The 72,089-nt window shown below is 38.3% G+C and overlaps 1 protein-coding gene across 1 annotated transcript; it reads right to left on the reverse strand.

The window, feature by feature from the left end:
* Window positions 1-24,990: 24,990 nt before the first annotated feature.
* RAB11FIP2 (RAB11 family interacting protein 2) lies at window positions 24,991-57,271 on the reverse strand. The gene is made up of 5 exons (XM_010122090.2): window positions 56,802-57,271; window positions 45,108-45,550; window positions 43,944-44,406; window positions 32,955-33,000; window positions 24,991-29,641 (listed from the first exon to the last, which is right to left on the reverse strand). Exons 1-5 carry the CDS (start codon window positions 57,152-57,154, stop codon window positions 29,414-29,416), a joined length of 1,533 nt encoding a protein of 510 aa, XP_010120392.2. The 5' UTR covers window positions 57,155-57,271; the 3' UTR covers window positions 24,991-29,413.
* Window positions 57,272-72,089: the final 14,818 nt, after the last annotated feature.

Here is a 72,089-nt window from a genome sequence, read left to right on the forward strand (position 1 = left end):
AGCAAGGAAATGGTGTTCCCCTCCAGGCCAGTTTTAGACAAGGGTGCTGGGTCAACTCACACCATAATCCGAAGTCTAGGAGCATTTAAGCACTAAGTAGGAGATGTCTTATGACAGCACCTAATAGCACATAATTTTTTACACCTTAGGCTGCAAGCATGCTTGTGATTTTGGATCCATTGTTGATCCAAGAGTTGAATGTCCAGGCCTCCAAACTAAAGAGAAAGCCTTGTGGTTATGTTATAGTATCATCTGCAGCTTGAAAGTTATAAAAAAAATGAAGTATTTTTCACTTCATAGATTAAACACCTGCTTCATGAGTTGAAAGTGACCTTGACCAATGCTGTTGTCTGCAGCCCTGTGCGTTATCTGCTCTTGGCTCGTTTTCAATGGTTTGGACAACAACTTAGTGCCAGAAAGCTCACCTCACATTTTCCAGTCAGGCAACAATTAGGTCCACAATAAAGTACATTTTCTTTCCCTTTTGGCTATTTTGAGAAACAAACATCATCATTTATCCATCTTTGGCCTCTGGCAAAAATGCACAGAGGCCAGGTAATTTACTCTTCAGTATTGTTTACTACTCAATTTTTAAAAAAGCCCTTCTGAAATTTGCAGAAACCTCAAAAATATTATGAATTGACTTTAAACTAAACTGTTTTCTTTTAGCTTGCCTAAACATTTAGCTTTATTTCCTGTGAAAGGGTTAATACCTGCATTTTACCCTTTTTTGGATCAAGCTGTTGAAAGCAGGAGAGCTTCATGCACCATAGGAACCTGCAGTAGTACCCTAATGACAGTATAATTAGAAGTATCACTGTGGTAATGATTCTTTTCATCTGGCAAAAGGCTTTAACAGAAAAGATCTCTTATTCAGTTAGTTTCACCTGCCCGTTCTCTTACCTCTGCCACGCTCCTTTTCTAGGTCAGCATCAGAAGTTAATACTGGGTGTTTGACAAGGCTTCAAACTTTGTGCTCATCAAACTAATTAAAGAGAAACACATCCAAAGCCTAGTGAATTATTTTACTTTTTTAAAATGCTGCCCATTCATCTTGTTTAAAGATTTACCTGGCTCAGTGAGTTTGATTAATGAAAAGGACAATGGGGCTCTTGTCAGTGCAACCTGCAGTCACTTGGTTCAGGGTCAGCAGGCTGAGCGAGAGGCCTCCATGTCTATATTTAGTCTCTCTCTACCTTAAAAATCCAAAGGATTGAAACGTTCCTGATGTTATCAGCGTGTTGCGGTTTGGAGGAAAAGACAAGAACTGTCTTGATCTCAAAATTCATTCAAGTCTTTTTGGTTTGTTTAAGTTAACTAGCACACAGCAGATCCCCCATGGTTGTCCTGGATATACACAGGTAGGATGGCTTTACGGTAACACCAACACTGAGTCTGAATGTTTTGGAAGTAGAGTACAGACACTAAGTAAGCTTAAAATGTAGATTCTTATGAATTGCTGCTGGGGAAAATTTACGGTAGTACACATGTTTGCATAAATTCTGAAAAGACCAAAAAAAGGGGGGGAGGATACGATGCATATTAAATTATAATGAGTGTGTAAAATAATCATAAATGCCTTGATTCTGCAAACATTTTTGCATACAATTAGCTGTACTATCACAAAGGCTTTTATTCTTGGATTGGAGCTTTGACTCTGCCATAAATTTGATACAAGGTAAAAAAATCACATTCATACAATTCCTGAAACAGCAATAACCCAGATTTCTTTTAGAAGTCAGTGTGGTGCACAGCTCCCCTTTGTTTCAACAAAAGGATGCAATGTCCACCAGACTGGTTGAACTTGGACTCCTTCTCTGTGTCCTCTCTCTCAGCTCTGCTGCTGGTGGCATGGGGAAGGGCCGAGCGTTGGCTCCCTCCGCTCCCCGCCTGCCTGGATGCCAGTGAGCAAACGGCTGAGAGCCATTGCCTCCTCGTGATACGGGCAGCGAGCAGGAAAGTACCCAGCACAGATTATAATCTGCCCTCTAGTGATTAATACAGTTAACATTTGGCAGCGTCATTAATATTATTTATACATTACATAATTACATATTCATTACATAAGTATTTCATTATGCAACAGTGATAATACTCATGCTTTACACCTTTCTAAGAGGTTCTTTAATACAACCAGTGGACTAAGCATCTAGCAGTTTGCTGGTAATTATGGGTTATGATCATTAATAACTCCTTCTACTGCTATGTTTATAGCCACATGAGACACAAATCATGCCTATCATCCCAGGGCAGCTACTGTTGCACAAAGCTATCTGCAAGCACATACTGAGATTGTGCAAAACAGCCATCCAGTTGCTTCACTTCAGTGCTTAGGGCCAATGTTTTCAGTTGTGTGAGTTATTAAGCAATAATGCACAGGTCCTCTCCCGAGAGGCTGAACCAGATTTTCTTACTGATTTCAACGACATAGAAAAGGGGCTGAAACACATATCTTTAGCCAAAGGAGCAGTACGACAAAAAAGATGTTTGTGGTTTGGAGAGAAGGGCATGGACCCTAGCCTTTAGTCCTGTAAGCAGTTCTTTGACAAGTAAAAGGCTTTGTTACATGTTACTGTACTTTGATTTTAAGACAACCCTTGAGGTCGTTTACCAAGAATTAATTGCATCATGCCAGAATAACTCAACAGTCTGTCACGGCAGTGCTCCACTGCCCTGTGACAAGCTCTGGGTCGGGAATCTGGAAGAGCTTCCACCCCAAATGCCCAGCCTTCTTTAAGGCAGGCACCACAACCCTGCTGTGACCCTGCTAATTCAGCTGGGGAAAAACATGAGAGAAGGAGTCTTGGTGCTGAGTTTGGTCTGTGATGTACACTAGTCCCATTGTAGAAATGGGAGAACAAGTCCTGCAATGGTTGACCATGCCTGTGGGGCACAACCGAAAGAAACGTGTCCCCCTTTTATCCACACCCAGCTCCTGCGTGCGTGCATACTCTGGCCTTGTGTTTCATCCCCCCTAGTCAGCACTGACTGCTAGTACAGCTGTGGAAACCCACCCTCATTCACCAGTCACTTTATTCTTGCAAATAAAACACTTGTGGGCTTGATCATTTTATCTACCCTGTCATCTAGGAAATGCGTTGGGATAAAGGGACATTTATTGAACAGTCTTTTATCACACAAGTATTTCTGCTAAAGAAAGACTTCCAGGATTCAACTCTGTGTATTTAAAATGCAAAATTCAAAGAAGTTTTATTGCCAGACTTCCGCTTCTCAATAATTATGTCTTAATTTTTATAGAAGTGCGAGTTGCAATTTGTCATACATTCGAGGGATTAGCACAGAGAAACACAAAATCCACTTTCCCCCTGCTTAATAAATCAAGAAGTTGTATTTTTAATGCTGCTTTTTAAATGCAGCCATGCACTAGTGTTCTCCCCAGATTTTTAAATAGGTAAATACCACACTGGGATGTTTGCAATAAAAACAAAGAAAATAATAAAGAGAGATGAGATCGCCGGGGGGAAGAGAAGTGTCATCTTTTCCACATAGCAAGTTAGATAGCAAATATAGTCAGCTAAGAAAAAGGAGTTCAGACACTGAACTCTATTTTTATTGTATTAAATTTGAAATATCACATCTCTTCATTCCCGTGACAGAATTTTATGTAATCTTTCACATAGTACTTCTGCAAGAGCCATTTGCAACCATGCTACCAATGGTTTTTCAAGGCCTAAATTTCCACGTAGGGAGATAAATTTTTTTAGTATGCCATCAGTCATAGTGCACCCACCCACTGAAGGTCTGAACATTTCCTGCAGCGGCTCTGAGATAAAGATTTCCTGATATTTGCAAGCCCTGTAAGAAAAATATTATTTACAAATGAGAAATTCTGATGCCTGATATTCCAGGCAGCACTAGGTGTTAGATCTTCCCTCTCGACATCATTACACGTTGCCAGGTGTTAGGTATTTCATTATTTAAGAGCAGGTAGAAAAAACAGACAATAAGCATTCATAAAATGTCAGACATTCTCCAAAGGGCTGTTTGAGTTAATACAGACCATAAAGCTCTCACTTTTATTGGGCTTGAAAATGATAGTTATTTGAAGGAAATTATGTCACTAGTTAAAATATTTTACCAGAAGAAACTGCTTAGCACCATATCTTTAAAACCCCAAAAAAGAAACTCCAGAGACTTTCTACTACATTACAGCTTTCTGACAGCTCTCGCTAGTTTTGCAAAGCTATACAGGTAAAACACGAAATTAACTGCCTGTCCTGGGTCAGGAATACCAAGGCCATCAACACTATTTTTGCTCAGGACCTGTTCCAAATTGTGTGTCCTGCCTGGTGGTTAGCCATGCTATTTGCCCCCTAAGTGAAGTCCTTTGCAACCCTTCCTCTGCATCTTGAGTTCTTTGGGGCACACAAGTTGACGTAGAGTCAGCTGAAGGCCAGCTCACTTACAAAACACGTATGTAGTTGAGTGTAAACAAAAACCCAGCTTAATAGCAGAATTAAGAGCTAAAAGACAATACAGAACGCCTCCTGACACTACCCTGCGGCTGAAACAATACTTGAGATCTTAGTTGTTGCCTTGCAGCTACAGCACGTGCTTGTCTGTGTGCTAATCGAGGCAGAGGAGCAGTAAGCTTTGCTATAACAAGAGTACAACAAGGACATACCTGCAGAGTGGTTGTCTTCTTCAGGTTCTTGTCCAACCCTGTGTGGGACCAGAGCAGCCAATTTCTTCAGCTGGGACAGGTCCACGGAGTCAGCCACGGGCACCTCACCCCTGTCCCATTGCAGCAAAGGGCTTTGTGCGGCTCTGAGAGGGGAAGAGCCAAGAAGACGATGAATAGAATCATAGAATGGTTTGGGTTGGAAGGGACCTTTAAAGGCCATCCAGTCCAACCCCCCTGCAAAGAGCAGGGACATCTCCAACCAGATCAGGTTGCTCAGAGCCCCATCCAACCTGGCCTTGAATGTTTCCAGGGATGGGGCATCTGAAAGGCAACTTAGGATCAAACAAAGGGCAAGGATCAGCGAAGCAGAAACCATGTTAAATAGGTTCCTGCTATTGGTAAGGTGAGAGAGAGAACCAAAATATCTGGGTTTGGATAGAACGGGCTCCAGCTTCTGCTAGACTCCTGGGTCCGTGACAAACAGAGTGCATTTGTTTGAAGTCTGCAGATCAAAGTCAGTGCATAAACCATGCTGCTGCTCATACCTTTACAAAACTCCCAAGATACTGAAAAAACCTGAATGACTAATGCAAGAAGAGCGGTAATTCTCTGAGACAGCTGAAAACTATGGCTATATTTATGGATTTTACACTGACATAAATAGATAGAATTTACCTTTATAGCCTTACCACACTGGCAAGAGATGTTCACCTCTTGGTGAAGGATTCTTGTTATTTGTACACATACATTTTAAAACTGGATGAACAAATAAAAAGCACCAAAGCATCCCATTGCTATCCATGTTTCTGACCTCCCAGGATAGAGTCAGAAATCAGCTACATTGCCTAGCACGTTAGCTAATTAAGAGGGGGGAGAAGGGACATTCACATTGCATAGTATATATTTTCTGAACAGGGGCAAACTAACGGAACCTCTTTATCTGTTATTATGAAATACTCTGAATTAGCAAATAATTTCTGCAGCAGTGAATCTTTTTGGCATGTCTGTTCAAGTATGCCATCAAACTCATTGGTGACACACTGGTTGTGATACAGCTGCCGGTTTGCCTTTGTGACTTTTGCTGGATCCTTCAATACAGTCGTTCTGAAGGTCCCAGATGCTCAGTCTCACAACTCACAAGCCTTATTTGTGTTACAAGCCCCTCAATATTCAGGCTGTGCTTACTCCTCTAATGACAAAGTAGGTATTTCTTTCAATAACATTCACGTGTCATTAGAAAAATATCCTAATTATGAATTCAAAAGTGACAGATTGTGAGATTCAGTTTGCAAAGATGATGTCACTGGTGGGGAATTGGTGGGTAACCTGCAATTACCTCTTTGAATAAAGACATCAGTGTTGTATCTCGAGAAATAATGGCTAATGATATGTCTTCCAAAAGGAAATAGCGTTATTAATTACCTTACTGTGAACACACCACTTATTGACAGCTTTGAAGGCCATTCATCCAATTAAGTATAATGACTAAAAGCTTCATTTGGCCTTCATGGTTATACAGATGGGCTAAGAACACAGAGCAAGATCCTGATTCCATTTATAACCTTCATAAATATTCAGCGAAAGTCACAAACACCCATGGAGCCACCCTGGTTTCTATTGCTGTGATTAGAGTCAGGCTGTGGCAGGTAATGATGGTGTAGAAAGTGCTGTAAATTGATACCTCTAATACCTTGAAGACTTATTGTTGTGCAATAATACAATCTGTCATCTCTTCTGATTGTTACTAAGCACTTTGCTTCCAAGCACTTTCCTATTGACATTTAGGGGGGTTTTCTTTCCCCAGCTACCATCCAGGCCTGCATAGATTTCAGTGACACACGATTTAGTTGCAACCACAGCCCTGTGTAAGGTACTTCTGACAAACAAAACTCATTTTTGCAATATTTCACAGTTGGCACAGTTTTTTCTCCCTCAGATGAATCTAACAATCATTCTAAAAATTATTCGTTCATATTATACTTCGCCTCAGTTTTATGAATCTGCTTCTGATTTTATTCACATGCTGCCATAAGAAGAATAATGCAACCAAAGCCAATAGAATGTCTTTGGATTTTCCTTTTTGTGAGAATGGAATCTGGCATCAGGCATAAAGGATCATTTTTATGGACCTATCTAGGCATCTCTACAGTCCTCATTAACATGCCATTTTGCTGATCAATTATTTTAATGGATGGCAAGGCAAGTCCTAGTGAACGGCACAGCTCAGCTAACATGTCTGGAAGATAACGGTGCAGCTATTAACGCTGCTTCTGCCATTGCTGGCTTTTATCTTTGAACAGCAACAGGTTGCTAATGATACGTGGTTATCGTTTTCACATTTTGGAACATCAAAAATGCTGACAGACTAAGGTGGCAACAGTTTGTAAGCACTCAGGTAGAACATCAAAGCCCTTACTAAAGGTTTAGTACACACCAGCAGGAGCAACAGTTTTAAATCTACCTATACCATCGGTCTAATCGCTCAGAAATCTGATACTGATGCTCATATGACATCCAAGAAATGCTTTTTTTTTGTTAAATGGAAAGCAACATTACAGCCAAATGGCAAAGCAGCTACAAGTGCTTTGTTTCTATGCGACGCTGAAGAGCCAAGAGACTCACAACCTTGTAACAGCTGACATTGTAGAATAACTTAATGCTGCCAACAGGTCTTGGGAGAATGCAGAATTATATGTAAATATATCAAGTAAATGTTTTTAAGTGATAGATCTTCACCCTGTGCAAACAAGTTGCAACAGCAGTATTTATCAAAAGGGTGCCTGATGCAAAGAAGTCAGATTAATTGTTTATGCAGAGGCGTTCAGTCTGCATTGCAATGAGTGCAAGCACAGAGAATAAACGTTTCTAGAAACCACCTCCTTCATGGGAATGACTGTGAATGAACTAAGCGCAGTGGCAGCAATTTTAAGCATGATTTTAACACCTTCTGCCACTTTGCATCGACTGTGTTCATAACGCTTGAGCGTGTTTAGAGTTGACACGATGAAGGGAGAGTAACTGTTACTAAGCAGCCCAGAAATATGACAGCTCTGTAGATGAGCCTCACGTGTGAGGGTACCAAAGTGTGGAAAAACACACTCCTGCCTGAGGATCCCTGGAAACCCATCATCCCAGGGACACAGGGATTTTTTTTTAACTTGACGCTAGTAGATATTGATCTCCTTTTGCTACATTATCGTATTTCTATTACTATAACTAAGGTCTCATACTGTGGCAGACGATGCTTCCCGCAAGATGGGCGGGGATCGCAAGGATTGGTCTACTTTGCTTTTCCTGGCTATTCTTCAGAAGTTACACCTGGCCCCATAGTTTGCAAAGTAGGACAACCACTTCTGATACCAGGAAAGCGGGATATGGGGATAGTCAAGATACAGATAAAACACAAAAGGAGCAGATGGATGCAAGTGAGAGTCTGGACTTTGTGCAGAGTCACCTGGCACATGATTTGGAGCCGTGCAGTGTCTCAGGGTCAGTTCCACAGTAGGGCTTTCAACCTGGCCAGCCTGGATGGAGATTCAGACTCAGCTGCGGTGCTGGAATTCAGATGTTTTCTTGTTCGAGACATATTCATTTTGTTTATGAAGACAGGAGTGATGGTCTACCCTGAAACATTCTCTGCATCTTTGAAACTAATTAAGCAACAGGACTGTCAAGTGACTTCACTATTATCATATAGGAGAACATAAGGAAAAAATTTTACACGCTGAGGGTGGTGGAACACTGGCCCTGGTTGCCCAGAGAGGTGGTGGAAGCCCCATCTCTGGAAATGTTCAAGGCCAGGTTGGATGAGGCTCTGAGCAACCTGACCTAGTCGACGATGTCCCTGCTCCTTGCAGGGGGGTTGGACTGGATGGGCTTCAAAGCTCCCTTCCAACCTTAACTATTCTATGATTCTATATCACGTGCCAAACAGCAATGAAGTACAGTGATCACAAAAAGGTGGTGATACATCCTCCAGCCCTATGTGGATCTCTCAAATGGATCTTACACACTAAAACCAGACAAGGACAAATAAGACATTGCATTTTCTTAGGGTTACAGCTGGTTGAAATGGAAAGCTGAAAAACAGGTCTAATCAGCATGACTGGCCCCCAAGGCAAACAGAAACATCATGACCTCCCATGTATTATCCTGCTGCCCCTAACTCTTCGCATTCAAGGACATCAGAGGAAACTGAGGCAGGCAGCAATGACAAAGTTTCTTTGAGTCCCTTCACTAATACTCTGCCACCTTCAGGGGCACACTTCTCTGGTTGCCTGTTTAGCCCATAGCAAAACAAAACCAGTCCCCCTCAGTCTCCTCCATTCCTCTTATTACATATCACTGGATGGCAAAGTTCACATCAGAACTGGCATAAGCTGGGAGATGCAAATTCTAAGCATCTTGGCAAAAAAATCAAAGAGGACAAGGTCACTCTGCTTCATAACACGTTCCATAAGCAAAACTATCTTTTGATCTTGCAATTGGTTACAAGTCAGTAACTACACATAATGAGGAAAAAGGTTCAAAAGCCTCATAAAAGCATTAGGGGAGCTGTTTGAAATTGATCATGTCATCTTGTAATGAAGCTCATGCAGAAGTAATACAAAAAATGTACAAACTTCTTCTCAAGAAGTAAAACCCAATATTTTCTAATTAAAGCATTTGATTATGACAACTACCATGATGAGTAAAATAAAAGAACATTTCCAATGAAAATCTATTTTCTCTATAGCATCCTAATTCAGGAGCTCATATTCCAAACATGTTTAAATTTAATAGCAAAAATAACAGCACTGATTTCATGTGTTCTTTTTTTGTTACTAAAGGTAATCATGAATACGAGCATTTTCAAGAGTGGAATTTGAAGTATGATATATGATAAAATTTAGGACTATCTCCACATTATAAAAAGAAAAGAGTGTAATAACTTTTTACCTTCTACAGTCCAAAATATTAAGGCAAAGTCTATGTAGGCTTTCAGTTTCTTAAACCAAGTCACTACTAAAGTACCTTTGTAGCAAAAAGGATGAATCTTAGCAGATGAAGTTAGCAGAAAATATTGTAAGCACCAATGTGAATGACGAAAAAATAATTGATAACAACAATCCTGCCATCCAAAAATTACTCAGCTCAGGGACTGCACAAAGACTGCCATAATAGATGAAGTTAGAAACATAAATAAAGCAGTAAAGCATAGGAGGAAGAATCACATTTCATGATCTACCAGTGCATGGCATATTACACACCTGTGATGCAAACATCTGCCCTACATTCCTTACTGGCCACAATAATATTGTTAATGTCTATAACTTTGGGTACCACTAAGTAATTTGTGGCCGACGATGTTTTAGAAAGACTACTGCAATACTTGCCCTTCCATAATTTACACCAGCAGTCAGGCTATCTGTTCATCATCCAGGGCAGGTGTTAAAGCCGGGCTGAAACAATAGCGTAGAAACTTTATCCCAGTAAATTATCTCTACTGCATCACTGAGACAGGAATGAAAATTAAAAAAAAAAAAGGAGATCCAAAATTAAAAAATTTGTCAGCAGCACATTAAAAATAAAATCAAATCAGTGTTCTGTTTAATATTCTTGCCATGAGAAAATCTCCCGGTGGAGCCAATGAGAGATTATCTTGGGCAGGGAGTACTGAGCTGGCCTTAACACATTAAAAGATAAATCATATATAGCTGATGCAAGTCGGGGCTGGGGGGGCGGGAAATGTTACAGGAAATGTTTATCTTTCCCAAATCTTTCTTGAGGGCAGTGTTAAAAAAAGGTTGATGTGATTGAAGCATAATGTCATTACTTGCCAGGAGAAATAGGGGATGTTAAGAGGCTGATTAACCTGCCTTCACAGCGCAAGCATGGCGGCCTTAAATTTGTATCATATTAACTTTTTATCTTCTGAAGTTCTCCAACTGCAAATGCACAGGTAAACTCAAAAGGTACGTTTACCGCAGTTAGCGTGCAAGATGGGAGCTGTGCGCCACATTTAAAGCCGGAGCTCCTCTGAACTTTTTGCAAATCTGAGGAGGGTCAGCTCCAAGGATTCAGTTCAGATCCATGCCTGGCTAAAGGTAACTGAGGGCAAATTATGACCCCATCAGTCAGAGGAACTACACTGCTTTTGTCAGTGTTGCTTGGCCTTGCACAGAATTTCTTGATGTTAAGAACAGAATTTGATCTAAAACATGCAAATTTATAATCCACACTCTGTGTGTATATTTTTTTTTTATGCTCCAGGATAGACCTACTGCTAAATAACTATTTTTTTTTTCCCCGTGGCCTCCCCCAGCTTAGTAACTAACACTTTCCTTTGATTTACAAAACAAAAGTTCTCACCTTTGGTTGTCAGGAGTTTCTATTTTGGGCTGGGGAAGTACTCCTGGAATGCAGCAGAGCACGACTGGTGCTGCATCTTCGCCCCACGCAGGGAAGAGTCTCCCAGGAGCAGCACCCGGAGGTTTGAGGAGAGCCCGACAAAGCGCACCGCTCCAGCAGAAAGGCCCGGAGGCAAATACACGCCTGCCAGCTCATGCTTCTTAAAACTGTAAGAACAGGCTATTCCAGACCATACATCATGAGATTCCCAACCTGGCTGACACCTTGATGCCTATTGGAACACCAATGAACAGCATCATTATTCTTAAATTTGTTAATAATGTTGCTCTCCAGTGACACTCGAAAGGTGTAAGTCTATTCACCTGCATCAGAGCGAGTCGATAACTTCTCCCAGTGCCAGTAGAAAATTGCTTTATGTTTAAATTATATAGAATTATAGATTAAGAAATGTTAGGAACATACGTTTATAAAGTCAAATGCTCCAAAGTTGAGAAATAACAGAATTATGCTTGTCTTATTATTCACATCCAATTTTTTCCACAGGATGTTCTCACGTTAAGAGCAGAAACAATACCTCTTGCTCTCTCCCTGCTCCCTCTCAATTAATGAAAGGAGATGAGCTTTAAAGACTCATTTCTCAAGAGACACTTATAGGCCCTCAACTGTCTTGTATCTGAAATGTTTCATACTTGTTAACTAATTATTTTACAACATCCGAGTGAGATGAACTGGCCTGAATGCCTCAGCAGCTGATGTGGAAGCACAGAGCCCACAGTCGGTTCCGATGGACAGAGGAATGAAGCAGAGATTTTGCAGGAAAAGGAGAAGCGTGTGGCACATAATTGAAGGCTCCATCATAGTGCAAGCGTACGACGCTTGAGGCGGGTGACTAAGATCACGAAGCACATCTCCATTCTGATTTTTTTTCAACTTTTGGCAGTCTGCATGGATGTAACTGCTCCAAGACAGTCGTCAGTGTCCCTGCAGGCTTCTCTGCTGTGTTGGACTTGTGGGTTTTTACCACAGCTATTTGTAAATAGCTGCTTGGTCACAACAGTGCATCCTAATCAAGCCTCTCGGACTTCTCCATTGTGGAGCCCCTAGGATCTGCCATGGAGAGGACAACTTACAAACAAACCTGATCCTCTTCCTAGGGATCATCCAGAACAGAACAGCAGGGCCAGAGGATGATTTGCTGATTATATATATCATTATATATTATTAATATATCATTAGCCTGGAAGATGGGTGGCTTTGGTTCAGGTTCCTTCTCCATTACAGCTTTCTGCATGATTTGTGGCAAATTGCCAGAGCCATCACCTCCCAAAGGACACAAGCACAAAAATGCTTTTTTTTTTTTGTGACAAAAATAAAATGTAGTCACTCACGTACAGAACTACAGCTCCTCAGGTCACATACGCACCTACATTTTCAACAGTAAAACTGCCTCAGTGTTTACAGCCCAGCACCACCATCATCCTCTGAGGGTCAGTGCCTAGCTTTCACACAGTTTCTTGACATGAGTGGCATCGCCTTTAACACTGAACATTCATCAACAGCTCTTGTAGCTTTAACGCACCGAATACTATCATTACTGAATGAGAGAGCTGGGAGTCTGCCTCCTTCCTTTCCCAGCCCCATAATTTGTGGGCCTTCTGCAATGCTGGCAAAGCTTTAGCTACAGAAGTGGAGTGTCCTTGTGCCCAGGTCTATGACAGCCAGTGGCAAAAGCATCTTCCTGGAAAGCAAGGGGTTTGGACTCTAATAACAATGTACTATTTATCCTGCTCACATCTCTCCCTTCATTAAAATAAAATTCTAAAAAGGCCAGTATCACTTCCATTTTTAAAAGGAACTACCCAAGCATCTTAATTACAGAGGAGAGCCTCGCTCAGTGGAGTCTACACATTATTTTGGCCCAGTCAATCAAAATGCCAGCTTAAACACCTCAATACTGCCCTTAGATTCACCTGCATCAATTAATAACCTGCAGTGTATTGCAAAAAACTTTTCCACACATGCCAGTAAGAAAACTCTATAACTGTACACAAAGTGTGTGGTGCCCAATCAAATATTTTTGAAGTGAATCTAGAGAAATAGAAGTGGTGTAATTTACATGCTACAGTGAGCATATACGTTACTTGATTATCAAAACCTTTATTCTATTTGCTGTAACTAAGGTTCCAAAATTGGACTGCACCCACGGGACCACTGTTTACAAGATTCATTCGGAGACGTATCAACAGTTTGAGCCCACTAGGTACAGGAGAACATTGTAGAACATTCACAGTTCATAAACCCTAATATAACAACTGCCAAACCCTATAATATCACTTTCAGATGAACAATTCACCGCTTTACACATTAAACAGCAATTTTCTTAACTGCAGTAATTTTGTATGGGTGGAAATTCGCCCAATAGTTTCTCAGGAAAAGTAATGCAGACAAACTCCCTAAACTTATTGGTGCATCTTTTTAAAAATTCATGTATGATTTAATACTTATACGTACTTGCATTTCTTTGGAAAAATTGCATACCTGTGCTCTTGATCCTTGCACAGGTCTTTCTCTCCCAGGATTAGTCTCAGTGTAGTTTGCAGGATTTACCATGACTACTTAGAGTCACTGGTTGAAAAATTGACAGGCAAGGCAGTTTTCCCAAGAAAAGTACTTTGTAGGGCTTAAGAAATAGATATCTTGGTAATCGAATTCAGAAAGGGAATGCACATACATGTAAAGAAAGGTCATTGTTAGCTGAAGTGTGACAGAGCCAGTCCGTATTAATCTGTACTGACTTGATGAAAATCCATGACTTCACTGAATTTTGGACTGACTCCTAACAGCTGCACATCCCAGCCAAATACAACAAGCTCTTACTACGGTGATTTTCAGATTGACCCATTTGGGATAATATGCTCCATAAAAACCTAGACTGTAAAACCTGAGGTCTTTCTAGCTTAAACAGCTCCAAGGAACCAGAACAATTGCAATTTGAACTCTGGTTTGCATAAGACTTTATGATATCTTGAAGAATCATAATAAATCCTCAATGTTTAAATTATTGGACATTAAGTATCCCAAGTCTCCCTTTGAATAAAACATAAGTCCAACAAACACAAATAATAAAGTCTGCTTCAAAAGGAGATGCGTTCTTGTCTTGTTTTGCTTTCTTTGTGTGAAAATATTGTGCCTTTCTGAACCATGAGCTCTGCTGCAGTCCAGTGACTTGGGATTTCAAACACACGTCACAGGCTACAGCCTACGCCTCTAGCAGCTCACTTTAGGGGAGTCTGGGGGGGTTACATAATGATAAATGCATGATAAAATGTGAGGATTAAACATATTTTCTGTTTTATGAGCATCACTACTGTGGTCGAATTCCACTCTAACCAAGATAAAATGCTTTTTACTTATAGTCAGTATATAGTCTCATTATTAAGAAAACCGTGATTTTGCTTATCTGGAAATTAGAGCAGAGTCAATGTCCTACTCACGCTTGTTTACATCTTTTCCTGTTTAGCTTTTCTTGTGCCCCATCTGATTTCAGTTTGAGCAGACTTTGCACTGCATTCTAGTATTTAAAGAAGTCTCCAACAGCTGGATTAAGTATCTTAAGTTTCATGTTTGCTTTGTTTTCCACTTCTCCACTGTAAATTGGGGTGACTAACAGAAACAATTAAAAAACCAGATTTTAAAAAATCTTTGAAAGATAATAGCATTTCAATAAATTCTTATTAATTTTTGTTAGTTCTAATTTTAATATAATCTACTCAACTATGTCAAATTAAGAACTATTCCTACAAGTTTTCTCTAAATTTTGAAGAGAGTCAAGCTACTGATGTAGCTTGGCTAAACAAACTGTATCAGTTTGATGAAGTCTTAAGCCACAATATTATCCTATCCTTTTCTGTGTAAGAATACTTTTTCCAGCTCAGTTTATTCCACTAGTTCTGATTAGCAATTAGTTCATCCACAGCTGAAAAAAAAATCAAACAGGAATTGAAAAATGGAAGAGAGATTATTCTCTTCTTTCTGTCCGCGTATAACAATAGAGTGTAAGAGGAAGAGATCTATCATCTCTAAAATTATGAAGGATGAGGATGAATGTAAGTAAATTGATTCAATTAAATACAATATTCCTTTTGTTTAATAATTGAATTTAGATTAATTTATGTTGTTTTCTTATATATCTAGCCTATTTAGGGTAATTTATTTCAGCAGCATCTACAACATTAATTCCTAGATTTTTTTTTATCCATTGGAATCATGATTTCTACACAAACAAGCATACAACTCCCTTTACCTCCTCTGGCTTTTGGGTAAATACACATTTAATGGTAATATCACAAAGTTTTAAATTCTTTCCAAGTATTTTATGGTATTCTAGATTATTATAATTTTAATCTTTCTAATATCAGTAAATAAATCAATAGACTGAATATTCCATGCTTTGTTCTACATCTAAATCTGTTTATAGGTCCTAAGTGATTTCTAATTTTTTCTCCCTCACTGTCAATGGGAACTTTATTTGACATTATACTTAGACAGTTTTATCCTTTTTACAAGCTGGCACTTTCTAACATGACCCTTGGAGAATATGTAATGTAATAATTTTTACAAAGGTTTGTGGTTGTTCTTATTGCTTCAGTAATAATTTGCTGCTCATATAGCTTGAATATTATTGGTTTTATCAGAATAAAACCATAAATTTTAATATTACCTGTTATTGTCCATATTAGCTTGAATAGAAGAATCATAGAATCATTACAGTTGGAAAAGACCTCTAAGATCATCAGGTCCAACCGTCAACCCAACACCACCATGCCTACTAATTCACGTCCCAGAATGCCATGTCTACATGTTTTTTGAACACCTCCAGGGATGGTGACTGAAGAAGTTAGACGTTTAAATTAAACTTTTTCACCTCTTTAAGCCTGCGTCACTATCTTCTCAGCGGCACCTTTACCTAATGCCTCACCAGATGGTCTCCTGACTCCACACGGATAGTAGAGGTAGCAGAGGTAAGTGCTTTCCATGTGGCAGATCCTGGAGGGACAGGAAAAGCTACTGATGGGAGGAAGAGCTTAAAACAGGATTTCACCTGCAAGCTGCAGAAGGCAGAAGAAATGTCTTGGAGGCTAAACAACATTAAACGATGAGAGCAGATCCTGGAGGGCTAGAGAAGTAGTTAGGGTTTAGAATGTACTTCCTTTGTCAATGACTCCATGGAATTTGAGTAATATTTACAAATACATAAACTTTCATTGCATAAGAAAACAAAAAACTGTTTGTCTCAGTAGAACTATTACAGATTTAACTGGACAGCAAATGCCCACGTACGTGGCTAATTACACAGAGATGCACAAGAGTCTCCTTCCAGGTGCCTTACCCTGCCTAGTAGGAAGCATCACTCTGTCAAAAACATTTGAACAGTTACTGTAGTAAATTTGTCAGTTTAGAAACTCAATTTCTAGGCTGCATGAAAAAGAAATGCTTTGCGAAAGCAACGTTTTTTTTTCCCTCCTATTACAAGAAGATATTTACAATAACTTAACATTTGTTCAAATGGTGAAAATCTCTCTTAATGACATAAATTTTCTGAAAAGCTTCATAGCTACAATAGTTTTATGAGTCATTTATTAGAAAAGATTGAGGTCTGTAAGAGGATCCAGCTGTAACTTGCCCTGAGCACTGTACAAATTCTTTAGTAAGTACTGCTGCCTCTTTTTGTGTCTGTGTGATTGAAAAAAATACCCAGTAGTTTTGTTTATCAATGCAAAAAACTTGTTTAAACATATTCAGAACCGTGTTTCTGGTTTTATTGAACATAATCTGTTTCTTTTATTAAGAATGTTTTCATACAAATGATCAAAATTATGAAAATGTGTACCTCAGATTCACACAGAAGTTGAGAAAATACAATGGTGGTAAGTTATGATGTTTCCTGAAGTAGGAAGACCACTAAACATCTCCAGAGTGTTTTGACTTGGGGATAAGTACTTTAAAAGCATAGCACATCATGTTGTTCTTTTGCCCAGAAAAGAGAAGCAAAATAGATTTTTTTTTGGCAAATTAATTACCCTAACTTCCACACAAATTATCCAAATAAACAGAGTATGACCTCTCCATTCCAGCCTTTCTGGGAGCCACTGGCACCACTGCGTGCTTGTGCTTTCCAATTATCTGAAGGAAAAGATAAACTAAGGATGAGTTAAGATCTTGGGAAAAAAACCCCTTAGCTGTGACAGCTTTTGGTTTAAATATTAAAAATATAATCAGTAAAATCTGCTGTCCCTCGACTGATTTCTTTCTAGATCCAGAGAATCATTCATTTGCCTAAATGTCCTACCTGTGCAAACCAATAAAATGTGACAAGGTGTCAAACGCCTCTGAAGTCTCGTGTTGGGTCTGCTGCCTTCACCAAAGTGATGCGCCTACCACATGTTTCTGGAATGAAAGTTTTCCATTTGAGTTACTGATCTAAAACCAGCAAGTACTGCCAGGATTGCGTCATTCTCTGTCAAGATTAAGAGAGAAACTAAAGAAAATCTCTCCTGAAATTCCTCTGGTATTTTTACCTAGGCAGGCTCACGGATCCCAATGGAGACTTGAAGCTGTAACTCAACACATGATTTTGCATAATTGGACGCATCTTAAATTGCAGTCTTCTAGTATTGCTAGCCCTGGAGTCGGACCTTGCCTTTAATTTTTAAAAGTTTACTCTGCTGAAGTTTCTCCTTCTCAACTTCAGTGATATTCAAAACAATGACAGAGCAGCTAATAACTACAAATAACAGAGTGCTCATCAAACTTTTTTTTTGTGCTTGGATCATTTTAAACACAAGTGGTATTAGGAACAGAGCATGATTTAAATGTGCTTTGACATAGGAGATGATACCGGGGAAGATAAATGTTTTAAATCAAACTCTATTTAAGATAAGCACAGCATACAAAGTAGCTACTTGACTCTTGAATTTAAAAGTGTGGTTATTCAGATACGTACTTAAATATACAGAACTGTATCTGGAAAATATGTTCAATGAGCAATTATATTAGTAAAGAAAATACAACATGCTTGGGCAGTATGCCATTTTATTTATTACTATTCTTCAACTAATTTTTATAACTTGCCAAAGTGCATGCTCTGTATTGATTTGAAGCCAAATTGAAAGTACAGGTGCACCAACATGTGACAAAGTGTTTCAACAGCTGAAAAAAAAAACCCCTATATTCAGAACTGAAACTCTGTAAATCAATGTCTTCAGCTGCTTAGCTGTGTGCCGGAGAAAGAAAAGGTCTCAGAAAGAAACAGACTGATGCTACTGCTCTCTCACAAAAATCCTGGGCTACAAACACATTATTTTTTTGTGTGTAACTTCACCATAAGACAAGCCAAACTATTTCCTTCCTGGGGACCAGCATTTATACTCAGCCTTAAATTTTCTTCTATGTCAGCAAAGCTAATTGTTAGTTTGAAAACAGGTGTGGTAAGGGTCCACTGCCCTGGATCTAAAACAAGCATTAAAACCACCACAAAGTGGGAAAAACTGTTAATATTGAAAGTTAGTGGCCTTTTAAGCTCATTTTGACCTGGTATAATGCCAAATTTTGGCATTAATGTCGAAGTAAAAAAAAAAATTGCAGTTACTGAAAATTCCACAACTTTCTACTTCAGAAGGGTCTAGAGACAAAACAAAAAAAAAAAAAAAAAAAAAAAGGAAAAAGGAGTGAGCCTCCTCTGAGTTTTGCTGCTCATGAGAAGTGGTCTGAGAACAAGAGATTCATGGGGTTTGGCAGATACGCTACCGGCTTTTCCCACAGGCAGCAACAGACATGGTAAACTCCATGGCCACATCTAAACTAAACACATTTTATACCTGTGGGAAGTAGGACAGTTCAGTTTTCCGATGGTCTAAATAATTAATATCCAGCAGTCAAGAGGTACAAGCTGATGTAATATTCGGTGGTGCCACCGGGTACCGTAGCCAAAGGATAACAATAACCCAAATATCATGCTGAGATCTGCTACCACGCAAACTGTGAGGGCCACAACCAACTCCCTCAAAGGTTTACAGACCCCACCTCTGCGGCCCAAGTACCAGCCCTAGGTTCGCAATGAGATGATGACGAAATCCTGGAAATTTTATAATAAGTGACGATCTTATCCCTCTTTAGTGCTCTAAAGAGAAAGTGGTGGCTTCTACAGTGCCTCAGAAAATGAATCCCTTTGCACCTGGAGGTGCAGTGAGTGGTTTCAACTGGTCAGTAACAGGCTAGGATCTCCTCCCAAGCTAGAATGTCAGACTAAAATCTGTAATTTTTCTTTCAAAGACAAATCAGAGTGAAAGATTTAGTATTTTGTGTATCTGCTAATTGCCCTTTGGGCAATAAATAAATAAATAAATGAAGCTGAACTATGACACAGGGTCTTGTAATTCAAGCAATTTGTTTTTGGGGAAAATTTGTGGACTTTTTTCCAGGCAGTAGGAAAATCCGATAAACCTGTTACTATTTGTGCTTACAGCCTCTAGCACACTCCTTAGGTGTGATGCTTACTGTATCTGGTCAGTTATTGCCTCCTGTAAGGAACCGGTTACTGCTTTTCGTGCCTACCACAGGAAAACTCAACAAGCTCATTCTTCACCTTTTACATTCTGAGCGAGATGCTGTTCCCTTCTACAGCGACATTGTACATTAGCATTTGCTCAATCTTCAGTGCAGTGAGTATCTAAAAACTGTCTTCCTCTCCTTCTAAAATTAACATTTCACTTTTTATCAAAACACACAGCTCCCAATTGTTAAAGACCATCACTGATGAATGGTTTTCTCCCACTTCCTTATTTCCAAACACCTTAAAATATCAGGACTTTGAGAGATACTGTGATTGTGAGAAGGGCTTTGGCTAGCTTTTTCACAGAACTCTTTTCTCCAATGCTAGCTTTCTTTTAACAAACATATTCAACCACAAAGTACAGCTATCTACTTACTGTTATAGCAGCTGTCTTTTGCAAGTCTCCGTGTTTCTTAAGAGGGATACAGGGAAAAATGTAGGCTCCTCTTATTCAGATGAACTGGCTGTAACTAGTAAGTTGAAGCTGAATAGTCTCCTATTTTTAAGTTCGATGAGAAAGACACTGAATGTATTTAACAGAAACCATCTCCAAAGTTGGCAGCTTTTCAGACAAGTTAATGATGTCCCACAGGACATTATCAACAAATGCTACCTTTTATTTTGAATGCCCTTTGGCTAACACACTTTTAAATAGTAAGCCCAAACACCAACTGGCAAAGCGTTGTGGGCTTGCAGATCAAAAACCCCCTGACCAATCCATCCCGATTGATACGCATTTGGAAATTCATCTGCTTATTTGCTTCCTTTCCCCCACGACTAAAGTGTCTAGTCTTTGGGGGACGCAGCCCCCCACCCATATTCAAGAACTCCATTCCCACCTTGACGTTTACTTCGCTATGTGTTGCTCTATTTAGACTGCGGCTTTGAGTCATCCTTCCAAAGTTCAAGATAGTTTTCCAATGAGCCCTTCAGAAACTTGCTTTGATCCCAGTTTTGGCAGTCTTCTCTCGTCACATATTTCATTTGTTACTTTAGACGTAAGTCCCCATCCAAACCAGTCCAAGAGCAAAGAAGAGGAACAGCCTCCAAATATGGTGAGAGCTAAGCTGGTTTCTGGCGTAGTTTAGCAGATCGGCGTGCGTAAGAATGAAGAGAACTGGAATGAGTTTTAAATAATGCTCTAAATAGACTGTGGCGAAATGTTCAGAACTTAAAACTACACAGAAAATCTTGAAACAGATAAAAGAATAACTAAGACCCCATTAGTAAATATAACTCTGTTGTGATCAACTCCAGCAATAAAATGCTGCTTCAACTCTGAAATCACGTCTGATGAAACAAAGCTTAAGGACAAGTCCTTAACTTAGTATTTGGTATTGGTATTTGGGCTAGTAAAGTCTAAACCATCAACTACAAAGGATGAGTTTTCTTCCAGAACAATTATACTGGACAGTTATAACAAAAATACTTTCCAGAAAAAGTACTCTCCAGTATCCACCAACTGAATCGTAATTCAGATCACACAATTCTTTCGCTCTTAATTAGGATTATTTTGTTTCTCCCCGCTGCTGTTGGATGATCCTTTCATTTAGTCTCTCAACTTAAAATTCACACTATTTCACAGTATTCTGTGTGTGGATTACGAGGCCAATTATGAGAGGGTCTCAAACAGCAGAAACGTTAATCAAGTGAACTGTTACACATATTGTAGCAAATAATAATCTGACCCTCAACAATAAAGAAATTATTTATACAAGTTATTTATACAAGTTTTTAAATGTGAAAATATAAGAAATAGGAAGTTTTCTAGATCTGATCCTGGAAACACATAAGCCTGGTATTCAGACTCAATATAATTCACACACACAAGATTCAAGACCACATCTCACAAAGCATCAACACTTTTTTCCTTGGTCCATAAGAGCAGTACCTAGCACCTGTTGTAAACTGATTCCTATTCTCTTGTCCTCCAGTTATAAAGAAATAAAGCAAATTTGATGCTAGCCTGTTGGATAACGGAGTGCCTGAGGCTGCATACCCACGTCTAGCTGCACTGTAGTTCAACACAAAGGTTTGTACATTTTTTCAGGAAAAGCATAATTCTCCCAGAGCTCATTTTTAACTTCTACAACACACAAAAGAGTATCATAGATACTTCGGCTCTATATATTTTGGAAAGAAGTAACATAGTATATCACAATATTACCTTACAGTTTAAAATATGTAATTGTGGTAGCTTTTGAATTGTAACTATAAAATTATAACTGTAACTATAGAGCACAGATCTATAAAGGAATTAAAGCTATAAATTGCATAAACACTTGAAATTGTTTCTGTTATGCACATGTAACAATTTAATTTAAAACAGCACCTAAAAACTCCTTAAAAATAGTGTATTGAAAAATGCTTATCCAAATGCAATTGCTATGCACAAGGCAAGACTTTTCTCTTAAAAAAATTTGATGTTGTGCATTTTGTGCTTCCGTCTTCCTTAAACATAAGTAGTAAGTAATCTACAATTAGCAAAATGTAAGCATATTTAAGCTACGAATTATAAGTTAATGAAATAAGCTGCTTTAATGGGGAAAACATTTTATTAGGAACCAGAAAATGCTCCTAGCTGGAGAGTCAGCAGCTGCTTTTAAGGGATGTCATTAAGCTGCCATTATTTTGACAAAGCTCTGGCCTCAAAGAGGCAGATTTTCTTAATGCATTGTAGAAGACCTTGGCAAATTACATAATATTCATTAAATTTAAATGGAGACCCTTGATGGCTCCTGTAAAGATGTCCCAGGGAGTCAATTTTCAAGGAATTCATAATGTAAGCAGCAAGTTATTGGAGAAGGAGCCATTCATCACCTAAGAAGGCTCCGAATGAATCATTTAGGGAAGGAGGTGGTATGACACATTTTGGTGCTTTATTTGTTAGACTCCGTGAGGCTCGGAGCCAGACACCTACTTCAAGGTTGAGGCAATCTGGCCAGCCACTTGCTGTGTACACCAAATTTCCTCAGACACTTCCAAACTTCCAGAGGAAAGTGGTTCATTTAATCCCTGAAGCTAATACTACAATGTCAGAGGGACTAAAAAAGCAGAGATGACAGCTGGCTAAAGCACTGTGCTTCTGCCCGACATCTTGCCTCCCACCTAACACCTTGGGAACGAATCCTTCTGTTAAACTCCCACTTTTTTGGCAGGTTTTCACCCTGACACTGATCCTAGTGAAGGCTGCTGTGTTAACTCTACCTGTTACGAAAAGTACCTGGCACATGCTGGGCAAATAGATCCCTTAAAATCTGAATCCTAGTCCTACTAACTTTTTGTTGCTGGGTTTTTGGATCCCAACAGTGGAATCTCCTCAGTGCTGCTTTTACTCGTTCCCTGTGTCGGACAGCAGATACTGTTTCATAAAAGACCATCCCAGGAAGTTTTTCCCCTTTTTAATATTTGGCTTCATTTAAATGCTGCATGCCCCCAAAACCTTTTAAAACTGCTTACTTTTAAAGTACAAACACATCAGTATTTAGCCATGGAGGGTACTTTTCTGTCCTAAGTCACGATCCATTTATCAAAGATTGATCTATATTGCTAAATACTGTAAAAACACATTATAAATACATTGCAATAATCTCTCATGTAACAGCCACTGGCTTCCAGCACTGAATATACTGATATTTAGAAAAACATTACACAGGCAATGCCACACAATTTTCAAATTGGGCTGTACTTAGTGTAGTAGCCTGCTATCGTCATTACTCTAAGCAGTACAGACAAGAGAAAACAGCTTCCTTTAGCAGATAGTCTTATTCCTGTCTCTCAAAATGGCACCATTACAAAATAATCCAACATTTAACTTATTAATGCAGAGTAAGATATAGGATTTGTTTTTCATCATCATTATTTATAACTTACGAACGTGCCCAGTGTTACACAAAAGGGTAACGTATCCCAAGTGAGCTGCAGCCAGAGCTTGCACAACACCCCCCTAAAAACAAATTAAACAACTTAAAATAGGGAAATGAAATCCTGATTTTTACTCTGTATGGTTCCACAAAGAATTAACTTTTATTAAAGTAACTGGAGAGACAATTGTCCTTCTAGTTTACATCTAAATATTTCAATAGGTCTTTAATTGCTAAACTATATTTATAATATCCTTGAAAACCTTTATTAGGGTGCTGAGATGTTAAACAATGAAAAATCAAAAATCAACTCCATGCTGGAGAAACTGGAAGCTGTTTAATCAAGCCGGGCTCTTACATTGTCAATAGAATTACAGTTGGTATCAACTAACAGACATTATGCCTCTGAGGTAGGGAAATTGCGCTGGCTCCATTTTCAAATGGGCATAGGAACTGAGATTAGTTACCAGATGTGAATTACAGATGGAAACCGGTATTTAATATGCAGCATGGTGCTTCAGAAACCTGCCTTCCTCCTCTGTCCTCATTCCGCATCTACTCACCCATTGGGACAGTTGCAAAGTCAGTCAGACATGGAGTGAAACAGCTGATGGAACCTGCATAACAAAGCATGTGTAAGGACACGTACATCTCAAAAACAGACTACGATTTCCCACAACCACCACATTTCATGGATACCTCAAAGAGAACCCTTTCTAAACCTCACAGCAAGTCCATAGCTATATGATGAAGGACCTAGTCATGGAGCAAGTTAACTGCAAGAAACGAATGGCGTCCCAGTGAAATCCAAGCCTCCAAGTAACTGGGTGAAATACTCACAGCATTCTTCTGAGCAAGGACCGCTCTTCGTATCTCCTTAGCATCCAGAAAACCTACTATTGTCAAGGAACAGATTTTGCTGTCTTGCTGCCTCAAGGAAGAGGAAAAAGAAGACAGGCAAAACCTTTTTTTTTTTCCTGAGAAAAGTGTGTTGAAAAAATTGTGGGAAAACTGAAAAAATACCTATGGGGCAGGGAGGTGGGGGAGAAGGCTCCAGTCTTCTGTTGTTCTGGCTGGGTTTTATTCTCTCAAGCACAAAGAGAAACACGTATCATGTTTTCCACATCAAAATTCACAGTGTTTGTCCTCATGCTAAATGCAGTTCTGGCCTGCAGTGCCAAAGATCCCTCAGTAATATTTACACAACCACAGAGGAACAGAATCAGAGGAATGGCGCATTTAAAAAGACTGCAGCTGCCATATAAAAAAATACTCACATATTAGCACATTAAGAACATGCCGTTTTCTCCACTAATTATAAGTTTTGGACACAACTGAAGAGATTTCCCTTAATGGCTACCCTGCAAACAGCTGGGATATTCATTTAGAGCTGTCCTTAAGGAAATAACCTCTCTGTGGTCTGAGAGTCTTAACAGCATGGCTCTTACAAACACATTCTTAAGTGGAGCTTAGGAGTTACCTGCTTTGCATAACACAGATTCACATCACAATTCACAAAATACTGCTGTAGTGCATTGTGGTGCTTTATTAGTGTTAGACATGCAATATTTATTTAATGAACAGAAATTAAAATATTAAGATAACATTGTAATCAAATTAAAGGAGCTGAAGCTGCAATAATGAAACAAAAATAAAGTTTGTCATGCATTCTAAGTTTATAGTTCTCACATGTGCATATAGTTGTGATTCCGTACCATTATTAAATGTAGACAAACTACTATTGATTGCACGAGACGAAATAAACCCTTAAGTTATAAGTAATGTTCATATCTTTTACAGACTTCCTATATAACCTGGATCTTCAGCTTTTTATAGTACACTGTAATACAAGACATCTGGAAGCTTCTAAGATGAATAGGAATGGCTCTACCATTTGTAACATACAGTGGCTTCTTCCATGTACAAATTAGGAAAGATAAAGCAAATGCCTGCGATGCTTCAGGAGACCATGACTTTTTCAACAGAAACAAATCTCAAAACCCTTCATAAACAGATTAAAGTGCTACCTATTGCATATTAAATACTTCCAGTGACTGTATCTACATTTAGAAGTTACAAATCCCTGAAAATAGGGTTTCATACTGAAAGTGCTGACCGACCCTTAAATCCAGCATCATCAACACAGCAGCGCTATAATCCTTCACCATGTACTTCAAAGAGAAGAAGTTAGTCAACATGCTTTAAGTATCACCATTTTAAAAGCCCACAACTAATGCTTCTATCATTTCTACAACTAATGGATACATACAGAGCAAAAAAAAAGCATGAGCTTACTTTACATATTTGATATAGGACAATAATTTTTCTTTAAAGCTGGAAGTGTAAATAAACCTCCAGTGCAGCAGTAAACATATTAAGACAGCAGTTCTGTTTGTTTTAAGATGCACCTAAGAAAGAGCATCCTGTACAGAAAGAAATGCAGACTAGTACCTAATGAGCCTGAGTTTCATTAGGTCCCCAAATCATGAAACCCTTCTAAATGCAAGGCAACATTTTCACAGCTGGAAAATTAGAAATAGTTCTTGATACAGAGCCAACAGCAATAAATGTACTTATGTATGATCTAGGGAGAATGCTACATTCATTAGTAGGTGGAAAACCAAGCTAAACGTAAAATACAGCAACAAGAGGTAACATATCTAAATACTAAACATCCTTCTTGAAAGGCAGAAAATTTACATTTTTACTTACAGCATTAAAGTATGGCCTTAATATTTGTTTTTTAAAGTAAGCAAGTATATGGCTATGAGTAGAGCTGCTTCAAAGGATAATTTCAAAATATAGTGTGTACATGGATGAACTCTTACACTGGTTTTTTGAGAGAAAAAAAAACCAAAAAAACAACAATGTGAAGATGTCCAAAATTTGCATCCCTACCTTTTAAAGGGCAAGAAAGACTGATCAGAAGTGGCAAGTTATTATGGTTTTAAAATGATCTGCAACAAAGTTTACAATTTTATCCCATGGGAGAAACAGAACTTTTTTGTTCTCAACATATAAATGACTCTGTATTCAATGTTTTCATTCGAAAGCTGCATGGTTCAAAAAATACATGTGGAGTGAAGATGCTTTTCAAAAATAATCTCAAAATACAGAATAATGTTAAAAGTGTCTTTCTAAGCAGAAAATGACTATATGTCTAGCTATAAGAACTCTGTAAAAACATTTTCATAGTTGTTAAGTGTCCCGTTCTGCCTCTCTTAGTAACTTTACCGTTTCCTAAATTGCATTTGTCGTTCTCCCCTCTTTCTTGATAAACTGTTAGAAACAAAAGGTGCTTTTATTCACTTACATATCAGATAAAGACTAGATAGCACATTCAAAGCTTCACCAAATTTCTTCACTAATGCACAAAAATTGATCTTTTCGCTACCTTTAATCTGCTTATCGTTCTTGGTATGCAAATATGTCAAATGATCTGCTTTTAGTCAATTACGCAGTTTGATATTCTACATTTACATTCTAAAAGAAGTGATTTCAGAGGTGCTAAATATAGTAGAGTTTCATTTTAATAATTATAAGTTGGCTTGCAAGTGAAAAGTCATTGGAGCATACTCTCTGGTTAGTTTACTTGTTAAATTCCATTGGTGTGTATGATTTAATCACTGTAGATACTACAGATGGTCTTATACCAGTTAGTTTGAAAATGACTGTGGAATTCAAAACAATTGCACAATGCTTCCCATTAACAATATGAGAAAACCACTTGCTTCGGCCAAACATTTGAAAATGTTTAAGAATTTTTATGGAAATACTGAGTAACTGAAATACATCTTGGTGTAACTCAGAAATTAAAATCTAATTGAGTGCAAAACCTAACGTCCAACAGTAAACGTACTATAACTTTTAGTACATACCCTTTGGCACTTCAAATATATTACAACAAATTTACAGTCATTTAGATCTTAAGTGGGTCAAAAGAACATTCATATGGTTTATGAGGTACCAGACTTGACAGATAAATCCCTAGGTTGTCAAAAGACAGACTACCTGATGAAGTGGGCCCATTTCTGTGCTACAAACATCTAAATGCAGAGCACTACAATTAGGTCGGGCTTGAATCACTCAGGGTCCATTCCAGGCACAACGATCTATGCTAAGGGATCCCAATGGTGGCTTGGGAACGCTCAAACTGCACAAATTTTAGGGACATAGTGCTAGGGGGATGGGAGGTCGTTCCTAAAAAAGAAAAAAAATAAAAAGAAGAAGAAAGAAAGAAGAAAAGAAAAAGCAAAAAAAGTCAAATCTGAGAACAATTGTACAAAGAAGTATTTTTTCTAACAGGAATGAATTCTGTGCTGTCATACAATACTAACATTGTCAAAAGCATTTTGATGGCAGAACTTTTTCAACTTTTCCAGATCATAAATATTCAAGATACTACTAATTTTTGCACTTTTAAAAATCACAACATATTTAGATCTTTTACAACAACAACAAAAATTTTGAATTTAATTCAAGCTTTTTACCCTCCTCAGCAACAGCCATTACATGGTGGTGCAAGAAAAAAAAAAAAACAACAAATTAGGTGTAGAAAAAGAAGGAGGAGGAAAAGACAGTTGGACTTCTGAAATCCAAATATAAAATAGTCTCTGTAGTTTTTTTTTAATGTCATCTTACTGTTTCACAGCAACAGATAATCCAACTGAGACTCTTATGAAGGAAATTAAAATTAAAATCTGTGTTAATATTGTGAGGATCCTTCTCCTACAGTATTTTTCCATTGTAAGTTCATCACTGTATTTTGCCAATTTATAGGATAACTGATAGCTTTTTCATATGTCATTTTACAAACAATTATTAATTTATCAGGAAGACACTTACTATGTTCTTTCATTTGCCTCAATAAAAACCTGACTTTTAGAAGTACTTACAAGGAATACAGACTTTCTAAAGTACACTGTATGTGTTTAGCTTATTTCTAAAGGCATATACTTTGTTGTCATAAGATTTAAAAAACTTAAGACAGATATATATCCTATCACGTAAAACTCAACCTTAAATTGAGTCAGTTCTGTATTTTTTGAATTATCTTGTCTATTTAAGTCAGTCTGTTCATTTATCCTGCATTTTTATTCTGTAGCAGACTTTGACTGAACAAATATTCATATTTTTACTCCATACTTTTCTCCAGTCCTACTTCTGACTATTAACACTGTTCAAAGTACTTTAACATATAAAAAGGCATGCAATAACTTCATACAAAAAGATCCTCAAAACAACCATATGTCATGAGCTCACTACCAAAGTTCAATCATTATACATAAAATTCAGCATTTAAGTGTAAATTAACTGATTCCAGCATGTGCTATTACTGGAATGGCATTGTATTTTTTACAATGTTTTACAAAAAGCACACCATATAGAATACAGCATTTACTCTGCAAAGATTGTGCATCACTGTTTTCCTCTAATATGTGCAGAACAAACTACATTTCATTGCAGCAAACCAGACTTAGGTTTAGTAAAGCATACTACACTGGCTTGAAAACAGTGGGTTTGATGGCATGCTGTAATAGCAGAAGGAATATATTTGCATAATACCAATAATCATTCAAGAAAACATTCGTAACAGCACAGGCTAACCCAGCTGAAACTGCCACATGGTGAACACAAAGCTATTACATAAACTGCATGGACATGTTTAATGTGTATTATTTACTCTACCGTAAGTATTCTGTACCTAAATGTGTTTAAAAAAAAAAATAGTTATTTAACTAATCTAACAGAGTATTACTTTTGGCAGTCCCTGCTAGTGTTCAGAGTAAAAAACAAACAAAAAAAACCCCCATGTCAGAGTCCCGTCCTCCCCTGATTCCTGGAATTTCTTAGGCAAAAAGGAATGAAGAGAAGTCAAAATGTTAAAGCGTAATTTCCTTCCACTAACACATTCAGCAGAAAGTACCATCAAGTATCTCTATCTTAGCTTTTGGAAAATTTGCCAGCTTTTCGAGAAGGTTCATATGGCACTCTGAGAATACTAGGTGTTTCTTCCATCACTCGTACGAGAAGATTATCAATGTAATCCTCAAGTTCACGAATATGGGTGTCCTTCTTCTTAAGTTGCTCTTTATGTTTCACCAGCTCCTGCAAAACTTCTTCATAAGTAAGGTTACGGTATCCTGCAGTGGCGTCAAAAGGATTTCCATCCTACAGATAAGTTTAAAAAAACCAGCAAATTTTATTTTTGAGGATATCATAGCAGAACATTTACCTAGCTTTAAATGGCATCAGCCCTCATCTGTCTTTCATATTCTATTTTTAGTCATCAGTGGTTCTCCAGGCCTTGGCCTTCTAATCATATAATAAAACTTTCAATTTTGAATTTCAGGTGAAGTTAACAGGCTGCATCTTATTAGCACCAGAGCACTTAAGACAGAAATGTGTAATACGAAGAGATCTTGCTTGCTCGCTTGCTTGCTTTCAAGCAGGAGGGGCCCAGAATGAAGCAGCAGGGAAACCAGAATTGTTTCTGTAATGATTTCTGATGACTCAGTAAGTCCAGGTGTTGGCAGAGATGGACAAATCAGTTCCCTTAACAAAGGGCAACATGAGATCCAAAACACTACGAATTTAAGCATCTTATTCTGAACCAAGAAAAATTAGCTGTGACCTTAAGTAACCAGATTATGAAATATTTGGAAATATATAAAAAGGTTGTGAGAGTCAGTTTATAAAAGTGTTAGCACTGTTAGACACACAAAACAGTAAGTTTTATCTGGTTCAGAAACTGAGACATTTAAAAGATACAGAACCCCAAATTAAGGAAAATAATCTAACCTCTCAAATCCTGAACCTTTAACAGGGCAGAAGAACCCAAGACAGCTTTTGTTTACAGTGAAAGTACAGTATTTAGATTAAAAATGATAAAGCTTGAACAGCTAGGAAGCACACCACAATAAAGTAATATTCGTTCCTTTTCCGTGCTTCATTCCTTTTCATTCCTTCTCTTTCCATACAGCTCCGTATTTACACATTGGCATATGTCGAATCATTAAAATATGCACGTGGCCAAAGTTTTCAAAACCTAATTAAAAGTGATGGGGCACTGCAAATAGGTTGAAGCACGTCAGATCAATCAGCCTCTCTCCATCAATTATATTCTAATAGTAGATCTTGAAAATATTCGCTTTTAAGGGTTTCTCTCTACTCTCGAGATATTTAATGTCATGTCTGTGTATTCAGTATTTTAAACTATATTATCAAGTTAAAATATTGTAAGAGATCAATAATTTCCACTTTATTAAAATGCCTAACTTGATGAAATTTATAAATTGGTTAGTAATTGATTTCTAACAAGTATAGAAGAGAAAATAACTTCACTTTGTGGTCATTGTATTTTAAGCACATTTTCTGCTACAAGAAGGAAGCAAAATTTTCTCTTTACGGTACTAAATTTTTGTACACATTGGAACAGACATCATTAACACTTCCATGTCTAAAATATAGTTTGCCTAATTTTCTGATTTGGTAAAGGAACAAGAATTAAGATGCAATGATGTCTTTAATTATTACATAAATTTTACTGGAAAATTGTGTGTAATACATATGCTTTAAAGATGCTTTGTGATACTCATGTTCCATATAGATCTTTGGGGAGAATAACCTACCACATTAATTACACAAGATATTAAAGTTAAATTTTAGATGTTCAATTTGAGCAAATAAGTGATACTTAAATGTATAAGGAATAACTATATCTTTACAAAAACAGATACTACAATTTTAATACAAAACATTACTCTTATAATGAATTATTAAGAAAAAAAGATTCTAAATAACAAGCTATGCAAAGAATGACTGTCTCAGCTACAAAATATTATTGGGGTACGTACGCACTGACAGCCAGAGGAAATGGAGTTAGATAAAATGAAGGCCTCTGATCATCTCTTTATTGTTCTAATGAGGAATTCTGCTCTGGGAATATCATCTAAGCTACTTTCACATCTTTTGTCCTACTTACTTCATCTTCGTTTCAGTTCTTAATTAGGCCTTAAAGAGCTCATGCTGCCCTTTCAACTGGCTACTGCTCCCATTTAAACACCGCTTTCAGAGACAGGTGTTGGCACCAGAGTAGGAGACATACAAACATAATTACTAAATGTGATGCACAAGGAAGAAATAGAATAACTTGGTACAGGCTATTATTGCAGAACCTAATAATAAATTACTTCAAACACCTTAGAAAGCAATCTGGAATATTTAAAAAAAAAATCAAATGGTTTCATTCAAAACTATGGTTGAGATATAGTTTCTTCTCCTCCTAATTTGTGTTTTGTATTAAATGAGCACCACCTCATAATCCTACAACTGACATTTAGGATAGCTGGTATTCCAAAAGAAAAATCATCAAGGATTTCTTTTATCACCTTTAAATCCTTTAAATAGAACAACTCACATCTTATTTCTTAAAAGAATTAAACCGATGCTTTTACGAGCAATAAATTACATGATTTGCAGTAGTACATCTGCAAGCACATAGAAACTGTAATTATGGTTACTTTACAGACAATAGCTGCTAAGTTAAATCAATTTTTTTGATGTCGCTTTTTTCAGAGATTAAGTAACCGCCTGGTAGAATTCAGTTTACTATCTGATCAAAGGCAGCCTTCATATACTCTGACATCTCCTACCAGTTACTTACATTATAAAAACTTGGGCATTTACAATAACATCAAATGTTATTACAAATCATTTACATAAGCCAGCAAAAAACCAAATGCTACAAAGTCATATTTGCTTGTGAAACTTGTTTTCTATGTATTTTAAAGATTGAAAACAAACCCACTTTTAAAGATTTCATCTATTCACAAAACAAATTCTAGTAAGACCACATTTTCCTTCAAAGACACTGCACAGGAAATCTGTGGACTTTTTTTTGGCCTTTTCTTAGTACACAATTTATTCTAGGTATTTTTAGAGTCAAAAGAGTATTTTGAATAAGAACTTCCAGTATTTCTATTTTTAGTGTTTTCCGAGAGGCTGTTCATTTACTATTTGTATTATAAATCCTATCATATATCAGTTCATTGCTTCCATTTGGATTTGCCATCTAAAGACTGTCCTCAAGTCTCCAACTATAGAGACAGGAAACCCCCGTTAAGTCAAATAATACATCACTGCCTAATGCAGAGTTCCTCACCTGACTACTGCTTCTCTTGAGTCAACTGAAAGACCCCAAAGCAACAGTTTCTTTTTACTTTCTGTGCAAATATCTGATTTTTCCCTTCTTCTCTATATTATCATACCAGAAGCACACTGCACATTAAGTGTAAAACTCTTATTTCCAAATTTATATTCAGTTTGTAATTTTCTAATTAGATTTTCTGCAAAGGTCAAAAGAAAAACAAACACTCCCCAACATTTCCTTATAAGAGGTAAAACAAGAACAGTAGCTTATATTGTGTCGAGCACCAATTAGCTGGCATTTAATGATGGCTTCCCGTAACACTTTATAACTCACCATTGTTTTCCTGAGGTCCTCAGCGCCAGAAAGATTTGTATTAAAACTGTGGGAAAAAACCAAAACCCCAAATATTAGCAGCGCATATTTATCTGACAAAAACATCTAATAGAAGACTACTGAATTAGGTATATAGCTATAAAATATTTAATATGATTTATTTTCTTGATTTGTTGAACTTAAGAAAAGTAAGAAAATACTTAAAGTTAATGGAAATATTCATATATTCTTTGTTCACAATTTTTCATATTCTTTTTTGTCATAAAATTTGAGTAAGTAATTAAGAAATGCAAGAAAGGATATTATGGATTGGACTTCCCTAGCTCTGCTCTCATCTCTAGACTTACCTTGAGCTTCTAACCAAAAAGAGATGTTCTAAATGAAATATTCTGGAAACAAGTCCCTGGAATGAGATTGTTAAAAAATAACAAAACCATGCAGGCAACATGAATTCCCAGCTTTCCTGGCAGTTGCTAGAGAGAAAAGTCCTTTAGAAATTCCAGTGAGATCACCAGATTAATTCAGAGTTGAGAAGCCATCACCTGTCAGCAACATCTGTTTCATACTTAAAATTGAGTAAATAATGTATTATTTTATAAACCTAGTGATTATCCCACATATCTGGAAAGCAAAGCTGTTTCATGATGCTGTTGTGCTGAGATTTTTTTCTTCCTCAACTGCAAAAGTGCAGTTGATATTGATAAAAGCAGCCATTGTCAAAGTGTCAGGCCTAAGAAACGGTCCACTGGTCTCTCAGGTTGATGTAATTATTTGCAAATATCTTCAAAAGTCAGTGCTGTTATGTTCTTATGTAGTTGCTGGAGCAAGTTTAGAGAGAAAACCAACTCTCTGAAAATCTGTTCAGTATTTGCATGTGGCCCACAAACACCATTTCTTCGGTAGGATTATAGTAGACATCGTTCTTTCACATCACAGACTAAACTATTTAGTTAGATTGCAGGTACCGGCTGTCAATGGAGACGTTTGTTGACAGAATAATGCAAAAAGTTACAAAAATACCTTTATATATATTTTTGTTTAATTTTAAAGGTAGCTTAAAATAAGGAACATTTATTTTGTGACTGTCCATCACACGCTGTCATCTGAATTTATAAGCCATATATTTCACAGTGTAAAAGTGAAAGGGACATAATTTACAAACGTAAATCACATAAAATGTAAAAACTGATTTTTTTTTAAACTTTTTTTTTTTTACATTACATTTTTTACTTTTTTTTTTTTTTTTTAATTCTGAACACTATTTTTCATTTCCAAAGTAGGCAGTCTTTGGCTTATACAGAAGTCCCACGAACCATCTGCTGGACTGAGGATATTGGAGAAAGATTGAATTACATGAACAGTCACAACTAGAAATCAAGAGGTGTCTGACGACTCAAGTTCTGGCTAATTCCCATTATACCTGTTTGTAACAGCGATCCCCAGCAGCCTGCCCAGATTGCTGGAGACTAGTTTTGAATGAGGGGCCTCTTTCATCGGGTATTGTCTAAAAAGCTAAAGGCAGGAACACTCCCTCACAGCCTGCCTTTTAGTTTCACACTGATGTGTCAAACACATGATGAACTTGCTTCATTCATGGCTGCCTTTTGTGATCCGAGTACAAAAAAAATGAGTTAACTGAACTGGATCGAATTAGCTTGGTGAAAACCAAGAATGTCTCTATTTAACGAAGTGTGGCGTTAATTTGGGATATCTTTCTTTTGGGACTGTTTCCTCATGTTAGACAAGATATAGAATAATACAGCCTGACTGCTCAACTGAGTGACTTTCTGAAAGGTTAAAAAAGCAAGATCCTTCATTGCCTTGAATGACTTTATAGTTTCTGTGAAATAAGTTCTGGGACTCTTCCATAGCAGCAGCTTAAAAGAAAAGCAGCAGTTCTGACTACGAAAAGTTACGCTTGAAAATTAGAAATATAAATCACTGGCAATATGTACTAATATTTTTTTTTAGCTAAAAAACCTGCAACCATTTCCGTAATATTTCGGATATTGTAACTGCAATTACAAAAGGACACATCTGTGTATTCCACATGAAGCAATTTGAATATACTTGCAAAAAAATGAAAAACTATTAAACAGAATATTCTCCAATAAAAACCCAAACCCCATGAATACTCCTACTCATATTTTAAAGAGATATGTGGAAAATATATGTGGATATGTGGAAAAATGTTTCTTTTCAAGGAAGAAACAGGTGCTGAGATTACATGTAACATTTTTTAGATCAGATTGTCTGTTAAGTAAGGTGGGAGCTCCATGGCCTGGCTGAGCCCCGCAGGGTTTCCTGTCAGTGCTTCCAGCCCGAGGTGAGCGTAAGCAAACCCAGGCTCTCACTGCCGTATGCGTAATTCACTGTCCGAGGACCGTGGAATACCTCGAAAGAAAATACTGCAAAGTTATGAATGCATGCAGTTGGGAAAGTTGCATGTATGGTGTAGTGAGATTCATTACAGCGTTTATTTTTTTTTAATTTAAGGTTCATCACAATAATACATCCCTAAAGTTACCATCTCACTTGATTGCTCATAGCGGCTTACAGAAAACACGCCTCGAGGACTACAGCCCACACGCTGTACAAGGATCCTAACGCTGATTCTGTAGGGTCTTTTGGATGACTACTTCATAACCAGAACAAGCATATTATTTTATACTTTCTTGATATTTTCCCTGTTTAAATACATGTCATTAGAACTACATGAAACACTTTTCCCCATAACACCTACTTTTTATAAGGTAGGTAAATACTTATACTGTGTGCTGATTATTTGCAGTTTGTATAGAAACTTCAGCACAGTGATGTATCACAGGCTCAAGTTCATGACTGGAGCTTGCAATTTTGTCTTTTGAAGTTTAATAGCAGTCAAAAACTCAAACATTAGGTCTACTGGCTGCTTAAATATTTAGCTTCTAAATACCTACTGATTAAAACAATGTTTAAAAAAAAAAATCTTTCTTATAACTGCTTTAAAAATTTTAGTGCCTGAACCATTTACTCTGACAACATAATGAATGGGAATCAGACTCCTAAATTATGCTGTATGGAAAGCATGTTTTCCTAAGGAGCAAAAGTCTTTTACTTACTTTTGGCTCTTCATATTAGTTATAATCATTGTACTATACACTATTAGAAATGAAAATTACAATCTTTACATTAATCTTTACTATTCAAAGTACTGAAATCTTTTCTGTTAACTTGACATCTTGTAAAATAACCATAATACCTGTGTGAGCTTTCAGTTCTTTTCCTTTAATATGGAACATCTATGTACACGTTATTAGCAAAGCTCTACCATGTTCATTTCCATTATACTGGAAAGATTATTCCTACTCCTACTTCTTGGTCTTCGGATTGATTCTTATTATATTGCTTACGCATTTTTCTTAGGACTCTCACAACACATATCGAAACCTTGAAATATTTGGATGTAGTTTAAGTTATTACCAATGTACTAGAAAAACAAAGAGAAATGAATAAAATCAGATACAGTTAATGAAATTCAGAAACTTTGCTTTCCATCGAATATTACTAGCCTGCTGTGCCTGGCAATGGAGACATCACTTCATACTCTGAGAAGGAACGACTGTCATGTCTGGCAGCTAAACAAGTATGGAGCAAGCATATTACCATTTATTTCCCAATCAGATTCTGGGGAACATCACTTAAGGCACCTCACTCTATAAATTGTCCTGCTGTCAAGCCATGCTCCAAGGCCTTCTGGAGTTTGTGTAGCCCCAGGAAGACGCAAAAAGAGTATCAGGTTTTGTTGCTATTACTCCATTTTCTTAATATTACTATAAAGTCTCACACCACGAGTTAAGAAACTGGACCAAAACCCCTGAACTTTGAATGTGAGACACAATTCTCTTGCCAATCATTTGTTCTCAAGCTACATAAGCTTTACATAGACTCCTTTGCAAATGGGCTGTTTGTGAGCATACTGCTGCGCTCTGTGGAGCCTTTTAAAGATGGCAGAAGGTTCCAGGAGCTAAAGAAGTTACAGTCTCAGAATACAGTGCTCAATAATAGTCCTGAACAATATGCACTTCAAGGAAGCAGCCTTTTCTCTTGTGGCTCACGTATATTTCTAATTTAGTGCAGCAGAAAGACGACAATGCCACTATATAGATGCACAGAAACTTTCAGTTGAAACAACTCGAAGAAATCCACAAAATTTTGTCTTTATAAATAAACATCTTCATTTTGAAACCAGACATGAATCTGAATCCACAATAGGCTGCTTACCAATTCTGAGGTGTCTGATACTGCTGTGGAGATACATCAAGGGAAGTGGAGGCATAGAGGGCTGCATTCATGCTCCTTCCAAAAACTTAAGTATCTTAAAACAATGGCGCTTGCACATCACTGAACACATTACTTGTGCAAATTTATTTACTATTCAGGATTTACAAGATGTTCTAAAACAAAAAAAATATCTCACACAGTTTACTCAACTGAATCTTAATTTAAGGTTCTGGAAACAAAAAACAGTTTTACACAAAAGGTTAATATTTGTAGGCATTTAAATATTTCTCCTTTCCCTAGGCAGTTGTGCTATAGCTAAAAAACTAATGAAGTTTTATTCTCAAGAGATCACTAAAGAACAGTTATACTAAAAGTTGTGCCAGCACCTCCAATAGAAGACCCTACTACGAGATCTATAAGTCAATCAAAAGCCCCAACAACCTTGAAGTAAAATTTAACACTGAAACTTCGAGAACCATTTTTGAATGCTTAATAAAATTGCACTAATTCTCAGTTCTTATAATCAAACAGAATCTTCACCAATTTTACACAGCTTCTGTATTTTTTAATTAAGAAACTGGATATATTATTAAAAAAAAAATAGAACAGGCAATGCATTCCCCTTGGGATAGGTAACATGCCTTGTGCATCCAGTAAAAAAGATTTCATTTGCCCTAATGTGCATCAACAGACAATGAAAGCTTGAAAAAATCTTGTCATGCAGCTAGGAGGATGAACTTTCAAAACAATGCTCCTAAACCAGACAAGTAATTAGGAGTACATGATTGCTGGTGAAGAGTTTGCAAAAATCAAGATTAATACTAAGTAGTTCTACAACATTGCTCGAAGAATTGATTGCTCCAACCCACTCTAGTAATGTCCCAAATACCATGAGCACTGCTTTGTAGTAGCTTTGCGAGAGATTTCATTATTCTCTCATCACACACAGTGATCTTTCTAAATCGGGTAACAGTCCTGGCAGGACACGAAATCCAAAACACACCGGCTACTGAGAGGAAAATTAACTCCATCCCTGCTGAAACCAGGACAGAATCCTTGTATGACTTCTGCTTGTTTTGTAGTTTCCCTTTACCTCTCATGTACCGGTAACGTATCTGTTTTGTTGAAATGATGCTCTACTGACAGCTTTACTGCACTGAATTAATAAATAGTAACAGTCTACAGTATAATTAACGCACCGTCGTAGTCTATCAATATTCTACTTAGCTTATAGATAATCACAGTTCAGTAGAGCTAAGTCTAGTCTCATTTCAGTAGAGAACTGAAAAAAATCCTTTCATTTCAAGAAAAGCAATGCAGAATTATGCTGTTCTTAAAATAAGACATGCTAACACTGACAGGAAACAAAATTCTGAAAATAGCACAGTTCCCCAATGTCGTTTTTTGACTAACAGAGAAATATATATTAAAGTGTTGGAACAGACATTATTCCTCCAGCAAGCAAAGAAATAAACATGTTAGAGATCAACATTTCTGAACAAGGCATACAAAAATTAAAAATAATTAGTTGTATTGTACCCTGGAAAAGGACAACCTATTTGGTAAAGAAACATACAGCCGTCACAACCCTTTGCTTGTATCAGGCAGCTTCTGGGGTTCATTCCAACGGAGCTGTGACCAGTAACTACGCCTCTGGCACATCACAGGGAACAGGCGAGACCAAAACCATTTAACAGTCGCTTATCTTTCATGGTGTTCAAGTTACTGTACTAATAACTTATCTGCACTGTGGGTTAAGCTAACAGATTTTACTTTACAACTGCACCCGACTAGAGACAGGCACCTGCTTTACCAACACAGCCCAACTGACAGGCAGTAACCTAGAAAGTCAGAGTCACACCACGATTTCGCAATACCTCCTCCAAGTAGTTGACCATCACATATACAGAATTTTAATACTGGCTGAAATGTAACAGATGTCAGCTGTTCTTTAGACTTAACACTCGAATATGATCCGAACACATCGCAGTTCTCAAGAGCCTCACGTTTTCACGGCACCTCTTTCCCCCTCGCCAAATGTAGTAATGCACATATAAAAATGTAGAGACTGCTTATTTCGAACGTTGCATCCATTGGGAAAGATGAAACTGCAGATACTGATTTTACTGGAACAGGCAACACTGGAGAGGGAGGCAGCTCTAACGGCTATGTGTGACGACAGTATGGGGGAGAGAAGCTGAAGAAAATAACCGCAGTTGGAAATGACAGACAAAGCGGAAAGATGCAAAAGAGATGAGTTTAGGTGTTAGGGTTTTTTTTTTGAGTTGCAATGTTCCAAAAAGGCTGAAGCAGTAAAAGAACATACATAAAATTTAAATAATATTTTTGTATTTTATGCTCCAACTGAGCAATAACTAATGCTATAAATATGAACATGGTTCATAATTGTTACAGTGAATCCTAGTAAGACACGTCTTTCTCCTCCACTATCCACCCTCCATAGTGCTATGGCACCTAGAATGTAACATATTTATTTCAAGAACTTAAGATAGAGTGTAACTAGTAGGTAGGCACAAGCTTTATCTTCTTTTCCTTAAGTTTAACAATACTTAGGTGATGGAAGTGCTACTTTAAAGGTTTTTTTTTAAATGTATCTCCCTCTAGATGTATACATATAAGTATATACAGACACACACTTGCATTGTGTGAATGTGTACATATATTACATACATAATGTTTCTTAGAAAGCTCCCAAACACCTATCAATCCTCTTTCCCAAATCTGGAATTTGATGAGACTAGTAACAACCTGTCAGCTTTAAATACTGGACTATTTGTTTCCCTGTGTCCAGTGCTTAAGATCTTGTTAATTACCTAAACTCTCTTTCTGTAGGTCCTGTTAATTACCCGTCTCCTGTCTCAGCGGACCTTGTTAATAACTTGTACAATCTCTCTAAAAAGGTCCTAATAACACATTAAAATTAAAGATGCTTTTCTTTTAGCACTTGTCAAGTGGTGTAAATTGAGAAATTTTCACATCAGTTTATTAGCCTACTGTAGTGTATTTTCCTAAGCCCGAACAATTTCAGAGAAATGATGCACAAGGTTTGGTTGTGGCACAAAACAATCTTTGTTTTCCAGGAGTACCCTCAATTTCTTTAACTGTGTCCAATACAAAATCCACTCCTGACTGCAAATTAACCTCTCGAGAGTCATGACAATAGCAGTAATTGTAAGGATGAACGCAATTTAAGATGCTACTAGGTAAAATTTTCAAAGCAGTGGATTAAGAAGTACGAAGACAAAACTATTGGTTGTTTAAAGATTCTTCATTGGCCGTATGATAAAAATCCTCTGGAACTAACTGGTTTTGTAGTATTTACAAAACCAGCATTTCTTGTTTCACTATGAGACTGCAGTATTTTTAAATTGTCAAGAAATCAGCTCATAAATATCTATATTACACCTACACCAGACAATACGAATCCCCAATCTTAACACTTACGTAATACTGTAATACTGTATCTATAAAACCCTCAAAAATACTAATTTATCCACTCAGCACTTGTAAGAGCTAACAAAATATCATTCCCATTTTACAGATCAGGAGCAGGGAGACTAAGTGATTTAGCCAAAGCCACAGAACAAGCCTTTGCCAGAGCAGAGATTAATAGAAATTAGGGGTCCATATTTTGTGATTTCCTGACAACTAGTACTATACACAAACCAGACAGGTTTTGTTTTGCTTTTCCAAAATACTACTTAAACCTTCTTGAAATAGCAATAATAAATAATAGTAATAAAAATAAATAATAATTTTCAAATAACCCCAGGATACTTCTTGCTTTTAGGAAAAAAAAAAATCCTGTAACTGTTGCTGAACCACTTCTACATTTTCTGCATCTGAGCAGCTGAGAAACATGTGGAAGATGTATTTATCTTCATTCTTTTAATTAGTAAATAAGAGTAACTAGTGACAGTATGCATACAGCCAGTTAGCACTTAACGACTGGTTGGGTGCAGGGCTATCCAGCAACTCCTGTTCCGCAGCTCACCCAGCCATCAGTCAGTGATGCTGTCATTGAGCTGCTGCCTTGCACATCATTACTGCTTAGTCAACATTACCAAACACAACTAATTAAGAGGGACTTGAGCCTGACCCAAGGCTCACCAAAATCACTGAAAAGACTCCCACTAACTTTAAAAACTTGGGTTTAAGGGTGCTAAGAACCTGACCTTCACACTCCACACATGATGGAGTTGGGTTGATAGTATTTTTGGAGGTGGAGGAAAACAGTTGCTGTGGGGTTCTTCTTCCACCTTGCACTATCTCCAGCCTGGACCCACAGACTGAATGCCCTTTTGTGGCTACTGTGTGCTCCTGGAATACATCTTCCAGTTGAGTTTCATCAGACAGGAATCCAGTTTACATGCCCCAAGACTGTTCCAGCAGCAATCAAAGCCTTAGTTAAGCAGGGTTAACTGGGAGATCCATCTGCAAGCAGACTGCACATCCACACCAGAACACTCATTTTGGACACACCTTAAAAAAAAAGATACTGCCTGGTTTATTGTGGAAATGGTATCCATACAAAAGAGCTTAATTGCGTGTTGAGTAAACAAAAAGCAACTCAAAGTCTAAATTCCCTGGGTGTGCTTTCTGCATACTGAATTTGTTACTCAACCTCATTTATTTTGTGCCCACAGACTCATACAATTCTTTCTTCACCATATTACTAGTACAAAAAATTAAAAATGGATTCTATTGAACAAATCCTCCACAGATAAAAGGTAAACTTAAACTGTAAACTTATTAAATATGCACATTTTGTATTAGTTGCTACTTCAAAAGAAAATCATTGTACAAGATACATTTGAAAAAAGTGAACTTATTCTAAAAGACTCTCACAGAACATAACACTGGAGTATATAAAAATCGAGAGCTTCTAACTTAGAATACTGCATGCTAGATATTATTCCGTAATAGCTATCTTATAGAAAAGGTCAAAATGTTTACTATTTTTGGCTGTTTGAAAATAACAGAATATCTATTTGTCTTATCAAAAGTTTATGTTTACATAAAAGTCAAGAACAAGTAAGAGACTCATACAAAGAGAGGGAACAAATGACTAGAGTCCTTCTGAATGGGCACTGTGATGAGCTTTTTAATTACAAAATAAAGAAGAAAAAGTCCATCATGATTACCGTTAAAGGTTTATATTTATCAAGATCTGCTGCATTCAAGAACTTCAAAAGATTTCACTACTTATATCCAGCATCTGCCTGAATACATTTTTTCATTTAAAAAAAATTAAATGCAATGTAATTTTAATTGTTATTTAAATTACTTCTCTTTAAAGGAGTTTATTTAAATGGAAGTTTAACTTCTGACAAACCAAGCTACATCCTAACCTTACTCTAATCTAAAGAAATCCTTTATTAAATAAATAATATTCTAAGGCTCTGTCTGTAAACATATTATTTAAGACACAAGGAACCGACTTGACTCGTAGAAGACGCTAAGAAGATAATTCATTGAAGTCTGTATGAGCTTCTAGGAACTGAATCTTTTCTATAGCAGTTCCATTTCAGTTCATTTATCTAATTCACATCCATGATTAGTTTTGTTGAGAAAATGATTATAAGTGTAAATCAGGAGTGCATGCATTCTAACCTATGAATGAAACTGATAACAATAGAAATCTGTTCTCAAATCATAAAATCATAAAGAACAAGATAACAAGAAACAAATTACTTTTTTTTTAAAGTAAGTACTACTGTGTCATTAGTTAAGGAATTAATAGACAGGGAAAAGGCAAATTTGTTAAAACCATGTTTTACATTTAAAAAGGTGATTTAGTTTACAACCTTAAAATTCCAGCTTGGAATACTTTAAATTCAATTTTTACCAAATTTAATTCATTAAATAGAAATGAATCATTACCTCGCAAAAAAAAAAAAAGACTGTTAATCCTTTAATATTCATACACAGAAAAATCCTTTAATATTAATATACAGAAAAAATATGTAGGGGGTGTGTAGGTGTGTGTGTGTATATATATATATATACAAACACAAATATACACATACATATAGAAAGAGAGTATATTTTCCTCACTAGCAAACAAAAGCCAGAAATAAAACAAACTGTGGGATACGCTTTTTTTTTTTAAGGAAAACAAGTTAACTATGGATAGATAAACAAAGATTAAAATAGATTATTTAAATCAAAGTTTCTTATCAGCCTCTGTAAGTTAAGTCACTCTGCTTAACACATAAACTGCTGCCTTGTGCGATGACTTGAATACATAAGAACTCAGTGAAGCTACCATGAGCCACATGAATTCAGGCGTGGTAAGTGTCCATGAGGGTGCTCCTGTTTAGAAACAGAATGGTCTTCAATTCTTGTGCTCTAACATACAGAATCCAACTCCTTTTTTTCCCCAAATGGTGCCATCCACAGGATTTGTTTTCATTACTCACATTTTCTTTGCCCTTTAATTTATTCAGTTTCGTCTTTTCCTTTCACGAAAAAGCCCTTCCACGAACACAAGTACCCAAGAACATTCATAGTACATATTAATAATATAAACATAACTTTAAATGAAGTAAGAAAACCATATTAAAAGTTCATAAGTTTTACTTAGAAACTGTTAAGCAATGATATAAACGTATACAAAGCACAAAGATTCTGTTCCTCAACACTTCACATTTTCATTTATATAACATGTTCAAGATATTAGATCGAAATACAGCAAAAACCTACCTTGAAGATGGCAACATGCTTGTAGGCTTGAAGTTTGTCATGAACGGATTAGTCGAATCATAATCAAAACTCTCCTGATGAGTTTCACCAAACGCACTAGGTGATTTCAAGTCAGTAGAACTGTCTGATCCCCCATTGCTAAGTTTATCTGACCTCTTGCTATCTTTTTTTCCAGTCACTCTTTCAAAAAGACTAACTTTCTCTTTCTTCTCTTTTTTAATTTCTCTTCTGATTTCGACTGGTTTGGAAAACAGACTTATGTTTGGATCCCATGTTGCTGGGCTTTCTTCAAATGGATTCTTCTGTCTTGGCAGTGTCGCAAATTTTTGGGGTAATGAAGCACTCACATTGGTAAATGGGTCATTTTGTGCTTCAAGTGCAGTTTCATCAACTGTGTTGTCAAGCTGGTTCAATTTAGAAGTATCAACACTTAATGTCCTTCTATGTGGAGATTTTACACTCCCTGCAAACAATCTGTCATTAGTATATTATCAACGAGACACCATATCATAGTTTAAGACATGCAGAGAACCCATTTTAGCTTAGGTCTAGAAGCTTTGCCATTGAGTCTCAGTTCAAAACACAGCTGAGAACTAAGCTATTTAAAAAAAACAAACAGTTGTGGCCTTCACTTCATGGTTCAGAAACGTTTATGGATAGATACTAAAGCAATCTTTTGTTTCCTGTGTGAAAACCAAGTTCTGCAAAAAGCTCTGACTAGTGCGCCATTCCAGAAGGCAACAGTAGTCTATTGCAGCGTAATAACTTTGAACAGTGCAAAGTATTTCTGGTTCTTCACATAAATCAGGTTTAAAACTTTGGTGATATTTTTCAACTTTTTAAACAGACTTCTATTCTTCACAAGCTGCTCTTTTGCCTAGAGTTCCTTCTAGAATGCAATGCTTCCCTACAACATACTCTCAAATGAGGACATAAGAAGAAAAATACTGAATTACCACAAATTATAACCAATATAAGTTATTTCTTCTGCTCAGAAACAGAAGCTATGAGTTACCACTAACTAACAGAAGTGAAAAAAAAATATAGGCCAGCAATAACTCTTAACTTTTTGGCCTTGCAATTACTTCATAGACTAAAGAAATAGACTTTTGAATGCTCTAATAGCAGTCACCTGTAATTATAACGGTCATGAGTTTTACTTACCACCTTCATCAACCGAACCAAACGATTCTAGCTGACGCCTGAAAAGATGAGAGTAGCCAGCTGTGCCGGATTTCATTCTTTCTGAGGAGGCATGCGATCCTGTTAAATCTGACATCGAATGAGCTGAAGATAGCCGCTGAGGTCCCAAAAGGAAAGGTTTTTTTGGTTTCGATTTCATTTGTACTTCACCGGTACATACCTCTATGTTTGCATCAGGTATGTGAGTACTTGGGATGATTGCTGAGGATGTATCTGAAAACGTCCCATCGTTTTTCCGACCCTTCATTTTGTCTTTTAGTTTAGCAAAAGGGGATTTGGTTTTGTCCTTCATTGACAAATCAAACATACTTGCTGTCATGTTATTCCTCATAAACTGAATGTTGACTTTTATTTCACCTCTGTCTTTAGTCCTCTTCCCTTGCCTGGACTCTAGGGGAAACCACCTTAAAGGAGAAAAAGAGCAAGTTCAGTTCTGTTTTCTGGAGGCTAGTCATTAAACACTAACCAACTGATCAGAGTACCTGGCTTGTATAATTAAAAATATGAAAATCAAATTCCATACCAAAAATTAAAATATTCCTGTATTGAAAAGCTTTTTTTTTGTTTATATTTTGTTTTGAAGAGAAGACTTAACAACTAAGCAAGCACAAAGCTCTTTGCACTGTTCACCTGTTTTGAGAACCAGCATCAACTCTTTGCAATCTTACTAAACTTCATCATAGCTAATGGGCTCACCTCTGCTTACAAAGGAGAATTTGCATCTAACGTTAATTATAAATACAAATATATTTTATTTTGCTATTTAAAAGAACATTTCATATTTTTCAAGTAGCCTTTACTTGGCAGTGATTACCTGAATGTATACTACGTGGCAAACATTTCATATAGTAGCCTTGTCTCCTTTGATTTTGCTCAGGTTTACAGGCTAGCAAACATTTTTCCCTTCCGTTCCTTCCTTCTAACCACTGGTTAAGATTTATGTCAACTGCACTAGCACTAGGGAAGAAATATCAGAAACCTCTGAATAGTTAACTATCATTTTGGTTCTGCAGCTGCAACTCCTACTAACATTGACTGTAACTCCTTGAGTATGGGTGGAAGAACAGCAAGCGTGTAGGTGTATCTAAGAGACCTTCTTTTGCAGGTCATCAGTAGGATTAACTTCAGAAATACTTCCACAGGCTTTGGAACCATGACATAAACTCCCACTCCTTGAAAAGAGATCAAAGGTGTGATCATCTGTTTCAAAATGCCAAGTGTGCTTCTTTGCCAGGTCCAGTAAAGGCTTTATCATTATCCAAGTGTCTTACTCATTCCCTATTGTGCTCCATTGTCCCATGGAAGCATCTCCAGAATTATGGCTCAATCTTCCTTCTCCACACCCATCATCAATAGTCTCTTCCTATTTAAAAAGGGCACAAGGGCATATTTCAGATCAGCCAGCTCCAAAGAAGTGCTCTAAACCCATTGTCAGGAGAAACACGTGCACACGTACTAACACAACAGGGCATTATCACGATGAAGTAACTCTTGAACTGGAGACTCCGAAATGAAATTGCATGTCAGCACAGATGTACATAAGTTATTCAATACTGCCAAATATAGAGAACAAGGTCAGAAAAGGAGAAAAATAACTCTCAATTTCCTTTCAGATTTCATAAATTTATTTATTTATTTCAGGTGAGAGCTGAAATAAACTTTTCAGGCAGAGATAGTATTTTCTGAGTCAAGAAAACACTTCTAAAAGTGACCTGCCAAAGAAATAATGAAAGGGTAAAGAGTATTTATTATTACTTTTTTGGTTGCTTTGTTACGTCAAAAAGGTTTTATATGCCATACTAAACCAGAATAATCAAGAAATATCAGACCACCTCTGTCCCAATACTGGACAACATGAATCCAGACCAGTAGATCCAGAAGTTAAAACTGGGAGAAGAACAATTAAACCTTTAGGAAGAAAGTTTTTCTTCTGTTGTGAGGTAACTTCATTTATGTATTTTAAATGAAATGCAAAACCTGAAATATGTGTCTGAAGAAGATGGATCATTTTTCCTTTTAGTTAATAACATTTCACTTCTTGGTAACTGATTCCAGAAACTCTTAATTCATCTACAGAGTCGTTACAGAAAACACACACACCAGAACCAAGAGTAAATCTTTTTAGTGATATGCAATACCACAAAAACTGGAAGACAAGATAGCCTACTTTCTTTAGAACTCTTCTTTAAAAGAAAATATGTTCATACTGGCTCTTAAAAAAAATAAAAAGAATACACAGCCATAACGAGCAAGCCCTTGCTTATAAATCTCTGTCAGACAGATCTTGCCTGTGCAGAAAAAAAAAAAACCCACAAACAAAAAACCACCCTAAAACTGAGAAAGTCCTCACCATGATTCCTTAGACAGACATTAAACATAAACATAAATATAAATAAGGCTTATGAGCGTTTTAAGAGGCTTAATAGGCAGAGAGGACCTCACTTTTTGACATTCAAATTTAATGGCTCAGCCTACACTGTAAGAAAGCATATTCCCCCTCTCCCTCCTTCCCTCCCCTCACAGGTCTTAAACACTAATACTGTATCCCTGATAAGACTGCTGAATTTTCCTATGTTTCTACTTAGGAATTAGCGAAACTTTAAACTGATGTACGACACTTGCTAACTTGTTTTAGAACTGTATCAAGACAAATCCTTAAGCTTTTGCTGTGTGAATGAAAGCTTTTTCATTTAAAAGTTAATTTAACTCAATTATTGACATGCTTATCATGAATCAACAACCACTCTCTGTCACTGCCAGTACTCACCTGCTAACAGCGCACCTCCCCATACTATTTTGACATTCACCAGGTTAGAAGGAGAGAATTCCAGCAGACAACTAATACATCGCCTTTGCAGCTTGTACCATTTGTTTTCAAAGACAACTTTGAAGAACTTGGCACTAAAAATAAGTTCAGCTGGGAAAACAAAGAAACTCTCCTTACCCGAGGAAGATAACACAACTGTGTAAGGGACTGGATCTCAGACCTGCTGGGACCAGGTTCAAAGCTACTACTGATTCCAACAGAATTTAATCATAACCTCTTTACTCCAGCAAAACTCCTCAGGACTTCACTGGAATTCCTATTTGAATAATGACTGCTGGATCAAATGTTTGTATAAAACACAGATATTGAATTTTCATAGGCATTTCAAGGAGGTTTCTTTGTTACCTTGGAGAGTTTATCTTGTTTTAGCTATAATGAAGGTTCCATATGCTTCAGCCTATAACAAGACAATATGGGAAGCAGACTCAAACAATGATTTTCTTCAGATTCAAAGGTGAATAATTACTTTTTTAAACAGATGAGAACAAATGCAAGCAATGCATTTGTGTGGAGCTACATGTGAATGAGCAACTGAGTCTGTAAATGTTTCTTATTAGAATGTGTTTCTACACCACATGCGCGTGAGCAACAAATAGAAAAAACAGTGCTGTATATAATAGAAAAAAGAATTGGAAAATGAAGTCCACTGTTTTCAGATATCAATATTTTGGTCCTAAAATACTCAATTCCACTATACCACTGCCAATTTAAAAAATTGTAATGTATTATAAAAGCCAATAAAACTTGCTATTTTGGTTTTGTTTACAGTACTTTTAGCCACAATAAATGCTCCATTTGTCAGGCTGCCATGAGCTTATTCTATAGAAAGCCTGTACAAAGTAGGAAAATAGCCAATAACACACACGAACAAAACAGGGTGGCTTTTATGAGAGCAGATGCCCTTTTATTTAATAACCAAATATTACATCCAGTCTTGCAGACAGACTTTATTTAAACAGACCTTGTACAAAGTCTGGCAAATTTTCCCAACTTCAAAGGAAGCCCTATTGCCTTCTGAATCACATTCATACTTCTTGCTCTCACCTTCAAATGTTCTGTAGGACAAGGTCCTCCATACACCCACTAATTTTGACTTTTCCCCTATGGTTTCCATTAGAACAACCCTTGCTTCTTTTTCTCATCTGTTTTTGAGTGTGCTAATGGGCTTTGCCTGTCTTGCACAGGTTTCTGATCACTTTTAAGTATTACATAAATTGCCACTCTGTATGCTGACAATTTTTCTGAACACACGAAGAGAAGATCAACATTCAGGCTGAACAGGAAAAATCCTGCTGACCGCTCAGCCCTGAAAAACTAAACTCCTATCTGAAGAAACACGGCTATTTTCTAACCATGACAGAAATCACTCAGTTTTGGGAATACCTACAATTAGGGGTGGAAAAAGCAAACTCCCTTATTTCTATGAAAGACAGTAGCCATCTTCTGCATACTATTAAAGTAAATTGCATAGTATCAGTGGTACTGAATCCTTTATCTTAGAAAAGATAGACAAGAAGAGCGAAGGAGAAAACTAAGTTACTATTAATGAGCAAGTTACAAAATTCTGGCCTGCCTAGTCAATCTAAATAGCTAGTGATCTAGAAGTGTACTTATATTTTCAACACAATTTCTTCACTTGTTCCTTTCCTCCCCCTTCCCATGAACTGCCTTCTCCAACTCACTTTTGCTTATCTACACTATTCTTGTTCCACCCTTAATCCTGCATTCAGCAAATATTTTGAAACCAATATCTTGTTTCTCTTCTCCTAATAGAAGGAAGCTGACATCATGCTGTCTTATCCTCCAAATCTCCCACAGGATTTGACAGTTCCAAGTCTTAGGATTTCTCTTCTTTTAAGAAGCATCACTCAATCTATTCTGCTCACCATCTAACAGCAAGCAGGATAGTAAGATAAATAACAACAGTGTGGGTAAGAAAAACCACAACAGAATTTTAATTACATTTTAATTATATACTTAAAACTTTAACAGCCTCTGAAACCATTTGGGATACTTGTCTACCAATTTCAACAGAATTCTTCTAGCCAGCCCATTCAACCTGTGTATGACAGAAGACCTTCTGACTCCGTCTTCTTGCCAGTGCTGAAAACGGAAACTACAAAAGGAATCTTCCTACTCATTTTGCTGCTTCTCAAATACGCCCCTCTCCCTTCACTCTACCAGTAAATATCTATTGAGCTGATCTAATTTCGCTTTGCTGAAATCATTAGACTGCACTCAAAGATTTTTGCAAAATCTTGATTTCAATTCACAAAGTACTGAAAGAATTCTGCCAAAAGCCACACAATCACAACATCCACAAGGCTTCCAACCTTGATTTTATGGGTAAAATCAGCATCCTGATCTGCTAAGCAACTTTAATCTGCTACACAGCGATGAGAATTTTCTACACCAGCAGGTATTTCTGAAACTACCCCTATAAAAGACCATCAAAATCACAATGACAGAACATGTCCATCAGCCATCACAGGAAAGAAGTACTACTTCATTTTAGATCACTGTGTTAAAGCTAGACACACTGAAGAAACCTGCTTCACAAAACTCCACTACTATAAATGTCCACAGCTAATGGATAAAACCCAAAGCCCAGAACTGTCTAACATTTTTATTAGCAGCAAATGCACTTTGAAAAATGCAGAAGTATGCTTTATGATAAATCACTCTGATACCATACCGGAACACTGCCCCAAAAGTCAGTAAGTAGGAAAACTAAGGCAAGGGGCTGAGCACAGCCTACATCGTGTATGAGGGGAAATCAAGAAGAAAACAGATTCTTTATTAAAATAAGCGACGACATTCACAAAGATGAATACTATTACTTTCTGGAAGACAACTGAAATGAGATATACAAAGTAGAGTTTAAAAATAAATATTACAGAGTGACATCGTAACACCACAAAACATGTGGGAACTGACACATATAACAACAGCCTTACCAAGGGGGTCAGCTAACATCAGCTGGAATCGAAGTAATTAAAGTGGTCTTAGTTTACTTACTGTTTTGGCTAAAGACCATGCATGAAAACTTTTATTTTAGAAACAAAATAATGGAAGGTATGAGAATTAAGGCCAGTTATTTCAGCTGAGTGTGTGTATAAGCATGTATGTATGCACAGAAAATGGAGAAGTACTTCAATCCAGATGGCACTCAGACTCTGACTCAGAATTATGACTTACTCAGAGGACGTGCTTGCATTTGTTGTCAAAATGTAAATGCTGGGAATATTACCAGATAGTCTGAAAATGCTATAACCCCATAAAGCTACAACTGGGCGCAATTTTTTTTTTTTTGTTTTCCCTCAAAACCATCTTTCTCTTCTGTTCCTCACTTCATTTTTATTACATTTACTGAGTGGTACCACAAAAGCAACAGCACAAATCCACACGGATCCTCCAGGCTGCTCATTATTTCTGTGCCTTTGACAAATTTCTCAGTTACCACTCTTCCCACTTTTGACTACAGTGAAACGAGTTTTTTCTTACTTTAACCACAACATTTTGATAATTTCTGTTACAGCCTGCCATTTCCACTGCTATTTAGCTCTAACACCTAAAATAACCTAAAACGCCTTTTTCTGGCTTAAAACAAAGACTCAAAATTAGTAAACAATATTTATAAAGTGTTATGTTTTGTAGAATTATTTTTTGAAAGGCACTGCTCATTAACAAGCACTGAGCCCTTGACATCTATTTAGTAGTTGTTTGCTGGTTCCTAATTCAAGTTGCGTTTGAAGCCGTCTACTCGAGCGTCTGCCTCTTGCTTCTGCTGCTACAGAGGACAGAGAGGACAGGGCAGAGGCGGTCGAAGGGGGAACCTGTCCATATCCAAGAAGGAGGCTGCCAAGAAGGAATTCACATTAATCTGGAGGAAGTCACACAATTTTCCTATCTTTCAGGAAGCTCAGCAGCACTAAAGAATAAGTGCTGACAACACAGGAGTATTGATCGTGGTCAATCGTTAATTCTGTTTGTTTGTTTGCCAAGAAGCTGGTTTTGACTATTTTATATGATTGAGAAGCATCTTGGATAAGGCCAAGATTCTTTCACTGTATCATGCTTAAATAAGCATTTTTTACAACACTGCTGCAATTGAGGAGGGTAAGGGGAGGGGGGGTGTTGAGAAGGGGAATTAGGTTACAAATAAAAAATGCCTCCTCCAACAAAATTTCCATAAGAAATAACAACTCTACCATCACCTGCCTCCCTCAAGTTTATAACAGTCCAGACAAGTGTTGCATCTTAAATCACCTAAACGTATAATAAAATTAGCTCTCCAGGAAAGCTAATAAAGGAAAGGACAATAAATAGCGTGGAATTAGAGAACAACAAGGACAAACCAAACACTGATGAAATAAGTAACATCATGGTGAAAGCTAACGGAAATTTGTTCTTCTATTGCTGTGTTCATTCAGCACACAGGATAAAAAAAAAAAATCTACGCAGAGACATTAAAAAAAACTACTGAAAAATACTTCAATAAATTAAGACACGTCAGTAAATGAGTACTTTTTTAATTCCATGACAATTCAAAAATTTGTTTTGATGTTACGCATTGTCAGATCATCAGCAGTATTAAGGCAATTATGAATTTGAACTGAAATTACTACAAAAATATATATATGCTTTAAAACAACACATTCATTGATCACCATTTACATTTACACTGCATGAGCAAAATAGGTAATTTTTTTTCTGCAACCAGCAGACAAAAAAAACCAAACTGTCAAGTATTTCTCAGGATTAATTTTAAAAAACCACAGGATTTTACTGCAAAAAATCAAACCATGTCAGAAATCTAAGATCTGAAAACTTATGCTAAATATACTTCCAACAAAGCTGTATCTTCCAAGCTTTTTGAACTGTTAAAAAAACTCTGTCAAATTTCTCAACATCTGGAGCCTAGTTTTCAACTCTGGAAAAAAAGAGCAGAAGAAAAGTAAAAGGAGCCTGTCCATTTCCAACCACAGGAGAGATGCCAGAGACACAAATTCACAAAGTTCATACAGTGTGATAGGCACTTTTGCACCAATACAGAAAGAAAATGAACCAGGGTCCTGCAGATGCTTTGGCTGAGGTCTCTGGAAGAGACCTACTAAGGGACCATCTGAGCCACATCTGGATCTAACTGTTCCAGGAATTTTCACTTTTAAGAATTCAAAAAACCAGCAGTTTCAGAAAGAAAGAGAAAGGACATTGCGTGATTGTGCATAAAAATTTTTCACTATCACGTTATAGTAAACACACTGCTTTGTTTCAATACATCTTCTGCCAGAGCAAGATTATTAGAACACAAGACACGCAAATCCTATCATGAGGCCTCTGCCTGAAAACTTTACTGCAGAGAGTATTTTTCTTAAGATATGACAAGCAACCAAAAAAGCTATACAGAAAAAAAAAATATATTTTTCCCTAATGTAATGTTTCTGAAGCTGCACTAAATTTTTAAATTTATTTCTTCCAAATTATAAAACATTAAATTAAAAAAATATACAAAAAGCTGAATGTCACGCACCCCACGGTCTTCCTAGGCATTCAAAATCAGCTGGTAGCCTTCACTTCTCATACCTCCTTACTAAAAAAGCACTGGGGAATTGCTGACAGGGTTCAGCATTGTGCAGAATATTAAATATCTTTTTTGCAATACCCCGGTGACTCTTGAGTCTGTCTCTTACAGCACCATATGTACAGCTGTGTTGGAAAGAGGAAGCTATTAAATATATTAAAAAGTAGAAATATTACCAATAGACACTTCATCAAATAACTGGATCTCATTCATCCCCAAACAAAGTAAGAAATGTTAAGGTTACATCAACATGAGAAAATAACTCTGGATTTAATAACACCACAAGCCTGTTGAACATATTTGAAAGTAAAAACATTGCTTAATAAAACAGATTAGTGTTTCTGAAACAATGAATATAGCTTTCAACCATCAGAATGCTTTGGTAATAAAGACATTGGACTTGGTCTTGAAAGGCACTGGGTATCTCAGTTCCCACACCACAGTCACGGCTAGAAGGTCTTCGGGTCCAAATATATTACCCTTCGTTTACTGCCAACACAGGACTAGGAATATTTTGTATCAAAAAGGATTTAATGAAAGGAAAGAAAGAGCATTTTGTCTGAGATCACATTGCAAATATATTCTTGAAAGTTTGCCCTCCTCCTACATACTCATACAAATATTGTATCCACATCTCCAACTGATGCTCACAGGAGTCAGCAACAACACACCAGTTCCACAAAGGCATGCAAGTAGACAACCCTGGTAACTTTTCAAAACCATCTAAACACTTATGGACTCCGAATTATTTTTTTCAAAGTGACTTTCAAACGAGACAGCACCTAAAGACACCTAAAAAAACCTGGCCTTTCAGTGGCTCCTAAGAACTTAAATCTACATTAAGTGAGTATGTGCTGCCAAAAATCCCACTAACCGCCCATCCGCACTTTTACACGCACATAAGACTTTTACAAGTATGGCTGTTCGGCTCTAGAAGCCTAACACCCATGAACTCTTAATGAGATCTGCAATTTTAAATGCTCAAGGAACTTCTGAAAATAGGACCTAGGCTGTTTGTAAAAATTTCCCCATAGGCCCCCATCTTCTGCAGTACAGCTCGCAGGCAGAGCGCAGCTTTTGCGGGGAGCCCTGGTAATTTCAGCGGCGGTCTAGGGAAGCACCGCTGCACATTTACAGAGTGTGAGTTCCTCTCTCACACTTCAGAGAAAGAAATTAAAAAATAAAGAACATCTCTGAAGTCCTGCTAAGCACAACTTCATATAAAAATACCGAAGAGATCTGAATGTTTATTTAACTGTCACAAGGACTATGTAAATCACCCCACTTACAGATTTTTGCAATACTTTTGTAAGACTCCAATACTACTTTTGCTAAAACTGGTGGTGCAAAAGCAAATGGTTCCTCAAAGGGAAAGGGGGTTTTGTTACTCACAGTAATACGTGAATAATTTACATATTTTCCTCCAGTGTTTGAATACGTATTTCTACCTAGATTTACAAAGTTTTTACAGTCAGTAATTTCTATTTGATTCATTCACCTTTTCTTCTCCAGAGCAGCTAGGTGTTTAAATTAAAGCAGTTGCCTATGACTTGCAAGATAATTACAACTGATGATTAAAGAATATTTAAGATGCATGTCTAAAGAGCACCGAAACTTCTTGAATCAAGTGTAAATAGAAATTAAGACCCTAGGGCTATAGGCATTACCATGTATTGCATCTAGATAACTGGTTTGTCCTTAAAAAGATAAGCAATTAAGAAGTATAATACTTCAGACAATGAACTCACAAGAGATTCTGCACGGACACGTTCTTTCCTATTATACGGTTAGTGAACATACTGTTTTGCTAAAAAAATTTTTGTTTATAAAAGACAAATAAACACCAGGGCAAAGATAGCTTTGACTTGTCTTTGGTGCTCCTTCAACCTCAGCCACGGCACACAAGCAGCACCAGGTTTTGAGATGGTTTCTGCAGAAACACTTGCCTGATCAACCAGCCCTGGCTGGTTTTGCTCCACTGGTTTCCAGTTGCCTGCTCCTACTCTGCTGGAGGTTCACGCCTCCCCAGCATAGTCAGCAACAGACAAACGATGCCACCTCTTAGACACTTCAATGCAAGGACCAGCATCTTACCACAGGCCCACCACCACCACCAGAAGAAACATCAGACTTTAACAGCTGAGATTTGGACGCAGGAGCCTTTCTACTCTACTGAAGAGACACTAGAGGAGGACAGGCACCTGGGGCAGGAACTTTTTAACCACTGCAGAAAGATTTGTCAGTGCTTATACATCACTGCCTACATATAGCTAGCTTGGAGGTGTCCACGCTGCTAGGACTACTTCTGTGGGACATGCATAGCTAAACAAACACAAATCATGTAGTCACAGGCATGCCTGCAGCACGCTTATTCCTACAGTTTATTCCCACACACTTTGGATGATAAATTACACTGGTACCAAACATCTTCTTGCAAACATCTCCTCATGAGAAATTATAACAATTTTACTAACGAAGTAGAAAAACCCAGAGTTAGATACGTTTACTCTTCAGTCTAATTAACTAACTGTGATTTTTTTTTTCTTTTTCTTTTTTTTTTTTGGCATTCCAGTGCCAGAAATTGCTGGTAAACAGCAATTTTATTTGACAAAGCCGTACGTAAGTAACGATGGAGGCTTCTACAACAGCAGAAATTTCTCTTCAGTCTTCTCTGTCAAGGCCTGCTGTACAAAGCAGCCTACAGGGTCGTGGCCTAAGACTAATCAGGTTCAGAAAAGGACTGTGCTGCTGTGGCAAGCCTTCATGAAGTCACAGTTCATTGACCACTAAAACGTAAATAGAAAATACCTAAAGACACTTGGTTGCAGCAATTGAATGAAAGCATTTTTAAAGAGAATGACACCAGGCTTCAAGGGAGTCTGAGTCTCACACAAGGTTCAAACCGAGGTACATGTTGAATGGGAATAGGGCCCTGAGCAGAACGAAGAAAAATCTTTAGAAAAACAGACTGTAACGAGTTCGCGTTGCACATAAGAATTTGTCAAAAAATATTAATGTTATTGACAGTCCTTCCCAGTGCAGGGCGACCACTGTGATTACAGTAAACCTCTTTCTGGAAGAGGTCACACCGCAATGACATAACTGTATATGTTAGGGGCTTTGAACACATCATAGGAGAAAGAAATACACTCATTTCATTGCAAAGTACATTGATAATAAGGCTACTATTCCCTCCCCCAAAGTGTACATGGAATACAAATTATAAAAACCAACCATCACTTACTCAGTTTTCCTTCTTTGCTTGTCCTCAAATATATCATTCAGACTGATCGCCACCTGTCCCAAAAACTTGTCCAGCCCCACCAGCGACCTGTGCATGACAATCAGGTACAGGATGTATTTTTCTGGATTCTCCTGCATGAGTAATCCAGGGAGCTCGAAGGAGGCCTCTTCTTTCCAGATGGGATCCAGGGTCTTCTCGGCCACCGAGGTGGAGTACTTCTCCTTGCCCAGCTGTATGATGGTGTAGGCATCGTTGCTGCCGTTTTTACCTTTTGGCTTCAGACCTTTGGCTTGAAGGACTGTCACTTGCACGTGAGTTGGGAACCACTTCTGGGCTTGCTCTGCCAACATCATCTTTGAAGCTCGCAGCAGCAATGACCAACACCAAGCCTGTGAGTCTTCGAATCACTGCCTAAGGCCACTTACGGCAGAGACACCTGCCAGGGGCCCGGCCCGGCGCGGCCCTTTCCTCCAGCGCTCCTCGGCACCCACCGGCCCTCAGGTTCCCCCCTCCCCACGCAGCCCGACCTGCGACTCCATGGCTGAGGGCGGCAGGCTCTGCCCGCACCACCCACGCTACTCCCACCCCTCCTGCCCCCGGCACCGCTCCCCTACCGCCGCCTCCGGCCCGGCTCCCCGCCGCCCCCCGGGCATCCCCCGGGCAGGGCCCCTCCGCCGCCCGGCCCGGCCCGGCCCGGCCCGCCGCGCCGCGGTCCGGCCCGGTGCGGGCCCCGCAGGCCGCCGCCGCCGGCCTCCCCCTGCCCCTCACAGGCCGGTGCTTCAGGGCGGGGCGCGCGGGGGGGGGGTCTCGCCGCCGCTGCCGCCCCGCTCCTCACAGGAGTGCGGGGCCGCGCTGCCGCGGCCGTCCCGGCGCTGCCCTCCCGCCTTGCCTCAGCCTCTCGCCGCGCTCCCCCCGCGCCGCCGCCCGGCCTGACGGGCCGGCTCCGCCGCTTCCGCCTTCCCCATGCTGCCAGCGGCGGCGGCGGCCTCCGCGGCGGTCAGAGGGCAGAGGGCAGGGTTCGCCCCCTCCCCTCCTCTTCCCCGCCGTACCGCGGGCGGTTACCGCGGGCAGGCGCTGCCGAGGGCACCGGGCACAGCCCCCCCCCCGCCCGGGGGTGCTGCCCGAGGGCAGGGCGAGGAGAGGCCGGGGTCCCCCCGCGGGTGACGGAGAGCTGGGCCCTCGGGGCCCCCTCCCGCCGGGGTTCGTTAATTAATTCATCGCCGGTTTTGTTTGTAGAGAGGAGACAGAGCTCTGCTGGAGCTGTAGGGAGAGAAGGGAACTTCTATAGACACCTATTGTTGTTATCATTATTATTATTTAATATATATTAGGGGTTCGGGAGCGGCTGCAGAGCCGGCCACAGACCTGTGCTGCTCTGGAGCGAGCTCTCAGTCAGCCCATCCTCCTCAAGAACATCTTTATTTTCTGCCCCAGCAATTCTGTTGTATTTAAATGAGAAAGCAGAAATAATTGTCAGGTATTTTGAGGACACCTAATTTTGTTGATGGTACATCTGGAGGCTATGTGTGTATGTGTGCACCTCTAAACAAAGTCACAGGTATTAATTTTGCTTCTACACAAAAAAAAAAAAAGAAAAGAAGCCCACACGCAATTAGGGTTGCAAGGCTCCATATGCCACCCCCAAAACCCATAATGAGCAGGGAAATAGGCAGCCAAGTCAGATAATACTTCATCCACCACCCCTCACTCATGAGTTCCCCAGTCCACAGCTCACGGGTTAGTGAGCAACAAAAACTTGGGAGACCTTCTCATACTGCTGGGACCTACAGGAAATTAAAAAGTTAAAGCTGAAGGCCATTAGGGAGAGTAAAGTGTGATGCTGCCCACAACACTTAATGCTGAGCGAGTTATTGTCCCGGGTCAGAAAAGGTTGGGGATCACCGGTCTACAGTCATTAGTTTGAGTCCTGGCTCATGTTATCTCTGTATACAATTTAAATAACTACTTAAACGACCCTTAAGTTTTGACTGGGAACAATATTTATCTCTGTGCTGTGATAATTAACACAGTGCTGGAGCTTATTTCCTCTTCCAGGTTGCATCTGATTTTTGTTGATGTTGGAAGATAGATGGTCCAGTTGGAAATGGTAACTTCAGAACATGTCTTGGGGGTCATATGTAGACAAAAGCATGTAAATGGATTATCTAGGGCAGTAATTTCTTGAAGAGTTCTAAACGGTATGGTTAGCTGCCTTGGTTTGTATTGGTGAGATACTAATGGTCAAATCAAGGCTGCGCATCAACTCTGTGGTATAAGTTGCCATCCTCCTCGCCTGAAAATTGCTTCTCCTCCTCTCCAGTTACCAGTGTCCCACATCCTCAGGTGTCTTTCCCAAATGTTTCGCAGTGAGTTGTCAAAGAAGCTTCCAAGGTGAACTGCTGTGTTTGGGGAAAGAGTAGCAGTATTCCAGGCTGGAAGAGCTCGGAAGGATTATGGTGACAGTGTTCTGCAGGAGATTTAGGCCGTGGAAGAAAGCCATGGGGTTCTTGTTAGAAACCAGGGAGACGTGTGTACATCACATTATTTCTTACGTGAGTTTTACCACACACAATTCTGTTTTAATAGAATATTCTTCATTGCACTAAATCAAAACCAAGCATGATACACTCGTCAAATCGAAACAAGAAATGAATTTTAGGTAGGCAGAATGTATTTATTTAATCAGGAATTTAAGTCGAACATCACGTCCTGCATGCTGTGTCTTAGGAAAAGTTTTATGGGTTCTTACAACAGACAGGATTTGTGCCTTTTCCTTGTTTTTTATTGGTATTCTATAATTTCTTATTATGATCTCTTTCTAAATGAGGTCTGACTGGAATTCATATGCATGCAGCTGAACAGGGGAAAGTGGAAGAACTTTTGTACCTCTACGTATGATATATCAATACAATAACCACTCTACCTTTCCTGCTTTCAAAAATAAGCAGATTATTAGTCCTCTCCTCCTTATGCGCAATCTGGCATGCGAGAAGAGGAGAGGGGAGCCTTTCTCCCTTTCTCATGTCTCTCCTCTCTGCTCGGCTGGTGGAGCAGGCACTGGGGAGATGCCCTCTCAACTCCCCCATCCCTGTGCTTGAAGTGAATTCTGCTCAAAGGTGCACCAGATATGTTTTATTCCCTCTTATACCCCTCTAGGGTCAAGTTGCAATCCGGCCTTTTGATTTTGTTCTCTTTGGAATAAGGACATTGTCATCTTCTTGAATGTAACATGCGATATAAATAACAAAACATCTCAGGGAAATAATGGTATCTCCAGCAGCACAGTGTCCCCTGGCACTATGTTAGAGCATTAATCCAGAAACGACTCAGATTCCCGCTTACAAACCACTGCCACCGCTCAGTGGCTGCATGCACTGTAGGTTTTGCCCATCACTCTCCATGATTTAGTGAATATTATGTTAGAAAATCTGTTTTGCTTTCTGTGCACCATTTTGGTTACGAGACCATACTGTTCCTTTGCTTTTGCTTTTCCTCCCCATGTTGAGACCAAGCACTGTGGACGCAGGACAAACAGTGCGGGAATATCAGTGGTCATTAATATTAAATCCTTTGCCTTAGCAGTACAGTGGGAATGCTAATGAGAATGACTAATCTTTGAGAAACCATTTTTTTTCTGCTTGAATGTGAAGTGGGCACTAACCAAACAACGGTTCACGTGGGGAAGGATACCGTGAAGCTGACAGAAGTGATGGACAAATTCTGTTTTTTGCTGTCTCTTCGCTAATTAGCATAAGCAGACAAAAATAGATACAAGAGAATGAAAGTCTAGGGACTCTGTTGGAGATAATTAAAACTCAAATGTCCCCTGGGTAAAGGGCAGAATTTTTCTTAAATTGGGTTTTGGCAAGATCTGTAATTCATGCTTTCTCTGTGTAAAGGACTTAAGGCTTTTTATGTATCAAGGTCAGCATATTCCTTCTTCTAGCTAGTTCACATCATCAAAATGCTCCTTAATCCCAGAAGTTGATTTATTTTGAGTGGTTTATTTCGGAAGGAATAGCCAAGTGGACTAACAACATGAGAGAAGAGAGGGACATTATTGTCAAGGAGAGAGGGCGTAGGAGCAGCCATAAGAAGCGTAGTACAGATAGTGCAAATCACAACTGTAGAAACAGTTTTCTGAGGCCAGATGTTCCAGCTTTGATGACTTTTTCTTCAGCAGCAAGAATTCTGGGCTTGCTTTTCTCAGCTGACTTTCTCCAACCCTACACTGGTGGTGGGAGGACAGGGAAAAGGGACAAGGCAGAGAAGATACAAGAGCTACCATCCTCAGAGAGAAATCCTTTTTACCACAACATGGCGCTCAAGGGAGCTACTTCTGAGTGCAGGCTCCAAACGTGACATTTTGAGCTCAAAATCCTCTAAGAGAAACAAAACCAAGGACTGGAAAATTCCTGATGGAACATCCTCAGAGTGAGTGGACTTGGACAGAAAACACGATACAGTGATGACAGCGCGTTTAAAAAAAAAATAATTATTGTTTATCACAGAACAACACTGGATATCTATGGTGTATTTAAGACAGAACCTTAATCCTTGTGTGTGCCATCTATCTCTATTACACATTCTTCCAAGCATTTCTGGCCCAGGAGATCTACATCATTTTTTTAAAGAGGGAATTCCAAGAATTATGGGGGATTTTTTTCAATTTCAATAATTTGAAATACCCTCTCAATTCTCCCTCCTGAGCCACCAGTACATCTGATTAAACATCAGGCTTGATATTCTGGCTGCCCTTGCAAATGAAAATGCAAGAAAATCTTTTTGCCTGTGCTGCTGAGACATTTCCATCCTCTGCTTCTCATTTCCAGTTGTGTACTTGCTAAAGAGGATCAGAGCTGTTGTGCTTACAGCGGTAAACTGTAGCAGATAATTTGGTGATTTAATTTCTCCCCGATTTCGATTCATGAAGTAGGAAGCATTTTGTTATTTTTGATGAAAATGCTCTCTCTTCTTTGAAATTATTTGCTGAATAATTCTCTGTTGGCAAATCTCAGGCGATATGTTTGCTTTGAACATTATGTAGTTGTGAGGCACAGGCTGGTTTTGTCTAGACGCGTAAGGAGCTTCTGCTTTCTGCCTAGCTGACTCTGACTTTCAGTAGCTGTTGCAACTGTCCGGATTGCACATTTTCTGGAGAGACTATGCACATTTTGAGACTGAACATTGTTGTCTGTTAACTTTATCTTAGCTGTCGTAGTTTTTTTTTTTCAATTAGTGACTTCTTTGGGAATTCACTAAAAATAATTGATTGCAGAAACCAAATCGCTGGGCTCAAACCCACCACTGTGGATTGGAAAGTTTTTCTCAAGCTACTGTTTTTGTCTACTCTCTTGGCTTGAGAAGAATTCATTAAGTGGAAGTATTTTGATGCAAGTATTACAAGCTAGATGAATATTCGTCACATTTCCGTCCTAACCCAAATTTTGCCTCCCCAAGCGTTGATGGTGTTCTGAGGCTGGGTGAGTTAGGCACTGTCCTGCTCTGCATGCTGTCTTTTACCTTTCAGTTGACTCTTACAGAACATCTCCTCAAAAGTACAATCTCATTCTCCAGCTGTCTTTGGCCTCAACACTAGGGCTGAATCCTCTCAAATAGCTCGACGGCCCTACACACACCTCACTGGTACTGATCTCTGGGGTACTGACACTGTCATCGCCTCTGTGCTGTTGTTCTCTCTAGCTGGGTGTGGGTTGACTCCCCCCCCCCCCCCCCCGCTTCAGACACAATTTGTGTCTCCGCTGCTTCATCCTTTGCTGACGTTCTTGCATTATGGCAACAAGCAGGATCATACAAGAAATAGCAAAGGAAATGTGTCTCTAAAGAAGGGAATGGGGGCTTCAAATCAGGCAAATGCCCATGGAATTGTCCATTGTTTCGGTAGAAATACAGTACTTTTCAACCAGAAACCTGGACTCACAGATACACTAGAATTTTGTGCAATATCAGACTTCAAATAAGCACCAGGTACCACTAAGAGTGTTTGAAGCATCATCTTTTTTTTTGTTCATTTTTAGCTGAACTTGTTTCACAGCCTTTCAACACTGTCATCCATTGCGAAGTTCAAAGAGGCTTAAATGCTGTAAAACAGTCATCAAGTGCTATAATTAAACTTGCCAGTCATCCAGATTTGACCCAAACTGCCTATGTCTCAAGATGTTAGTCAGGTGTCTGGGTTAGATTTCAATTCAGTCTTTTAAAGACATGAAGACACCTAGCTCTCAGCAGCTTTTGCACAAATCGTAAGCAGGTAAATAATTTTGCTCTTCTGTCAAAGCATCCCCATCAGGCAAACTCCTTGAGCACTTCTAACCTGAAATAGCTGTGGGACACCTCAGGCACGCTGAAAGGCCATAGCCCTGCCCTAGACCTGGTAGGATTCAGACTGTTGTCAGCAATACCTCCACGGGGGAGAGGTCCAGTCACAAAACTCTTCTAAAACTAACTGCTAAGGGCTAGATTCAGATTTGCTATTGGCTCTCCTAAAAATTCATGGAAACCTCCAACTTGACCCTTAGAGAAGTTCCCATTCAAAAATCATAGAAACAGAAACTGGGGCTCAAACTAAAGAGTTAGGTTAGAAATGGAAGTTGCCTGTGTGATGTTTATTTTCAGATCAAATATGCACATTCTTTTCTTCTTTTCAGTACATGTCCGATGCTTCAAAGTCACAAACAACTTTTATGCATTGGAAAGGGATATCAATAATATAAAGAGAGTCAAGGATAATTTTGCCATCCCTGCAGAGAATAATCTTTTTTGTGTTTGACAGAACCTATGAAACATTAGCGATGGAAACAAACAACTTGAAAATTATGACCTTCTTTCTGGTTTCCTAATGAACTATCGGGGGGGAAAAATATAATTGTCTGAATATGAGGTTTCTTCAGGGGTATTTTTCCTGAGTTTAAATAACTCATACATTTACTCTCTCTTTATAGGTCTCCAAGGATCTCAGAAACCATTATGTCAGAAATTATCCAAAGTTATCAACTCTCTTAAGGAGAATCTCAGCAAATACCAGAAAATTACATCCTAAAAAAGTTCTAATAATGGAAGTTCTGAGCTTCTCTACTTCTTTTTCCCCCCTAGGACTTCAGAATGCTTTACAGAACCTAGATATTGAACATCAGTAGGCTGCCATACGAGGGCAGACAAAAGGGAATTATTTGCAAGAAGATTCAATTGCTATACTTCCATCATTGCGTTGTGTACTAAGTTGGCAGTTGCAGCAAGCTGGTGAGGTACCTACCCACCTTAAAACATAGTGTGCTCCTTGAAAAGAGCAAACAGTCCTTCTTGAAGTTTGGTCTTCTTAACTAAAACAACACATTTAAACTTCCTGCTCATTCCCAAGACTTTTTCCCAGGCTTAGCTGCCCCCAAAATTTCTTCCCAGGGATTTTCTCCTACCAGAGGACTACCCCATGTCTCTTCTGTTGTTGAAGGGTCTAATGGAATCCACCTGCAGCACTGAGTCAGCCGTGATTAATCTGCAGTTAACTGCAGGGTCTCAACACCTCCCGCATGTTGGTAACAGGAGAACCCTTCTTCCCTGATGATACAAAAAAAAAAAAAAAAAAAGTAAACTAAAATAACATAACATAAAATATTTTATGAAGGAAGGAAGGAAGGAGGGTAGATGTATTTGTTAGTCTTAGACTTAACATGTCTTCTTTCTAGTCCTGGTACACCAAGACATGGATTTTCTAACTCTTCACCCCACAATGCAGAGCTGATATAAAGCCCAGTACAATATTTGGGGATAATTTTTTTCTCTTTCTGAGTTGATGAATAATTCAGATTTTATATCATCTTTGCCTCCTAGCAATATAAATTTCAATTTGGCTTCAGCAAGGTCTTAATATAAATATGTGATTAGAGAAGGAATCTAAATTAACTTGCTGTAGTTAAGTTTTATGTGCGTTAAATGTATGTACTCCAAGCGCTCTTCTCCAATGTTACTTACAACTCTACTTTCTTTGAAGCATGGTTTATTCTTAGAAAACTCAAGCTGCTCCTAAAATTCTGCTCTCAGTAAGAGACAAATTAGATAAAAACAACTTATTGAGAGGAGAGAGCTTGCAGAGCTCATGTAAGTAGACATGGAGTGCTGCTTGACAGCCTCCTATGCCTTTTTTTTTTGTAAGAATTATCCAATACCTGGTCATATAACAGATAAAATTTCACTTTTCCAAAATCTCTGTAGTGTATCTTCTTCCCAACACCAAAAGTTGGAAGGATTGTGAGGACTCTGGGAATACTGCAAATTTATTTTGGCACTGCCTAGTGCTTCAAGCATCCTGGAAATCAGCACTGGATATGTTCTCATAGTCTGGATGTAAATTAGCCATATGTGCATTAGTGGCATTATTTACAGATTGAATTGTGCAACTATACTTAGGGCTTTAGATAAATTATTTCTATATTGGGTCAAATTTTTGCTGTCATTTACAGTAATATAAATCTAGGATCACTCCACTGAAGTCAGTGGGGTAATTACTTTGAATTTTCTCCAGGGTGATGGAGAGCAGAATTTATCCTCTGATTTTTATTTGCAGCTCTGAAGCCCTTTCCCCTGCACTGGAAATCTACTGAGTCTCTTCTGGCAGCTTGTCCACGATCACTTTAGAATTGTGCTCAGAAAATATACCTGCGCATGAAAGCAAAGCAATGCAGTCAGATTGAGGTTTTTTTGGAGTCTGAATAAATAAAAATGAAAATAGTTGCCTTGTGCTACAGTCTCTTGTTGGATATATAGCTTTGCTCTTCATGTTCCTTTCTCTTTGCTTCTAAAAGAGCAATTGTGGAAGTTTGCCAGTGGAGCTGTCTCTGGTTGAGCCTCACTAAAAAAAAGTCAAAAAAACCCCCAAAAAGTCAAAAAAGTCAAAACAGTGTTCAGATGTAGATGTTACCCTCTGAGCTTCACCCACCGCTTTGAATGGACCTACTGTTATCAAAAGTGATTTGTTTTCTTAGTGTGATCATTACCTTAGGGTTTTCACTGTATCTTCGTAGCTTAAGCCAATGGTGCTCCCTTTTTTTCCAGTGATATTTGACAGCGTTGTCTATCTATCTGTGAAAAAGCAGTGAAGAACAGTAAAAGCTCTCTATGGCAGCTCTTTTGAAACTCCCATCTGCTAGAAAAATACGAACTCAAAGATGGAGCGTACCAGTCTTTACAGAAAAATAGAAACCGTGCTAACACATAAGCAATTGTTCTCTAGAAACACTCTCACTGATGTTGGAGTAAATATGATTGTCCATAGGCTCTGTCAGTCCATGTAAGAATGCACGTTTCTCATCATCCAGCAACATATGATGTTAAGGCATACCAATGTTGGATGCAACTTCGTAGCTGTGTTTCAAAAGCTCATCTAAGAGGAACATGCTGGGATACTGGTTATATCTTTTTCAACTCAGTATTTCTAATGAGAAGAAGATGTCTGAATGTATTTTATGTAAGTCATAATCATTTGGAAAAAAAATGCATTAGCAGGCACAGGTCTCATAAGTGATTTTAAATCATCTCCATATTTTGTTTTCCTTCAGCTTCTCCTTTGTTTCTTTGCTGCTGCTCAATCTCATTTTTTTCTCTCCCTCATAGTACTGCAACAGCGTGCCACCTTCGTTTACAGGCATAGGAAAGGCTATACAATTAAGTGCTCTACTTTGGCAATCACATGTTCTAGCTGATTAATTTGTCTCAGGATCTTCTGTACAGTGTCCTGCCCCTACTTGGGTCCTTCCATCCCTAGTGACAATATCAAGAGGTCACAGAAGTTTTTAGGTAGGGCATTAATAATTGCACCATTGCTGGGTTTGAGTGGCATGATAATGCCTGGAGAGCACTGACTGAAGGGGCACAAGGCTAAGGTTGCAGTGCCAATAAGCTTTACTCAGCAAAACTCATAGGCAGTTGTAAGTACTAACTTAAATAGCATGCCAGCCAAGGCTTATCCCTGAAATTACTTAAATCACAGAAACAGAGATTCACTTCAGCATTTATGTATCCAGCATGTGTTCCCAAAGAAGACATTTTTTCCAGACATGTCCAGTGGCAAGCCTGAGATTTAGGAGTTGGTGAGAGAAAAGAGGTAGAGAGGTAGAACTAAAAATAGAGCAGTTGGGTTGTGCATGGCACCAGTGAGATTGGGCAAAGCAGATTACCTGGCTCCATTTTTATATTTTCTACAGAAAAGTCCAGGCATGGGAAGTATTGGGAAGGAAAGAGGGAGCTGTGCACCAAGCCAAGCACAGGTGACAGGGCTTCCCAGACCATCAGCATTGCTGAGAAGAGAGGACTATTTGGGATGTAGGTTTTGCCGTGGTTCATATACCGATGTTAATTTTGCCAGCTATAAGATTGCCCCGCCCCAGTATGTCCTTGGTCAGAGGGATCATCATGATTAACAAATTTGCCCTGACCGGAATACATTACCTGGGAATTCTGCACCCAGCCCAGTTCACAGGTCTCCTTATGTCAAAGAGCCATCCGATCTTGAATGAAAAGCTTCCGGGATGAAGAACCCACAATCCTTCCATAGAAATTTTCCTGATGATTCATTAAACTCACTGTTAATCCCATCTGCTTTATCCGTAATCAGGATTTGACCATTTTCAGCTTCTAGTCTTGATTCATTTTTATATGATAAATTACACAGCCTTTACAAATCTTCTCCACATGTAGGTATTAGTACATCATGATCAAGTCTCTTAACCTTTCTTTTGATAAAATAAACAGATTAGGCTACATACATCTATCCCTACAAGGCAGATATTCCAGATCTTGAAATCATTCTTTTCTGATCTATTTTCAATTTTCCATGGCTGCTTTGAAGTGTGAACACCAAGACTACTCATGATATTCCAGTAGTTTTCCCACCAGCTCACACACAGCTGTACTTTTTGTGCCAGAATCCCTGGCCCAGTAATTCTGCTGCTAGCTTAGGTTTAGGAAATTCAATCTAGGGTATTAAAACACTTGCTATATATTTTCCCTGCATAATTGGAAAGCAGTGAGGGATCAAGCAAAGGATCAAATCTGGGGGAAAAAAAATAAAGAAGTTTCCAATTCTCGAGTTAATTGTCCTGAAAAGTTTGGAGAAAATTACTACAGAGATACTCTCCCATAGAGCAACCGAGTGCTGACTGCAAGTCTGTTTATGCTTTGGACACATCTGTATGGCAGCAGCATAAAGAGTGTGGCATGCTGTTTAATATCTGTCAGGCTTCTTTTTTAAACCACTTAATAAGCATGTATGTAAATTCTACGCAATAAAAAAGTTCTAACAACTAGAACAAGAATAACCTTTTATGTGGTGGCTCCCACCCTTAATCCCAGCTTCTACATGCCAGTTCCTCCCCCTACTTTCACAGCCCCGTTTCTTGACAGGTGCCAGAAGGTTTCAGAATTTTCTTGCGACTTCACCATGGGAACTGCCATTCCACCAGGAATGAATTTGACCCGCTGAGCAATAAAGTTGAGGCAAAGCACTTACGCTGTACCCAGAATCGGAGAATTACTTGTCTTTCTGTTGGCATGGTCTCCTCTGGCGATTTTTTTTTTTTTAGCCAAGGAGAGCTCCATGTTCAGTCAACCTCCCTCTAACTTCACCTTGAGAAAGAAACGGGGCTTTGAAAGTGTCGTTTTCCCAGCAACAGCTGCTGCTTTTAGCATCCAACAGTCTTTAAATCCATAGAAGGCTAGTTTATATGGACAGGGAAGCATTAAATGCTAGGAAATGAGGGTCTTTAGGTAACTATTCCAGATCTGCTATATCTGCAGTTACAGCAATTGGTGGTGTAGGTGGTGTTCTTTTACTGGCTTTTAATGAGACACATTTATTACTGCCTTGCGATAAACCAAAGTAAAGCCATAAAAGTGACTTTCATTGAACATTTGTTTGAGTCCTGCCTGGGTCTTATAAAGCTTCATTTGTTCAAGACTTTAGTTTTTGTTTTACATGCCTGTCACCTTTTTGGTAACAACTGTTATCTCCTTTGATAGTTACATAAAATAGGCTTACCTTCCAGGATACAGCAGAAACTTGTTTCATGACTTGTGTGAGACAGAGTTGGGAGTTGATCTTTCGTAATCTGCTAAATCACTTGAGTAACCCAGCTACGCCGTGCAACTGGGGAGAACATGGGTGTGAAACTGCTTATGTTTGTTTGTCATAATTTCACAATCGTTGAAAACAGTAACTGTGCAGGTTGATAACAGAACTGAAATTTTAAGAACAGTGTCTAATCCAGCCATCTGCGTTCCGGGAAGTGAAGTCCCAATGACTTCAGAGAGATCCTTGATAGACCCGAACCTTCAGCCATAGCGTGGTGATAAAGATAAATCTGCTTTTTTAGGTCCAACAGTGAGTCCACTATTTAAGGCTTATGCATTTTCCTCAGTTACTGGACTAGTTTGCATTTCACTAAATACGCGTTCCAATATTGCAGCTAAACTCTCTGGAAATATTCTTCAAGAAACGTTCTTAACAATTCACCTCTGTAAGTTAATACCTATTAGAACCTAAAAATGAATTAGATTTGGAATTTCCTGGATTCTTGTGTTTGTCATGCAAATTTCCAGTGCTGTTCTTTTTATGATAATATGAAATAAAGTAGTTTCTTATAGTGACATTGTAAATCATTTGCTTTCTATTACACGCAGCTGGTTTTGTTACAGTAATGATTTTGTATGGGTGCACGCTGCAATGCATATTAAAGGCAATGAGACATTCTTTTTCAGGGCTCACATGCAATTGATGTTTGTGCAAATATAAACTGATAATGACAAAACAGTAATTTATTATAATATATTAGTGAGGTTGGTTTTTCTCTCTTCTCCCAAAATGTACCTTCTCGTAACCTGCCCTTCTTGCCCCCTCCCAGCAAATCCTTATTTTTGCTGTTTACAGAACTGACTCCCCACCCTTGCAGATGCAGATTACAGTTTTTCAGCTCACTAGAGATCCAGAATCAAAATCTAAACCAGCTGGTGTTTTTAGGCGGGTGTCTTACTTTAGCTTACTCAAAAGAACACAAGATGAACGGTAAGAATTAAATAAACCACAAATTATTTTGGGGACTGTCTGGTTTATATTAGAAGTAAACTTTTCACTGCTGGCTGTTGTTTCAAAACTATTGCCTCTATTTTTGATATTCATCCTTGGGATCTAACACAAACTATGTCTTACTAGTTTAATCCATTGTTAGGCCATGTTTAAATATCTTTTATTATAATCATGTGCTATAAAATAGTTCTCACTGGAGTTTACTGGCTGGAAGCCAAAGGGTAACACTGCTTCAAGTGGCACAGTGCAGTATTAAAAGAATTTTTTTCCTTTGGTGTTGGTACTTACCAATTTCACACCTTGAAAAGAGCCTAACTACATCAAAATGCGATGTATCTGCTTCAAGTGCAGGGACTAGAAAAATATTATAGCACAGAACGAGAGCAAAGAAAACATTTCAACTGTATCAACAGCGCATTCATTTTTGGGCGCGATTAGCAATTTATGTAATTCCTTGCTGTACAGCCTGTGAATTAAATACAAATATTTTTCAAGCTTCTGTTTTCAAAAGTAATTTTGTTTTTAACTTGCTGCAGCAGGATCACTTACAGGACTACAGTGTCCATGATTTAGGTCATAATTAACATTAAATTAGGTCATTTGTATTGAGAAAGATTTTTTCCTCCCCTGCAATGACAGTTGAATGAGGAGTGTGACATCCCCAGTTCAGCCGCCTACAGCATTTTTTTTCTCATGCACGGCCACAATCACGCAAAACACTACCAATGACATGAATAAAGAACGGTAATAATGCTTCATAATGTGGACCTTCAACTCTGCAAACGTTTTGGCAGGAGCAGATTCCTTCCCTGATACATTTCAAAATATTTCCAGGTATGGACGAGGTTCCATTGGGATGACCAGGGATTAAGACACAAAAATTGCTACCATTACTTCATGGCTGTGGTTTGTACCAGCACCGTCATTCTAGGGTATTATGACACTCAGTTCTGTTGTTTCTATTATTCATGGTGAAAACATGCCCAGAGAGGAAGGAAGGAGACTGTTAGGAGCAGTTAACCTCTGCAGCTTCCAAGGAGAGCGCTAACATTCAGTATATGCCAAATTGGGCTGAATAATGAGTAAGCGTATCTGAGGCTTTGTATGAGACAAGATGAAAACAGATTGGGCAGGCTATCGTACCGCACTTTATTACCTAGTGAAATGTAATTTGATCCATTTGCAGGAGGAAGAACCAGAGATGCTTGTTTCGGAATTCCATTGTTCCAGAAAGATGTGAGTACCCAAGTGTTGTTATTTTTATATCGATTTTTATGAAACACGTGTAGGTACATTTTTACAAGGCAGTAGGTTCTCTTAACGACAGCAGCAAGACAGGCAGTGCAAATGTTAGGGGGGCTGAGTACATTCTTCTGTCGAATGACAGAGGGCAAGAATATATCGTTTAACTTCAGCCTTGCAGAAATAAAACCAGAACCAGACATTCAACCCCAGACAAGGTGCAGTCGGTTTGGTTCCTGGAGAGGTGACTCTGCCATCCCTTCATTCTCCTGGTCCCAAGGTGGGGATGTTTGATAAAGTGCATCTACAGAAAAAAAGCTTGGGCTAGATTCACCACACAGTGTCTTCACTGTTTCAGGTTTATACTTGAATTTGACTATTGATTTCAAGGTGTGGTATTCTCTGCTGTGATTTAAATTTCTGTTCTAGAGATTTTTATGTATTTGTTTTGCGAGTGAGAATAATTTTGAATTTTGATCCTGCATGCTTGAATTTGCAATAAGCATGTTAGTGAAAGATTATGCTTGTGTCTTTAAAAGTGAAACACAGAATTTAATTAGCGTAACTTCAACTTTTTTTTTATCCCTGAGTTCCTCTTGAGTTGAAATAAACAAACGGAAAATAAAGGAGATATTGTCAGAGAAAGCAGAAAGGGAAATGCCCCTGAACTTGGCTGTTACGTAAATCACAGCAGAAACGCCATTGAGGCTGGGCATTATTTTTTTGGGAAAGTAGCCTTTAAGCCAACACCAAATGAGACACATATATTTGGATAGAAAACTCAGCTTGCTGCATACCTCCCGGAGAGGACAAGGAAAAAAAGCGCATCATACTCCATTATCACCAATTTGGAAATATTTAACATCAAACAATAGACTATAAATAAATGAACCCGGGAAGTCAGACAGTAACCCAGGCATTTTAGACTGTTGCTTTACATTGAAGCTGTATGT

Source organism: Chlamydotis macqueenii, chromosome 7 (assembly GCF_036417535.1).
Source record: "Chlamydotis macqueenii isolate bChlMac1 chromosome 7, bChlMac1.mat, whole genome shotgun sequence".
Taxonomy (NCBI): Eukaryota; Metazoa; Chordata; class Aves; order Otidiformes; family Otididae; genus Chlamydotis; species Chlamydotis macqueenii.

Bases quoted from the DNA above. Each gene is read 5' to 3' on its own strand.
- RAB11FIP2 (XM_010122090.2), bottom strand. From the start codon at position 57,154: ATGATGTTGGCAGAGCAAGCCCAGAAGTGGTTCCCAACTCACGTGCAA. The intron at 45,551-56,801 runs GTAAGTGATGGT...TTCTCCTTTAAG, and splicing joins AAGCAAAGAAGGAAAACTGA to GTGGTTTCCCCTAGAGTCCA. The intron at 44,407-45,107 runs GTAAGTAAAACT...GATTGTTTGCAG, and splicing joins TGGTTCGGTTGATGAAGGTG to GGAGTGTAAAATCTCCACAT.